This window comes from Oncorhynchus masou, chromosome 15 (genome assembly GCF_036934945.1).
Source record: "Oncorhynchus masou masou isolate Uvic2021 chromosome 15, UVic_Omas_1.1, whole genome shotgun sequence".
NCBI lineage: Eukaryota > Metazoa > Chordata > Actinopteri > Salmoniformes > Salmonidae > Oncorhynchus > Oncorhynchus masou.
In genome coordinates this window covers 63,221,074-63,293,162 of record NC_088226.1, presented here as the reverse complement: position 1 = coordinate 63,293,162, position 72,089 = coordinate 63,221,074, and the positions used below count along the sequence as shown (strand labels likewise).

At 42.7% G+C, this 72,089-nt stretch overlaps 1 protein-coding gene across 1 annotated transcript; it reads right to left on the bottom strand.

The window, feature by feature from the left end:
• Positions 1-43,790: 43,790 nt before the first annotated feature.
• On the bottom strand, positions 43,791-50,477 carry LOC135555160 (ladderlectin-like). The gene is made up of 6 exons (XM_064987509.1): positions 50,387-50,477; positions 49,879-49,966; positions 49,561-49,676; positions 48,988-49,137; positions 44,210-44,324; positions 43,791-44,046 (listed from the first exon to the last, which is right to left on the bottom strand). The coding sequence occupies exons 2-6, from the start codon at positions 49,952-49,954 to the stop codon at positions 43,955-43,957; spliced, it is 549 nt and encodes a 182-aa protein (XP_064843581.1). The 5' UTR covers positions 49,955-49,966; positions 50,387-50,477; the 3' UTR covers positions 43,791-43,954.
• Positions 50,478-72,089: the final 21,612 nt, after the last annotated feature.

The window sequence follows — 72,089 nt, the reverse complement described above, 5'->3', positions numbered from 1 at the left end:
ACCTCTATCACTCCAGTATCCCTGTCACGTTACTCCTATACATATCTACCTCAATCACTCCAGTATCCTTGGCAGCTTACTCTTATACATATCTACCTCTATAACTCCAGTATCCCTGTCACCTTACTCCTATACATATCTACCTCCATCACTCCAGTATCCCTGGCACCTTTCTCCTATACATATCTACCTCCATCACTCCAGTATCCCTGGCACCTTACTCCTATACATATCTACCTCTATAACTCCAGTATCCCTGTCACCTTACTCCTATACATATCTACCTCCATCACTCCAGTATCCCTGGCACCTTACTCCAATACATATCTACCTCCATCACTCCAGTATCCCTGGCACCTTTCTCCAATACATATCTACCTGTATAACTCCTGTATCTGGAACTGACTTTTTAAATATTTCCTGTATATAGAATGCTTACTTGGTCATTGAAATCTAGCGAAAACAGATGTATTTATTTAACCTATATTTTGACAGGGTGTCATGATGATGCCAAAGACTACAGATGAGCCCTGTTATTACAAAGATATCAAACACAATTACATAACACAATAAGATGAAAATCAAATTGTATTTGTCACATGCTTCTTAAACAACACGTGTCGTACACCAACAGTTAAAGATAAAAATAAAACATTGAAATAGTTACATGAGGAATAAATACACAGTGAATAACAAATAACAATAGAAGTAAAAAATAACATGGCTCTGTTCAGAGAGTACCTGTGCCGAGTCTGTGCACTGGCATCAGTACAGAGAGTACCTGTGCCGAGTCTGTGCACTGGCATCAGTACAGAGAGTACCTGTGCCGAGTCTGTGCAGTGACATCAGTACAGAGTACCTGTGCTGAGTCTGTGCAGTGACATCAGTACAGAGTACCTGTGCTGAGTCTGTGCAGTGACATCAGTACAGAGTACCTGTGCTGAGTCTGTGCAGTGACATCAGTACAGAGTACCTGTGCTGAGTCTGTGCAGTGACATCAGTACAGAGTACCTGTGCTGAGTCTGTGCAGTGGCATCAGTACAGAGTACCTGTGCCGAGTCTGTGCAGTGGCATCAGTACAGAGAGTACCTGTGCCGAGTCTGTGCAGTGGCATCAGTACAGAGAGTACCTGTGCCGAGTCTGTGCAGTGACATCAGTACAGAGTACCTGTGCTGAGTCTGTGCAGTGACATCAGTACAGAGTACCTGTGCTGAGTCTGTGCAGTGACATCAGTACAGAGTACCTGTGCTGAGTCTGTGCAGTGGCATCAGTACAGAGTACCTGTGCCGAGTCTGTGCAGTGGCATCAGTACAGAGAGTACCTGTGCCGAGTCTGTGCACTGGCATCAGTACAGAGAGTACCTGTGCCGAGTCTGTGCAGTGACATCAGTACAGAGTACCTGTGCTGAGTCTGTGCAGTGACATCAGTACAGAGTACCTGTGCTGAGTCTGTGCAGTGACATCAGTACAGAGTACCTGTGCTGAGTCTGTGCAGTGACATCAGTACAGAGTACCTGTGCTGAGTCTGTGCAGTGGCATCAGTACAGAGTACCTGTGCTGAGTCTGTGCAGTGGCATCAGTACAGAGAGTACCTGTGCTGAGTCTGTGCAGTGACATCAGTACAGAGTACCTGTGCTGAGTCTGTGCAGTGACATCAGTACAGAGTACCTGTGCTGAGTCTGTGCAGTGACATCAGTACAGAGTACCTGTGCTGAGTCTGTGCAGTGGCATCAGTACAGAGAGTACCTGTGCTGAGTCTGTGCAGTGACATCAGTGCAGAGTACCTGTGCAGAGTCTGTGCAGTGGCATCAGTACAGAGAGTACCTGTGCTGAGTCTGTGCAGTGGCATCAGTACAGAGAGTACCTGTGCCGAGTCTGTGCAGTGACATCAGTACAGAGAGTACCTGTGCTGAGTCTGTGCAGTGACATCAGTACAGAGTACCTGTGCCGAGTCTGTGCACTGGCATCAGTACAAAGAGTACCTGTGCCGAGTCTGTGCAGTGACATCAGTACAGAGTACCTGTGCTGAGTCTGTGCAGTGACATCAGTACAGAGTACCTGTGCTGAGTCTGTGCAGTGACATCAGTACAGAGTACCTGTGCTGAGTCTGTGCAGTGACATCAGTACAGAGTACCTGTGCTGAGTCTGTGCAGTGGCATCAGTACAGAGTACCTGTGCTGAGTCTGTGCAGTGGCATCAGTACAGAGAGTACCTGTGCTGAGTCTGTGCAGTGACATCAGTACAGAGTACCTGTGCTGAGTCTGTGCAGTGACATCAGTACAGAGTACCTGTGCTGAGTCTGTGCAGTGACATCAGTACAGAGTACCTGTGCTGAGTCTGTGCAGTGGCATCAGTACAGAGAGTACCTGTGCTGAGTCTGTGCAGTGACATCAGTACAGAGTACCTGTGCAGAGTCTGTGCAGTGGCATCAGTACAGAGAGTACCTGTGCTGAGTCTGTGCAGTGGCATCAGTACAGAGAGTACCTGTGCCGAGTCTGTGCAGTGACATCAGTACAGAGAGTACCTGTGCTGAGTCTGTGCAGTGACATCAGTACAGAGTACCTGTGCCGAGTCTGTGCAGTGACATCAGTACAGAGTACCTGTGCTGAGTCTGTGCAGTGACATCAGTACAGAGTACCTGTGCTGAGTCTGTGCAGTGACATCAGTACAGAGTACCTGTGCTGAGTCTGTGCAGTGACATCAGTACAGAGTACCTGTGCTGAGTCTGTGCAGTGGCATCAGTACAGAGAGTGTTTATGGCATCAGTATGCATGCATGTGTGCGCATGTTATGAGATAATTCCAAAAAATACATTTACATTTCAGACCACACACTTGTACATGTGTGAAACAAACATAAGCACCCCTTATTTTAACTTGTATGACTCAAGGTTATTAAAGTTTTTAAGCAAACTCAGTTGTAAGCAAAGTATTACTACAAAATGAAACAGTTTATTGTACTAATCAAATCAATGTTATTGGTCACATACACATATTTAGCAGATGTTATTGCGGGTGTAGTGAAATGCTTGTGTTCCGAGCTCCAATGTTGCACATCACTACTTCACAGGAGTGGCATTTGAACGTAAACATTATTTTTCTATCAAAATACTTGTTTGGGAAGAAATGCCTTCTGGAACATGGTCTCTACTTTTATCCAAAGTAAAAAAACACCATTTAAAATTTTGCTTCATAAGACTGAATGGAGGCGGTCGGTCGGTCACAAGCGTGCCCACGATGGACCAAAGCCCTACTGACAGAATTAAGGTTTTTGTGTTGGAGACTCTCATATGTCTCAGCCATGGACAAAGTGTCCCCGAGTCATATTGAAACACTACTCTCTTTCTACTAGAAAAATTGAGAAACAATGGTGGAGAGAATAAACCACCAAAGAGGGACTAGAGACGGCTGTCAGGGTGGTAAACACGATGACAACCAATTACAGATGACGTTATCAGATAGTGTCTGTGTGTGGTCCATTCACTATTAAAAGGCACACATCCTCTTGACAACACCACACTGAAGGACCAAGGACACAGTTCTCAAGAGAGGGAGCTAGACGAAAGTCGAAGCAGTAGCATACTTATCATTAGGCAAATCAGGCAATTGCCTGAGGCCTCACATCATCAGGGGCCTTGTCTACTTGGAATATTTTCTTTTCACAGAAATTCTCTGTTATCTTGCCTTCTTCCTCTGCCCGAGACCCTCCTCTGCCCGTGAGTAACCTCGATTTTGCGATATTTAGCGGTTGTGACCGTGTCCGGGTGTGACAAATGAAGCAGTTTCTTCAACTAAATTTGGCTCTAGTGTCACGCCTTGGTCTTAGTATTTTGTGTTTTAGTTAATTAGTTGGTCAGGCCAGGGTGTGACATGGGTTTATTGTTTGTTGTAATTCTTAGTGGGGTTTTTTAGTTATTGGGATTGTGGCTGATTAGGGGTGTGTGTTGCATAGGTTTGGCTGCCTGAGGCGGTTCTCAATCAGAGTCAGGTGATTCTCGTTGTCTCTGATTGGGAACCGTATTTAGGTAGCCTGGGTTTCACTTTGTATTTCGTGGGTGATTGTTCCTGTCTCTGTGTTAGTGTTCACCAGACAGGCTGTATAGGTTTTTCACGTTCCGTTTGTTGTTTTTTGTTATTTCATGTATCGTCATTTTGTTCTATTAAAAACATGAGTAACCAACACGCTGCATTTCGGTCCGACTCTCTTTCGACAAACGAAGAGCGCCGTTACATCTAGCTTCTGAAAGGTTAGGTCTATTAGCTATTATGATGATATTATTACCTGATGATTGTCCCTGATGTTTTCCCGAAATTTCCAATACCGTTCTTATGCATTTCACTCACTGTTGGTGCAAATGAAAAATATTAATATTCAAGTCATTTGACATATTTTATTATTATCCTCATGAACATAGAAACTTGGTTGCAGTGTGTATCTGTGCTAGAATTATTAAAAAGGCCCTAAAATGAAGAATAATTTTGCCATTGGTCGATATTGAAAAGAAAATCAGAGTGGCCTCTGCCCGGGGCCTCCAAATCACTAAATCCGCCCCTGGGTGAGAGAGGGATGGACCTTGCTGTGCAGAATTCCTCGCCCCTACCCTGTTTCCACGAAACTCTTGGCAGAGAGAGAGAGAGAGAGAGAGAGAGAGAGAGGTCTAATCCTAATCCTGCCATTGACAAGGCCTTGGGGAATAGGACTGTTTGTGTCCAAATCTATTCCTCCGTTCCCTCCAGCATTTAAGACTCTGATCCTCACAGCAAACATAGCGAGCTATCACAGAGAGCTTTTGCCGTGATGCCAAGCCTGCAGACTGTTGTGTAAGACAGGAGACAGAGACCTCACCTACACTTTCAGAAAGGGATGATGCGACCTCGGTGACACAACACTGTCTTGGCTGCTACAACCATTGGTGGCATAGGAAGTAAATTGACGGCCGTACAGTATGAGTAAATATCTGGAAGTATTTTGGAACAATCTGAACAAGATCCAGGATTTATCACAAATACCGAAAACCCAGAGAAAGCATGGAATATGTATGGATAACTTAGATGCACTCTTCCGGGATCTGAAAAACAACACATTCGTAACATATTGCACAAATTGCAAAATGTGAAATATATCAAACTAATTGGATGATGTAGTACACAAATGGATGATGTAGTACACAAAAAGTGGGGACCCGTTTTGTCTCACTACTGGCTGAAATGTAAAACATGTTTGAGGGCATCTTTAATGAGAGAAGGTTGTTGTCCTACAAGTCAGGTTTGGACTGAAGAGTAATAATCACGCAAAAAAATCCGCCTACCATTTTCTATACTTATACATGCGTCCTATTCTATGAACCAGCAAACTGCAAAAAGTGCAACCGTAGTCACTGTCCTGTCCTATTTACAGTTAGCCTAAATTAGTCTTATTTTGGAAGCACAGAGTCTCGATTTAACCCATGTGGTAGCGTATCAGGATATTCAAAAGAAGTCTGTTGTCACTGTGTTATGCTCTGGTTTTCAGGTCATCTATCTTCCAGTATCAACTTGTGTCAAGTCCTTTTTACTCCCAGTGCTCTAATCACCAGCTTGGTTTGTTGTTTTGTTGTGTATGTGTTTTACTCACGCTGTTTGCTCATGCCACTTAGTGGGCTTTCAATTTATTTGAAATCACTCTCCCATGTCTCATTGCTATTCCTTATGGAAAACCCTTAGACCTGGGATAACTATATTTTAAAATGTGCTTTGTGGAAAGTAGTAATTTTTGGGGCGCAACAAATAGTCCCATTGGAGGTGACTACAACTATTTGAATACAGATCCAAAAAAGTACTACTTTTTTAACTGTTTGAATACAGATCTGACAAAGCAACTACTTTAATTAATATATACAAACACACACACATACAGATCTTAGGAAGTGATCACTTTTCAGAAACTATTGGATTTTCTACCTTCAACTAATGGCAGAGCTGTATCTGGAACTGCACGTTGCAGATAGAAAGAGAATGAATGGAGCACACACAATGTCCTCCAATATTTCAATCTATCTGACAGTCATATTTGATCTACACAATACTCCTGAACAGGCCCCAGGTGTAGATAATCAAAACAAACCAATCAACTCATGATTTTGTTTAAAGATAAGTCTAAATAAGTTGTGACACTATACCTCACAGCAAATTCTCCAGAGTAAAAAAATATATAATATTAACACTGGCTTGGTGTAAAGCCTTATTCAAATATTTCCCAGAGTGCCTTGCCTTTCGAGAAAATTGTATACTATCCATGACAGTATTTATTACAGACAGAGACATAATTGTTGCATTCATCCACTTCCAATCTTATGGACTTCACCAACTGAGCTCCTAAGTTACCATTAATTAGCATTTTATTTGACACAATACCAAACATATTACATAAGCCTTAGTTTGAGTAACTAGTTTTACCCTGATGCAGGGGCCTGAAACTCCCACATCACTTTGAATCAAAACCATGTCCATCATTATCATATTTCCCAGCATGCTCTATTACAGGTGAATTTATAAAAATGTTTGTTTCAATATAAATGTTTGTGCATGTACATTGATCAATGTTTTTTTTAACATAATAAAAGTTACAGCCTTATTCTAAAATGGATTAAATAAAACATTTCCCTCATCAATCTAGACACAATACCATAAAGACAAAGTGAAAACAGCTTTTTAGACATTTTTGCAAATGTATGTACATAAGTATTCAGACCCTTTGCTATGAGACTTGAAATTGAGCTCAGGTGCACCCTGTTTCCATTGATCATCTTTGAGATGTTTCTACAACTTCTGGTAAACTCAATTGATTGGACATGATTTGGAAAGCCACACATCTGTCTATATAAGGTCCAACAGTTTGATGTGCATATCAGAGCAAAAACCAGGCACACAGCCAAGACAACGAAGAAGTGGCTTCAGGACAAGTCTCTGAATGTCCTTGAGTGGCCCAGCCAGACCCCGGACTTGAACCCAATTGAGAGACCTGTGCAGTGATGATCCCCATCCAACCTGACAGAGCTTGAGAGGATTGAAATGAGCTTGAGAGGATCTGCAGAGAAGAATGGGAGAAACTCCTCAAATATATGTGTGCCAAGCTTGTAGCATCATACCCAAGAAGACTTGAGGCTGTAATCACTGCCAGTTTCGACAAAGTACTTAGTAAACGGTCTGAATACTTATGTAAATGTAACATTTCAGTCATTTTTTTAAAATACATTTGGAAAATAACCTGTAAAAATGTTCATGCTTTGTCATTATGTGGGATTGATGAAGGGGGGGGGAAGGCTGTAATGTCACAAAATGTGGAAAAAGTCAAGGGGTCTGAATACACTGTACATGGAAAGATACGCGCTATATACTTCCCTGGATGGATTCTGTGCTTACTTCTTCCATTTATTTGGAATTAAGGATAAACCTGAACCTACATTATTTTTTTACTAGGTAAGACAGTTATGAACACATGCTTATTTTCAAATAGGAACAGTGGGTTAACTACCTTGTTCAGGGGCAGAATGACATATTTTCTCCTTGTCAGCTCTGGGATTTGAGCTGGCAACCTTTCAGTTTCTAGTCCAATGCTCTAACCACTAGGCTACCTGTCACACCCACAGAACTGATGGCATTGGACAGATGCATTTTGTGTCAGCATCACTGGAAGAATGTTGAGAACTGACCGTTGCTCGATGAGTGCCAAAACATTTGAGATCCTAATGTTCGTCAAATACAATCTGGGGGGGTCTACGAAGTTAACATATGGAATTGTTTTAAGATGGTCATACCATGGATCATTTAGCTATTTTATTTAACATTTTTGGACCCCTGTAGGTGTCTTTTTTTTAAATGTGATAAAATATTCAACTTTGCCCATAGAAATGCATTGAATAACACATTCATAAATGGCAAAACAGACAGTCAAAAATATATCATAAGGAATACGGTTTTGAAGTGTCTGTCCCATATCTTGGAGATATTTGAAAGCTCAGGAAATATAGTTTTAGACTTCCTCCATACGTCCATTAATTTTGTTTACTGGTACCGGGTTACCTTCAGACGAGTCCCGTGACACTTGTGGGCGTTGTAGAACAAAACAGAGAACGCCATCGTATTCCTGAGCCCAAGCTAGACTGGAATGTCATTCATGAAATGTTACAAAAGCACATTTTATCATAAGTGAAATGTCATACCTCACTTGCAATTGCATTTGAACACAGTATACTTGTTTAGATGCACTTATGGCATAAACTGTTTATGGCATAAACTGTTTAGAAAAAAACCCATTTTATAGTAAGTTAGTGGAAAATAGTGGAAACAAGTTTTCATTTATTTCTATAGTTGAACTATATTTTACAGTAAACATACTGTATAACAACGAACTGTATTCCGGAATTCCCCCAAAATTCCAATTCCAATTATTTTCAACAATGGAAAATGTGGGTTCGTTTTTTAAATTGACTGGACCTTAAATGGAAATGACTTCAACATTGGGACACAACCACACCTACTGTAGAATTTGAACACAAAACCTCTGGGATGGCAGTAACTTGAATTTCCTGCTTCACCACCAAGTTTATGGCCATGATATCAGCCACCAATTTAGTGGCAAGAATACATTTCTGCACTTTGCTAAAAGTTTATCAGAATGAAGTCAATAATTGTGCAAATATCTGACAACACCAACTAAAAAGTAACTGACCTCAGGGACACTTGACATATCAGATCAAGCGTAATCACGTGATTGCCGACACCCGCATAGCTGGTGCAGATCTGCTAAACAAACATAGAAATTGGTAGATAGAAAAGCACAAACATAAAAATGTCCATCACATGAGTTTATATGTGTAGTTGTGAAGTGTACTTTTGACCTTGTTGTACCCCAGGGAACAACTCTACGAGAGTGTGTTAATATATATTCCAAGCAACAAGCATGAACCTGTTGGCACAACAGAAACTTTGATGCTCTCCAATGTAGGAAGTTGCAAGTTCAAATCCACAATAATTTAAGTCAGAATTTTTAAAAGTAAATAAAATCAGAATACAGCAGCATACTGTCATATTTATAGAAATAACACCTTCAAGTTGTTTTAAATATTTACATTATTTTTACTGCAACTTTAGACAGTGTAGAAATGTATTCTTGGCAATAAATATATGGCCAATCTCCATTATGTTCATAGACCTGGTGGCTCAGCAGGAACTCAAGGTAGCTCGCAGGCAAGTGGAGTTCAAATACCAAAAGAGGTTGAGTCCCAAGTAATCAGTGTATTTTCAGCTCCAGGGGACCGTGACACAATGTCCTTGGAACGAACCAGGAAGTAGACAAAACATGTAGGGGACCATGACTGTTTGAATTCATGTCAAATTATGCCTTTAAAGGTATTCTATTTGACATCTCGGCTTTCACATGTGCTCAAATGTTGGCATGTCATTTCATGGTATCACATGTTGAAATGTTTCATCCCGATGTTGTAAAAAATAAATTACTTGAGATCATGTTTTCACATGCTCAAATGTTGTCACATATGATAATGGCGCTGGAGGGGATGGCTGCTGTTTTACGGGCTCCAAACCAACTGTACTATTTTGAGTGTTTTTTCGCATTGTTTGTAACTCATTTTGCACATAACGTTGCTGCCACCGTCTCTTATGACCAAAAAGAGCTTCTGGATATGTTTACTGCAAATACTCACCTTGAACTACAGGAAGATTTTTTTCTTTAACGAGTCTGATGCAAAGGATATACTGCTTTTCCGAGACCAGGCCCAAATCCCTGTCATTCGCATGAAGAAAAGACGGAAATACAGGGGGCGAAGATCGGGGGGCCTTGTGAGAATTCATCGGCGAGTGGGTAACCCGCTTCTACCATCTGTTCTATTGGCCAATGTGCAATCATTGGAAAATAAATTGGAATATCTCCATTCGAGACTATCACACCAACGGGACATTAACATTTTTAATATGTTTCACCAAATCGTGGCTGAATGACGACACGGATAATATACAGTTGACTGGGTTTTCCATGTATAGGCAGGACAGAACAGCTACGTCTGGTAAGACAAGGGGTGGGGGTGTGTGTCTATTTTTCAATTACAGCTGGTGCGCGATGTCTAATATTAACAAAGTCTTGAGTTATTGTTCATCAGTGCCTCGTGTTAAGCTGTGATCACACTATCTACTAGGATAGTTCTCATCAATATTTTTTGTAGATGTCTATTTACCACCACAAACACTAAGAAGCACTAAGCACAAGCAGTAAGACTGTACTCAACAAGCTGTATAAGGCCATAAGCAAACAAGAAAATGCTCATCCAGAAGCAGCGCTCCTAGTGGTCAAGAACTTTAATTCAGGCAGACTTAAATCCGTTTGACCTAATTTCTACCTTCATGTCACATGTGCAACTAATTGGCAAATCTGAACATAATTATGTCCTCCTGATTCTTGTTTACAAGCAAAAACTAAAGCAGGAAGTACCGGTGACTCGCTCAATATGGAAGTGGTGAGATGACACAGATGCTACGCTTCAGGACTGTTGTGCTAGCACAGACTGGAATATGTTTTGGGATTCATCCAATGGCAGTGAGGAGTATATCACATCAGTCACCGGCTTTATCAATAACTGCATTGACGACCTCATCCCTAAAGTGACCGTACGTAGATATCCCAACCAGAAGCCATGGATTAAAAGCAACATCCGCATCGAGCTAAAGGCTAGAGCTTCCGCTTTCAAAGAGCGGTACTCTAATCTGGATGGTTATAAAAAATTCCGCTATGTCCTCAGATGACCATCAAACATGCAAAGTGTCAATACAAGACGAAGATTGAATCCTACTACGCCGGCTTTGACACTCTTCGGATGTGGCAGGGCTTGCAAATTATTACTGACTACAAAGGGAAACCCAGTGACGCAAGTCTACCAGAAAAGCTAAAGCATGCATGAGAGCACCAGCTGTTCTGGCCAGCTGTGTGATCACGTTCTCCATAGTGCAAGAGTCCATGTGCCCAAAAAGCGAAGGTAACCTGCCTAAATGACTACCGACCCGTAGCACTCACGTTTGTAGTCATGAAGTGCTTTGAAAGGCTGGTCATGGCGCACATCAACACAACCATCCCGGAAACACTAGACCCACTCCAATTCACTGTAGTGGAGCGGGTCGAGAGTTTGAAGTTCCTTGGTGTCCACATCACCAACAAACTATCATTTTCCAAACACACCAAGACAGTCGTGGAAGGTTGCTGTCCTTTCCGGGCAGTATATGCACAGCAAGCAAGCAAAGTATGGCATCAAGATATGGGTGGCCTGTGACACACAATTTAGCTACGCTTGGAAGATGCATGTCTACACAGGAAAGCTGACCAGTGGAGGCCCAGAGAAGATCCAGGGGATGTGGGTTGTGCTTGATGTGACAGATAGACTGAAGGGGCACAACGTCAAGTGTGACAATTTCTTCACCTCTTATGAAATCAGCCAGCAGCTCCTGAAGAGGAAGATCACCATGGTTGGCACAGTTAGAAAAAACAAGCCTAATCTCCCCTTGCACTCCTTGCAACAAGGGGGAGAGAGGCCTTCTTATCAAAGTTTGCCTTCACCCCCAGCATCACTCTAGATTCTTACCTCCCAAAGAGGAACAAGAATGTTGTCCTCCTGAGCACACTGCACAAAACGGCTGAGATCAGTGATCGTGAGGACAGGAAACCAGCCATCATCCTGGACTACAACCACAACAAAGAAGGTGTTTATGACAACCTGGACAAGGTGATTGAAACATACAGCTGCAGGAGGATGACTGCCCACTGGCCCCTGGTCATCTTCCATAACATCATTGATGTGTCCTCATACAATGCCTTTGTGATATGGAACCAGATCAACCCTACCTGGATGCCCGATAAGCGGAAGAGGAGGAGGATGTTCCTGGAGCAGCTGGGAAAGGCACTTGTACCCCCACACATTCAAAGAAGGGAGTGCCTCCCCGCACAACCTCTGCAGCGCTTGTGAAAGCTGTTCAGGGGGCTGAATCATGTCCTGATCCACCTGACGCTGCAGCTGGGGCAGGCAAGAGGAAGTGATACTAATTCTGCCCCCAAAAAAAGAAGGACTGTAAAATAAATACTATGTGCTGCACATGTGAGAAATACATCTTAAACTCCATGCACACACTTGCATACTGTCCTACATGTGCTATTTATAGTTGATTGATTTCTGTTCTTCACATTTTGGTTTTGTATCTATTATCTTATTTTATTTGTATTTATTGTTATTGTTGATACACCTTGTGGGTTGGGGCAATGGCTCAAAACATGGGAGAAGACTAGTGTTTTGTAGTTTAATTCCTCATTGTACAATATATAAGAATATATCACTAGGTTGACAAAATATTTCAAGACTGTTATTGTTCCCCTTCAATAAAATGCATTCAAACTACTTTCTGCAAATTTCTGCTACTTTCTTAGGCTATACAAGTGCTTGCTCAGGCAAAAAATATATATTTACACCTACGCAGTACCTAATAATAATAATAACAATAAACCTCTACTTTAGTAAAGAAAACAATTATGACAGGTGTGTTATAATAAAAATGAGTGGTGTCCACTGATTTAAATGCAATCTTTCTGCATTGTGAAGAGGGACAACCCAGATATTCACAAAGTTTGTGATGAATGACAGGTTGTTTCTTCATACAAAATTGATTTGTGGTTTAAAATTCAATTAAGCTGCTTTATTTTAGGGGTTTTGTGAAGGCGGGTAATTTCTTACCCTTAGCACAAGGTATACAGAATGTTAAGACTTCACAAGGGTTAAAATGGCAGTGCATAATTATCATTCCGCACACATCTGTGACAATCCCAAATAAAACCTTCAAAATCATAGCAAAGACTTGAGGTCACTTGAGAAATAGTCATAAGGGAAAGACAACACTGGTTTCCTTGCACTAGCCTAATTGAATTTGTTGCGGGCAACAGTTGTTTTTTTTACAAACAAAATATACTCTATTCTTTTAACTAGGCTAGGGCACAAAGGTAGGCAATTTTCTATTGTATCTTGAGGCCAGGAAATACACATTTAAATTACTTTGACTCCGTATTCTACAGACACCTTTGTGACTGATCCTCTTCGGCTGTAGTATTGTCTGACGGCGATTCCTTCTTGACTCTTTCTTCATTCTCATCAGAAAGGCTATGCCAGCTCCTTTGTTAACGATGCGAGGAAATAAATGGTTTCCTGGTTTATAATTACCTCATGAGATACTGAATCACGGCTCACTAAATGACCAGAAATCCTGAAACCCATCAGACTTTCACAGAAAAGCCACTTCCAGCTGAGTTTGTGCCAGTGTGCTACACTGCTTCAGGCCAAATGATATGATTCTGCCATGGAGATATATCCGTTTTCCTTCTCTTCTCTCTGATAGCCAACTCCTTTTCAATCTGAAGGCCTGAGATCAATATTTTCAGTTCAAATCTGTTAATGTGGCTGTGTTGCCTTGGTGAGCAACGATGTGTGCCAATACTGCTTTCAAAATATTTGTATAGCCGCCAGAATTTCTGCACTCGGTCATTTTACATCATAAGAGGCCCAGAAGTGGAATGATCAGAGAGAGAGAGAGAGAGCGAGAGCGAGAGAGAGAGAGAGAGAGAGAGAGAGACTGTTTGGAGAAAGTAGAAATTGGAAATAGCTGTGCTGTGCCCCTCTTATTGAACCAAGTCTTTAGAGGAACATAGGAACTTATCAAGTCATGAATAAAACATAAGCCTTTTAAAATTAATATCACCATATTCACAACGACCACTGAAATGTGCCATTGATGATCACACTTGGATAACTGTGCCGTTCACTTCTATAGAAGTGCTTTTCCCCCCAGAAATGACAATTGTCTCATTGAGGGAAAGGTACAAATTCCCTCTCCACAGGTCAGAAGTATAATTAAATCCAATATTCCTAAAGGATTTGTTATGAGTTTGGTTAGTACCATAATTAACACTATTTAAAACATAGCAACTGCTAATTAGGTTTTCCCAATAAAGCTTCACATAATATTGCTTGATATGAAAGTCCCTTTCATTTCTAACAAGTAACACACTTTTTCTTGGTCACATTCATGCATCCCGAAACAGTCTTAGCATACAGTAAAAGGATGAAACCATAGAGCCCAAAGTACTAGAACATATGACTTCTCCAATTGGCCACTGGCTTCATTATATCAATTTTTTATATATATCTTTATTGATCTTAGGTGGCTGCAGTACAACTGCACCATGCTCATGATCCATAGGGGCATTTATCAAAGAATACAACTCATGACTCAATGGGTCTCGTTTTGACAATGCATAAAAAAAAGCTCAAGTGCCATCACTGCACTGTCAAAATGCCTACTCAATGTCTTATTCATCATGACAGGTTATGGCTGGTCGTTAACAGTTATGACATGTGTGATGTAATTTTTATGGCATGCTATGACAGTGTTAACGCAGCACATCTGTAGTTATGTGTCTGACCTTATGGTGACCTAGAGGAGAAAGGGAACGTGGAGCCTGTAGACTGAGACACAATACATGCAGGAAATAGAAAGGTCATCTTTCATAGAGTTTTAACAGGATTAGAACCTGTGCCACTGTGCCCTTGTTCACGCTTTAAAGAAGAGCCATATTCCCTCCCCCAAACCTTGAAACAGGCTCAGAGCACTCTCCGTGACCCGTGGCCTTTTCCACCAGTGTGGCACATTTCATGCTTCTGGCGTCACTGGAACAAAGGTGTACTCCTGGTCAACAGAGCTCTCATCGCTCGCGGTAATTGGATACCTCTCTCTTGCTCCTCGGAAAGTGTCACAAATGCAGTAGAAGGTGAGAGAAAGAAGCTACTCTAATAAGCTTACCATCAGTGCTTTTTGCAGGTCATTACTCACTACAATGACTTCCCGGGTCGCACTCTCTTAGCCCCCATGGCTCCTGCTTCTTTCTGAAACATATTGTACTATGTAAATGAAGATTGGATTAGGTCGACTGTCGTAGAAATCATGGTGACATAAAAACGTTCCATTCTTCCACAATCTAGAATTTTGTCGCAGATGCAAAACAACACTTGATTATGCCATTACCTTTAATGACATTAATAACCTGCTCATTTATCATGTTGGTGAGTAATATAATCTACAGTAACAAGGTAGATAAAGAAGACCTGTTTTTTATCCTTTGATTTTCTCACCTTCTAGGCACTGTATTTATTTTCGTAATAGCCAGGCCAACGGATATACTTCAAATGTAGACTTTTGATTTGATTTTACACTGTGTGAGAATGAAATCAGAATTTGTTGAGGATCAGTTATGCAGTTCATCAGACTGCAATCCCGGCATAAAGTCAACCACAGCACATTAAATGTGTATATTTAGTATTTGTTAGCCATTAGACAAAAGCACCTGTTTTACATGGTTACAGATAACGCTAGTTATCACGCCATTGTTGTCCTTGCTCTAAGCTAGGGATGGAATGATAATGATCCAACGTGGGTCTTCACACCAGTACCAAAATATGATTAAGTGAAAATATATTAAATGACCATGCTTACTGGAGCACAAACAAATGAAAACACCCTGGAGATGATACTCCATTTTAAGGGAATAGTGTTACGTGTTTTCTCCTCTGCTAGTAACATGCAACGCAACTGTCCCCAAGCTGCTATATTCTTTGGCTAAATTAATTTAGCAATGTAGCAATGGACTGGAGCTAAATTGAAATGAATTGTGTTATTTGTTGCCCAGGAGAGCCATGGTGTGTGTGACTGTGGAGGGGACCCATCTACAGAAACATTTATGAATAACATATGAAAATGTAGATTGGAACATGTGTATTACATTTTTTTTATTATATCTTGGTCAATGCTCAGATTCCTCTCCCTTGCTTACTTTTCCCTCACTTACCGATCATATGAATGAGCTCACTAAACTGTGTGTTTGTTGGAAAACAATATAGTTTCATCACGTCCTTTATTAGTTGCTTTACCTTCACAAGTAAATGTACAGTGAGCTCCAAAAGCATTTTGGACAGTGACAAATGTTTTGTTGTTTTGGCTCTGTTCTCCAGCACGTTGAAATGTGAAATAATACAATGACTATGAGATTAAAGTGCACACTGTCATCTTTAATTTGAAGGTATTTTCATCCATATCGAGTGAACCATTGAGAAATTAACAGCACTTTCTGTACATAGCCCCCCCCCCCCGTTTTAGAGGACCACAAGTATTGGGACAAATTCACTTATATCTGTTTTAAAGTAGTAAAATGTTAAATATTCTGTCCCATATTCATAGCAAGCCACGACTACATCAAGCTTGTGACTCATTTGCTGTTTGCTTTGGTTGTGTTTCAGATTATTTTGTGCCCAATAGAAATTAATGGTCAACTATGTATTGTGTCATTTGGAGTCACTTTTATTGTAAATAAAAATAGAATATGTTTCTAAACACTTCTAGATTCATATGGATGCTATCATGATTACAGATAGTCCTGAATGAATTGTGGATAATGATGAGTGAGAAAGGTACAGACTCACAAATATCATAACCCCCCCCCCAAATGCCGACCTGCCCTGTCATTGTAATGGTGAGAGGTTAGCATGCCTTTGGGCTATGAAATTGGGGTATGATCATTTAAAATCTAAAACAACAAAAAATGTATCACTGTCCCAATACTTTTGGAGCTCTCTGTAAATAAGCGATGCCATGGCAACAGCATTTACAGTGCAGCTTCGAGACAGAATTCATTTTCACAGCTGGAGTGACGGGAGAACTTGACTTCCCCATTCGGTCCAACTGATTCCCACGACTCACACCTCTGCTTCCATTTCTCCCTGCTGCCTAGCTGGAATGCACTGCAATTGGTTACTGTCCCACCCTCTCTCTCTATAGACACCTGCCATTATACCCCCTCCCGTCCAGCCCCATGGAGCTAAAGACAGGACCGATCCCCCTGACGGCTATACACACAGAGCCTTATCTCTAAGGGGCCTTCATCCTGTTACAATAGACACAGGCCAGCCTCGGTCACTGTTTTCTGTAAATAGAAGTGCATAATAAGGTGGGTTTATCAGGAGTTGGGAGGAAGTCTGTGGTGGTAGGGCCACAATTCTATTTCCGTTATTTCGTTATCTTGGGATATCACTGCTGTCCAGCTCCAGCTCCGACCAGGGGAGGTTGAAGACTGTGTGGTCTTTGCTCAGAATTTAATCTAAATGCAGAAGTCCCAGCCAGACAGTTAGGTTAGCGGTATCCTGTCAACAGTCACAGACCCTGCCAGATGTTTAAAGCTTGATAGAAACTATGCATAGATGCATCATAAATATTATAGTTGACTATAAACCCTATTTTATAAACCCAGAGATTTATACAAGGGATGGATTCATGCAATAATTTGGATTCATGCAATAAGGATTGTTTCTTTGTGCTTCTCATATATAGGAATACCTGCTCTTTCCATGATATAGATTGCCCAATGCATCACTGGGGGCAAACTACCTGCCCTACAGGACCACTGACAGCACCTGATGTCACAGGAAGGCCAAATAGGTCATCAAGGACATCAACCACCCGAGCCACGGCCTATTCTCCCCACTATCATCCAGAAGGCGAGGTCAGTACATGTGCATCAAAGCTGGGACCAAGAGACTGAAAAACAGCTTCTATCTAAAGGCCATCAGACTGTTAAACAGCCATCACTAGCCGGCCTCCACCCAGTACCCTGTCCTGAACTTAGTCACTGTCACTAGCCTGCTACCAACCTGCACATTAGAAACTTCTGCCCTATGTACATAGACATGGATTCACTGATCACTTCAATAATGGAACACTGGTCCCTTTAATAACTTGTACATACTGTTTAACTAATTCCATACTATAAGTTTACTGTATATTGTATTCTAGATTTTTAATCATTGAGACAATTGAGACATGGATTGGGTATCTGTGCCATTCAGAGAGTGAATGGACAAGGCAAAATGTTTAAGTGCCTTTGAACGGGGTATGGTAGTAGATGCCAGGCGCACCAATTTGAGTGTGTCAAGAACTGCAACGCTGCTGGGTTTTTCACGCTCAACAGTTTCCCATGTGTATCAAGAATGGACCACCACCCAAAGTACATCCAGCCAGCTTGACACAACTGTGAGAAGCATTGGAGACAACATGGGCCAGCATCCCTGTGGAAAGCTTTTGACATCTTGTAGAGTCCATTCCCGGACAAATTGAGGCTGTTCTGAAGGCAGAAGGGGGTGCAACGCAATATTAGGGAGGCTTTCCTAATGTTTTGTACACTCAGTCTATAAATAATTGTAGTTAGTAGAACAGTAGTGCTGTTAAATGATTGATGAGGCATGAATTAAGAATGGGTGGATCCCAGAAAAGAATAACTGGAACTGTAATAGAAGAAACTTCGGATGTTTTTTTGGAAAGAAAATGAATGAAAGGTAAGTTGGCTGTGTATAGGTGTACAGTACCTTCAATATGCAGGGGCAGACACCGGGCTCTGTGTACTCATGTATAATTTACAGGTCATGTAAAAGCTTGTGTGTAACACAGCGGTCTCAGAGGAGAGTTGTTGCCTTCCATCCCCCTCGCCTTCCCATCCTAATAGCCCAGACATCGGGATCTGGAAGAAGGAAAAGAATTGTCAAATGAAAGAGTATTTTCAAGGAGGAGCTTTTTAACTTCTCTGACAGTTTTAGAGCAGCTGTGATTTCCCATGGGGTGGGCCTGAGGCCTGGGGGCGGGATTCGCTGATGTCGGGGCGAGGGTGAGGGAGGACTGGCTATGGGCAAACCAGGATGAGGAGGCTGTGGTCGATAGGTTCTGGCGGTGTCGAGGCTAGTAGGGGAGTTTCAGTCGATAGGTAGAGAACTGGGAAACAATCTCAATCTCCAAGGCCATAAATTATACACCCAGCACCAGGCATGGGCCAAAGCTCAGACATCATACTGCTGTAGGCTTGATATCTATGATCTATTGATCTTTCTGAGGTGAGATTTAATATGGTATAAATACAATCATCAAACCCTTTGCCACCCATACTGATGATGCTCCATAAAAACAAGGATTTCCTTCTGTGGTAAAACATTAATAAAAAATGGCTCCAGAGGAGATGTCCTTATGGTCTCCTAACCAATTGTTCTATTATGCGTTTTTTTTTCGCGATATTTGTAAATTATTTTGTACATAATGTTTCTGCAACGGTATCTTACGGAAGAAAAGAGCTTCTGGATATGAGGACAGCGATCACTCACCTCGGATTAGACTAATATTTCTTCAACAACAACAACAGCAGCAAGCAGGATTCACACGATATTCTCCAAACACCCCACAGGGCAGACATCCCAATTATTCACAAAAGGAAGCGACAGAGAGGACGAAGAGCCTCGTCCGTCCAGAAGACAACTAGGAAAGCTGCCATTACCGTCAATATTACTCGCCAACGTGCAGTCATTGGACAATAAACTAGACGAGGTAAGATCACGAATATCCTACCAATGGGACATAAAAAACTGTAATATCCTGTGCTTCACGGAAACGTGGCTGAATGACGACATGGATATCCAGCTAGAAGGATACACTCTGCACTGGCAGGATAGAACAGCACACTCCGAGGGGGGTTGGTCAGTGCATATTTGTAAACAACAGCTGGTGCACGAAATCTAAGAAAGTCTCTAGATTTTGCTCACCTGAAGTTGAGTATATTGTGATAAACTATAGGCCACACTACTTGCCTAGAGAGTTCACAGCTATACTTTTTGTGGCTGTTTATTTACCACCACAAATAGATGCTGGCACTAAGACCGCACTCAGTCAGCTGTATAAGGAAATATGCAAACAGGAAACCACTCACCCAGAGGCGGCGCTCCTAGTGGCTGGAGACTTTAATGCAGGAAACTTAAATCGGTTCTACCAAATCTCTATCAACATGTTAAATGTGCAACCAGAGGAAAAGAAAATCTAGATCAAGTGTACTCCACACACAGAGACACATACAAAGCGCTGCCTCGCCCTCCATTTGGAAAATCTGACCAAAACTCTATCCTCCTGATTCCTGCTTACAAGCAAAAAATAAAGCAGAAAGCACCAGTGACTCGGTCTATAAAAAACTGGTCAGAGGAAGCAGATGCTAAACTACAGGACTGCTTTGCTATCACAGACTGGAACATGTTTTGGGATTCTTCCGATGACACTGAGGAATAGACCACATCAGTCACTGGCTTTATCAATAAGTGCATTGAGGACGTCGTCCCCGCAGTGACTGTACATACATACCTCAAACAGAAGCCATGGATTACAGGCAACATTCGCACTGAGCTAAAGGGTAGAGCTGCTGCTTTCAAGGTGTGGGACTCTAACCCGGAAGCTTATAAGAAATTGCGCTATGCCCTGCGAAGAACCTTCAAACAGGCAAAGCATCAATACAGGGCTAAGAATGAATCATACCACACCAGCTCCGACGCTCGTCGGATGTGGCAGGGCTTGCAAACTATTACAGACTACTAAGGGAAGCACAGCCACGAGCTGCCCAGTGACACGAGCCTACCAGTCGAGCTAAATCACTTCTATGCTTGCTTCGAGGCAAGCAATACTGAGGCATGCATGAGAGCATCAGCTGTTCCGGACGTGATCACGCTCTCCGTAGCCGACGTGAGTAAGACCTTTTAACAGGTCAACATACACAAGGCTGCGGGGCCAGACGGATTACCAGTACGTGTGCTCCGGGCATGTGCTGACCAACTGGCAGGTGTCTTCACTGACATTTTCAACATGTCCCTGATTGAGTCTGTAATACCAACATGCTTCAAGCAGACCACCGTAGTCCCTGTGTCCGAGAACACAAAGGCAACCTGCATAAATGAACAGTAGCACTCACGTCTGTAGCCATGAAGTGATTTGAAAGGCTGGTAATGGCTCACATCAACACCAAAAAAAAAAACCTAGAGCCACTCCAATTTGCATAACGCCCAAACAGATCCACAAATGATTCAATCTCTATTGCACTCCACACTGCCCTTTCCCACCTGGACAAAAGGAACACCTATGTGAGAATGCTGTTCATTGACTACAGCTCAGCGTTCAACACCATAGTACCCTCAAAGCTCATCACCAAGCTAAGGATCCTGGGACTAAACACCTCCCTCTGCAACTGGATCCTGGACTTCCTGACAGGCCGCCCACAGGTGGTGAAGGTAGGTAGCAACACATCTGCCACGCTAAATCTCGACACTGGAGTTCCCCAGAGGTGCGTGCTCAGTCCTCTCCTGTACTCCCTGTTCACCCATGACTGCATGGCCAGGCACAACTCCAACATCATCATTAAGTTTGCTTACGACACAACAGTGGTAGGCCTGAACGACGAGACAGCCTATAGGGAGGAGGGGTTCAGTGACCTGGCCTGCTGGTGCCAGAATAACAACCTATCCCTCAACATAACCAAGACTAAGGAGATGATTGTGGACTACAGGAAAAGGAGCACGTCCCCATTCTCATCGACGGGGCTGTCGTGGAGCAAGTTGAGAGCTTCAAATTCCTTGGTGTCCACATTAACTATAAACTAGATTGGCCCAAACACACCAAGACAGTCGTGAAGAGGGCACGACAAAGCCTATTCCCCCTCAGGAAATTAAAAAGATTTGCCATGGGTCCTGAGATCCTCAAAAGGTTCTACAGCTGCAACATCGGGAGCATCCTGACCGGTTGCATCACTGCCTGGTACGGCAATTGCTCGGCCTCCGACTCCAAAGCACTTCAGAGAGTAGTGTGTACTGCCCAGTATATCACTGGGGCAAAGATTCCTGCCATCCAGGACCTTTACACCAGGCGGTGTCAGAGGAAGGCCCTAAAAATTGTCAAAGACCCCAGCCACCCCAGTCATAGACTGTTCTCTCTACTACCGCATGGCAAGCGGTACCGGAGTGCCAAGTCTAGGACAAAAAGGCTTCTCAACAGTTTTTACCCCCAAGCCATAAGACTAACTTTTTTTCGCACCATTGGTTAGAGCCTGAAAGTTAGCATTTCTCTGTAAGGTTTACACCTGTTGTATTTGGCACACGTGACAAATAACTTTGATTTGATTTGATGAAACCAGTATATCTGAGTATTCTGTATCTATAGTATATATATTTACCTTGTTGGCTATTCTATTCATTTGGTTGAGTAAAGGTTTCAACCAGGCTTTGTCTTTGGACATAAAATGTGCTGCCTAATTGTACACCAGCCTTCTGAGTTATAAGGTACCCTTGCCTAGTAAGGGATACAACACAGTTTTTGCTTATGTAATCTTCCTCCTTGACATTTTGGCCTGTTTTTTACCTCTTGAACCATTCACTCCTCTCATCCAGGATATGAAGGTGACTGAAATAACTTTAGTATTACAGAGAGATAAGGGAACTGTAGCTGACAACTAGGCCACATGCTGTCAGAGGAAGCCAACGTGGGTGTTTGAGACTGGAGAGGCGGGAGCTGAGAACCATTCATAGAGAGATGAGTAGGATTAGCCTGCTAATATCTCCACTGACAGTTTGTCTGAGCACATGGGGTTCTGTTGAAAAAAACACATGCACTGCTGTTTAGCAAGATCAATGAATTCACAGCTCTGTAGCAGCTCATTGTGACTCACACTGAGGCACAGATGGAATCTGTATTAGTCATACTGTAGCTTTAGAAGCTGCGATTGAATGTTACATGGGTAAAGCTGTCTTAGAGGTAAAACCAGTGCTTAAATTGAAGGGGTATATTAAGGGTATATATATATATATATATATATATATATATATATATGGGGGTACGGCTACCCCTTTTTAGAAAAAAGGGCAATAAGCATACCCTTGTCACAGTAGCTAAAACGTCATTGGACTTTATGCAAATTGGAAACCACATATACTGAGGCTGCATGTATTATAGCTGGGGATTTTAACAAAGCAAATCTGAGGACTAGGCTGCCAAAACTCTATCAGCATATTGACTGTCCTACTCGCACTACTAAGACTCTCGGCCATTGCTATTCAAACTTCAGGGATACTTACAAGGCCCTCCCCCACTCTCCTTTCGGCAAATCTGGCCACGACACCATCTTACTCCTCCCATCCTATAGGCAGAAACTCAAACAGGAAGTGCCCGTGCTTCATACTACGCTGGTCTGACCAATCGGAATCCACACTTCAGGATTGTTTTGATTACGTGGACTGGGTTATGTTCCAGGTAGTGTGCGAAAATAATCTAGACGCATACACGGATACGGTGACTGAGTTCATAAGGACGTGTATAGGAGATGTAGTACCCACTGTGACTATTATAACCTACCCTAACCAGAAACCGTGGATAGATGGTAGCATTCGTGTGAAACTGAAAGCGCGAACCACCACATTTAAGAATTGCAAGGCGACTGGAAATATGACAGAATATAAATGGTGTAGTTATTCACTCCTCAAAGCATTCAAACAAGATAAACGTCAGAATAGAGATAAAGTGGGGTCGCAATTCAACGGCTCAAACAGGAGACATATGTGGCAGGGACGACAGACAATCATGGACTACCAAAGGAAAACCAGCCACGTCGCTGATACCGACGTCTTGCTTCCGGACAAGTAAAACTCATTCTTCGCACACTTTGAGGATAACACAACGCCACCTGACGTGGCTCGCTACAAAGGACTGTGGGCTCCCGAAGTGAGTGAAACATTTAAACATGTTAACCCTCGCAAGGCTGCCGGTTCAGACGGCATCCCTAGCCGTGTCATCAGAGCATGCGCAGACCAGCCGGCTGGTGTGTTTACAGGCAGATTCAATCTCTCCCTTTCCCAGTCTGCTGTCCCCACATGCTTCAAGATGGCCACCATTGTTTCTGTTCCCAAGAAGGCAAAAGTAACTGAACTTATCGCCTCATAGCACTCACCTGTCATCATGAAGTGCTTTGAGAGTCTAGTCAATGATAATATCACCTCTACCTTACTTGCCACCTTAGACCCACTTCAATTTGCTTACCGCCCCAATAGATCCACAGACGATGCAATCGTCATCACTTTGTACATGGCCCTATCCCATCTGGACAAGAGGAATACCTATGGAAGAATGCTGTGTATTGACTATAGCTCAGCATTCAACACCATAGTACCCTCCAAGCTCATCATTAAGCTTGATGCCCTGGGTCTGAACCCCTCCCTGTGCAACTGTGTCCTGGACTTCCTGATGAGCCGCACCCAGATGGTGAAGATAGGAAAATTCACCTCCGCTCCGCTGATTCTCAACACTGGGGCCACAGAAGGGTGTGTGCTCAGCCCCCTCCTGTACTCCTTGTTCACCCATGACTGCGTGACCAAGCACGCCTCCAACTCAATCATCAAGTTTGCAGAAGACACAACAGTAGTAGGCTTGATTACCAACGATGACGAGACAGCCTACAGGGAGAAGGTGAGGACTCTGGGAGTGTGGTGCCTGGAAAACAACATCTCACTCAATGTCAACAAAACAAAGAAGATGATCGTGGACTTCAGGAAACAGCAGTGGCTGCAGCCCCTATCTACATTGACAGGACCGCAGTGGAGAAGGTGGAAAGCTTCCAGTTTCTTGGCATACACATCACTGACAAACTGAAATGGACCACCCTCACAGACAGTGTAGTGAAGAAGGCACAACAGAGCCTCTTCAACCTCAGGAAGCTAAAGAAATATGGTTTGTCACCTAAAACCCTCACAAATTTTTACAGACGCACAATTGAAAGCTTCCTGTCAGGCTGTATCCCACCTGATACGGCAACTCCACCACCTGCAACCGCAAGGGTCTCCAGAAGGTGGTGCGGTAAGCCCAGCACATTACCAGGGGCAAACTACCTGCCCTCCAGGACACCTACAGCACCCAATGTCACAGGAAGGCCAAAAAGATCATCAAGGACATCAACCACCCAAGCCACTGCCTGTTCACCCCATTATCATCCAGACGGCGAGGTCAGTACAGGTTTTTTATTTTTTTATTTTTTTATTTCACCTTTATTTAACCAGGTAGGCTAGTTGAGAACAAGTTCTCATTTGCAACTGCGACCTGGCCAAGATAAAGCTTAGCAGTGTGAACAGACAACACAGAGTTACACATGGAGTAAACAATTAACAAGTCAATAACACAGTACCAAAAAAGGCGAGTCTATATACATTGTGTGCAAAAGGCATGAGGAGGTAGGCGAATAATTACAATTTTGCAGATTAGCACTGGAGTGATAAATGATCAGATGGTCATGTACAGGTAGAGATACTGGTGTGCAAAAGAGCAGAAAAGTAAATAAATAAAAACAGTGTGGGGATGAGGTAGGTGAAAATGGGTGGGCTATTTACCAATAGACTATGTACAGCTGCAGCGATCGGTTAGCTGCTCAGATAGCAGATGTTTGAAGTTGGTGAGGGAGATAAAAGTCTCCAACTTCAGGGATTTTTGCAATTCGTTCCAGTCACAGGCAGCAGAGTACTGGAACGAAAGGCGGCCAAATGAGGTGTTGGCTTTAGGGATGATCAGTGAGATACACCTGCTGGAGCTCGTGCTACGGATGGGTGTTGCCATCGTGACCAGTGAACTGAGATAAGGCGGAGCTTTACCTAGCATGGACTTGTAGATGACTTGGAGACAGTGGGTCTGGCGACGAATATGTAGCGAGGGCCAGCCGACTAGAGCATACAAGTCGCAGTGGTGGGTGGTATAAGGTGCTTTAGTGACAAAACGGATGGCACTGTGATAAACTGCATCCAGTTTGCTGAGTAGAGTGTTGGAGGCAATTTTGTAGATGACATCGCCGAAGTCGAGGATCGGTAGGATAGTCAGTTTTACTAGGGTAAGTTTGGCGGCGTGAGTGAAGGAGGCTTTGTTGCGGAATAGAAAGCCGACTCTTGATTTGATTTTTGATTGGAGATGTTTGATATGAGTCTGGAAGGAGAGTTTATAGTCTAGCCAGACACCTAGGTACTTATAGGTGTCCACATATTCAAGGTCGGAACCGTCCAGGGTGTTGATGCTCGTTGGGCATGCGGGTGCAGGCAGCGATCGGTTGAAAAGCATGCATTTGGTTTTACTAGCGTTTAAGAGCAGTTGGAGGCCACGGAAGGAGTGTTGTATGGTATTGAAGCTCGTTTGGAGGTTAGATAGCACAGTGTCCAAGGACGGGCCGGAAGTATATAGAATGGTGTCGTCTGCGTAGAGGTGGATCAGGGAATCGCCCGCAGCAAGAGCAACATCATTGACATATACAGAGAAAAGAGTCTGCCCGAGAATTGAACCCTTGGCACCCCCATAGAGACTGCCAGAGGACCGGACAGCATGCCCTCCGATTTGACACACTGAACTCTGTCTGCAAAGTAATTGGTGAACCAGGCAAGGCAGTCATCCGAAAAACTGAGGCTACTGAGTCTGCCGATAAGAATATGGTGATTGACAGAGTCGAAAGCCTTGGCAAGGTCGATGAAGACGGCTGCACAGTACTGTCTTTTATCGATGGCCGTTATGATATCGTTTAGTACCTTGAGCGTGGCTGAGGTGCACCCGTGACCGGCTCGGAAACCAGATTGCACAGCGGAGAAGGTACGGTGGGATTCGAGATGGTCAGTGACCTGTTTGTTGACTTGGCTTTCGAAGACCTTAGATAGGCAGGGCAGGATGGATATAGGTCTGTAACAGTTTGGGTCCAGGGTGTCTCCCCCTTTGAAGAGGGGGATGACTGCGGCAGCTTTCCAATCCTTGGGGATCTCAGACGATATGAAAGAGAGGTTGAACAGGCTGGTAATAGGGGTTGCGACAATGGCGGCGGATAGTTTCAGAAATAGAGGGTCCAGATTGTCAAGCCCAGCTGATTTGTACGGGTCCAGGTTTTGCAGCTCTTTCAGAACATCTGCTATCTGGATTTGGGTAAAGGAGAACCTGGAAGGGCTTGGGCGAGAAGCTGCGGTGGGGGCGGAGCTGTTGGCCGAGGTTGGAGTAGCCAGGCGGAAGGCATGGCCAGGTGCATCAAAGCTGGGACCGAGAGACTGAACAACAGCTTCTATCGCAAGGCCATCAGACTGTTAAACAGCCATCACTAGCACATTAGAGGCTGCTGCCTATAGGCGAAGACTAGGAATCACTGGCCACTTTAAGAAATGGAACACTAGTCACTTTAATAATCTTTACATATCTGGCATTACTCATCGCATATGTATATGCTGTATTCTATACTATTCTATGGTATGTTAGCTACTTAATTATGTTTACATATCTTGCATTACTCATCTCATATGCATGATGTATTCTATACTATTCTATGGTATCTCATTCACTTAATAATGCTTACATATCTTGCGTTACTCATCTAATATGTATATACTGTATTTCTCTCCTATTCTACTGTATCTTAGTCCGTTCCGCTCTGACATCGCTCGTCCATATGTATATAGTCTTAATTCATTCCTACTTAGATTTGTCTATTGGGTATATGTTGTGAAATTTGTTAGAAAGTACTTGTTACATATTACTGCACTGTCGGAGCTATTTGATGATCTAGTTTCGTTGGTGGAGTTTAAACACTTGATCGATGTACTGTATATATCATAGAAGAGTGTATTTGTCTTTAGGACATTGTCTTGAAGACTTTTGCGTTTTTTACGTAATATGTTTTTGTTGTACTTTGTGTTTATAGTTTTGCTTAATGTTGTGTTAGTGTATGTAAGTTGTTTTGTCTGAAACGGTGTTCCCTCTGCTGCTATTGGACCAGGTATCCCTTGGAAAAGAGATGTTACCTCAATGAGAAAAACCTGTACAAATAAAGGGTAAAATAAAAAAATAAAATTAAGCATTTTGAAGCATTTTGCTATACCCACAATAGCATCTGCGACCAAAACAATTTGATTTGATGTAAATATTTTAAGTGGAAAAAATGTATTCCGATTATATGAAGCGATCTGTAATAGCCCTGTTCTTTGCTATAGGCTAGAAACAAACATTCCACAAGAAAGACGCGTCTCTGATGCATATGTGGATATTTTCAGTTCGTCTCTGAGGCTGAGTTAAGATCTTCAAAGGTCGAGGAATCCAAAAAGGCTTTGGAAGTGTAACACACTGTTTGGAGGGTTCGTAGAGTGGAACATCAAGATAAGACAAGACAGCATACGGAGCTCAGAACGATGTGACTTTATTCTGGGTCAGGCAACCACTATCTCAAATATTTCAAGAGACATACAGGAATTTATACACGTAAGGCTTTTCTAATCAAATTAGTTTCAAAACAAGAATTTCCTAGGTCCCTGAATTAAAAACAAAACAACATTTGGTGGTATATTTAACATATATCAATGAACAATAATACAAATTTTAAGAAATGCAAGCTCCAGTGAGCATTTTTGCCTCCAACCTTGACCTACCCACATTTTCCTGTTGAACTTTATTTGGTATTTCTCAATAGCTAATACTGTATAAGTCAGGGGGGAAATGATAATTCCTTACAATGGGTGATGGGTAGGGTACATGGAGTGCTTGTGTCAGCAAGAAAACGACTGTTATTTTCCATACCTCTTCATTTATTCTACTAATTCCAAGGTTTGCATCTACATCTACAGTGGAGAGAACAAGTATTTGATACACTGCCGATTTTGCAGGTTTTCCCACTTACAAAGCATGTAGAGGTCTGTCATTTTTTATCATAGGTACACTTCAAATGTGAGAGACGGAATCTAAAACAAAAATCCATAAAATCACATTGTATGATTTTTAAGTAATAAATTTGCATTTTATTGCATGACATAAGTATTTGATCACCTACCAACCAGTAAGAATTCCTGGCTCTCACAGACCTGTTCGTTTTTTCTTTAAGAAGCCCTCCTGTTCTCCACTCATTACCTGTATTAACTGCACCTCCTTGAATGGGGCCATGTATCGCGAGATCTTGGCCAACAACCTCCTTCCCTCAGTAAGAGCATTGAAGATGGGTCGTGGCTGGGTCTTCCAGCATGACAACGACCCGAAACACACAGCCAGAAGCATCTCAAGGTCTTGGAGTGGCCTAGCCAGTCTCCAGACTTGAACCCAATAGAAAATCTTTGGAGGGAGCTGAAAGTCTGTATTGCCCAGCGACAGCACCGAAACCTGAAGGATCTGGAGAAGGTCCTTATGGAGGAGTGGGCCAAAATCCCTGCTGCAGTGTATGCAAACCTGGTCAAGAACTACAGGAAATGTATAATGATCTCTGTAATTGCAAACAAAGGTTTCGGTACCGAATATTAAGTTCTGCTTTTCTGATGTATCAGATACTTATGTCATGCAATAAAATGCAAATTAATTACTTAAAAATTATACAATGTGATTTTCTGGATTTTTGTTTTAGATTCCGTCTCTCACAGTTGAAGTGTACCTATGATTATAATTGCAGACCTCTACATGCTTTGTAAGTAGGAAAACCTGCAACATCGGCAGTGTCAACGACTTGTCCTCCCCACTGTACTTGTTTTAAGCTATGTCCTGTACAGTGTTGTAAGTAATACAAGTAAGATACGGCTATATTGAAATGCCTCAAGTATCTTGTTTTGTACTTCAAACCAAATCGTCAAGTTTTGAATGTTCATTCAACGTTCAAAGCATCCTGAAAACACCTGACTTTTATTTTAATTCTGCACTGGTCATAGGCCTAAGCCTGGTTTCTAGACATAAGTGGCTGATAAGGAGCCCCTAAGCTTTTCAGGAAGTCAGTTGGGGGCTCAACTTATTTCCAAATGTGTTAGTGCATCAGCAGTTTTCCTCTTATGTCAGTCAATGACAGTCACTTAATTAGCCCATGTCAAATAATATTTTACAGATGGCTAAGTATTAGTGTAGCCAGCTATCATAAGCCTTGCACTAATCGTGGCTGAAATACTGACCGGGCATGCAAGGCACGTGCCCAGGGGCGCTCACCTCCAGGGGGCCACCATTGATTTTGTTAGTCACTCTCACTCAGATATCAGATGAACATGGCATACATCATGGCAAAATGTAAAGCATCGCAGGAAATTAGCTTTAAAACTGCAATATTTTTTCTCTATCCCATGCAAACATTTGTAGAACTGCAGAAAAGTACCTTTAAATTGAATTATTTTCTCAACCCCATGATAAGGCAAATTTAGTAGAATTGTATGTAATTTGTTTTAAAACCGCAAAATGTTCTCTCTGCCCAATGGAAAAATGTGTCGAATTGCAGAACATTTGCATTAAAACTGCAGCATTTCCTCTACGCCCCATGGACACTGGGTAGAATTGCAGGACATTAACTTTAAAACTGCACATTTTTCTCTCCGCCATCAAAAGTGGGGTTACTCAAATGTATTTCGGGCTTATTTACACAGTCAAAATGGGGCCCATCTTTGTTACAGTAACCTGTCCTCACATTGCAGGCAATACTTTCCAATCTGTTCAGTTCTGTAATTGACCTAAAGCTTCCCTTACTTCTGGATGAAGTCCAGGGATCATCCATCTCTTTCCTCATTACTAACGGACCACCTCATCTACACTGTCCAGAGGCACTCTCTTTTGCTAATGACCTACTGAGAGGTTTTACAGTTAGAATCCCACGGAAATAGAACCGGCTAGTCAAACCCAATTTGATCTTCAAGCCCAATTCTCCAGTTGGGTTTGGCTGCAAAGGGGCCTGCCCTTTGATCTCCTTCAAGGCTACTTGTATTGAATTAATCATACTGGTAGATGAATATGCCATGTTCTAAATCACTTTGATAGTTGATTTGTGCTCTGAATGACAGTAGAAAGGTTTGCTCTGATTTAAAGATGAGATGTGGAGTGCCCTTTTTTTCTCCTACCTTCATGTGAACTGACATGACCATACACATTTGAAATAGTCAAACCTGCATCTCAGAAGCAATATATTTTCTTATTTTTTTTACAGTGGGATTTACACTGTCTGTAGTTGACAGTTAATCTCCACAATATGTAGGTCAAAACCAGTGGGTTTAGTTGATTCTGTAAGATTGTTAAGGGGAGGGTGTATGTGCATGCCAGGCATCCAGAACCCTATTTGAACTTGTCATCCTCTCAGAATAGAACAATACTGAGGCAGAAGACACCGGTGCTGGTAAAAGGCCCACCTCTGGCAACACTCATGTTGAGGCAGAAGACACCGCTGCCAGTAAAAGACCCAACTCTGGCAACGCTCATGTTGAGGCAGAAGACACCGCTGCCAGTAAAAGACCCAACTCTGGCAACGCTCATGTTGAGGCAGAAGACACCGCTGCCAGTAAAAGGCCCAACTCTGGCAACACGCATGTTGAGGCAGAAGACACCGCTGGCAGTAAAAGACCCAACTCTGGCAACACTCATGTTGAGGCAGAAGACACCGCTGTCAGTAAAAGACCCAACTCTGGCAACACTCATGTTGAGGCAGAAGACACCGCTGTCAGTAAAAGACCCAACTCTGGCAACGCTCATGTTGAGGCAGAAGACACCGCTGCCAGGTAAAGGCCCCACTCTGGCAACGCTCATGTTGAGGCAGAAGACACCGCTGTCAGTAAAAGACCCAACTCTGGCAACACTCATGTTGAGGCAGAAGACACCGCTGTCAGTAAAAGACCCAACTCTGGCAACGCTCATGTTGAGGCAGAAGACACCGCTGCCAGTAAAAGGCCCCACTCTGGCAACGCTCATGTTGAGGCAGAAGACACCGCTGCCAGTAAAAGGCCCAACACTGGCAACGCTCATGTTGAGGCAGAAGACACCGCTGGCAGTAAAAGGCCCAACTCTGGCAACGCTCATGTTGAGGCAGAAGACACCGCTGGCAGTAAAAGACCCAACTCTGGCAACACGCATGTTGAGGCAGAAGACACCGCTGCCAGTAAAAGGCCCAACTCTGGCAACACGCATGTTGAGGCAGAAGACACCGCTGGCAGTAAAAGACCCAACTCTGGCAACACTCATGTTGAGGCAGAAGACACCGCTGTCAGTAAAAGACCCAACTCTGGCAACGCTCATGTTGAGGCAGAAGACACCGCTGCCAGTAAAAGGCCCCACTCTGGCAACGCTCATGTTGAGGCAGAAGACACCGCTGCCAGTAAAAGGCCCAACACTGGCAATGCTCATGTTGAGGCAGAAGACACCGCTGGCAGTAAAAGGCCGAACTCTGGCAACGCTCATGTTGAGGCAGAAGACACCGCTGGCAGTAAAAGACCCAACTCTGGCAACACGCATGTTGAGGCAGAAGACACCGCTGACAGTAAAGGCCCCACTCTGGCAACGCTCATGTTGAGGCAGAAGACACCGCTGCCAGTAAAAGGCCCCACTCTGGCAACACGCATGTTGAGGCAGAAGACACCGCTGCCAGTAAAAGACCCAACTCTGGCAACACGCATGTTGAGGCAGAAGACACCGCTGGAAGTAAAAGACCCAACTCTGGCAACACGCATGTTGAGGCAGAAGACACCGCTGCCAGTAAAAGACCCAACTCTGGCAACACGCATGTTGAGGCAGAAGACACCGCTGCCAGTAAAAGACCCAACTCTGACAACGCTCATGTTGAGGCAGAAGACACCGCTGCCAGTAAAAGACCCAACTCTGGCAACACGCATGTTGAGGCAGAAGACACCGCTGCCAGAAAAAGACCCAACTCTGACAACGCTCATGTTAAGGCAGAAGACACCGCTGGCAGTAAAAGGCCCTACTCTGGCAACACTCATGTTGAGGCAGAAGACACCGCTGCCAGTAAAAGGCCCAACTCTGGCAACGCGCATGTTGAGGCAGAAGACACCGCTGCCAGTAAAAGACCCAACTCTGGCAACGCTCATGTTGAGGCAGAAGACACCACTGCCAGTAAAAGGCCCCACTCTGGCAACGCTCATGTTGAGGCAGAAGACACCGCTGCCAGTAAAAGACCCCACTCTGGCAACACTCATGTTGAGGCAAAATATACCGCTGCCAGTAAAAGGCCCCACTCTGGCAACACTCATGTTGAGGCAGAAGACACCGCTGGCAGTAAAAGGCCCAACTCTGGCAACGCTCATGTTGAGGCAGAAGACACCGCTGGCAGTAAAAGACCCAACTCTGGCAACACGCATGTTGAGGCAGAAGACACCGCTGACAGTAAAGGCCCCACTCTGGCAACGCTCATGTTGAGGCAGAAGACACCGCTGCCAGTAAAAGGCCCCACTCTGGCAACACGCATGTTGAGGCAGAAGACACCGCTGCCAGTAAAAGACCCAACTCTGGCAACACGCATGTTGAGGCAGAAGACACCGCTGGAAGTAAAAGACCCAACTCTGGCAACACGCATGTTGAGGCAGAAGACACCGCTGCCAGTAAAAGACCCAACTCTGGCAACACGCATGTTGAGGCAGAAGACACCGCTGCCAGTAAAAGACCCAACTCTGACAACGCTCATGTTGAGGCAGAAGACACCGCTGCCAGTAAAAGACCCAACTCTGGCAACACGCATGTTGAGGCAGAAGACACCGCTGCCAGAAAAAGACCCAACTCTGACAACGCTCATGTTAAGGCAGAAGACACCGCTGGCAGTAAAAGGCCCTACTCTGGCAACACTCATGTTGAGGCAGAAGACACCGCTGCCAGTAAAAGGCCCAACTCTGGCAACGCGCATGTTGAGGCAGAAGACACCGCTGCCAGTAAAAGACCCAACTCTGGCAACGCTCATGTTGAGGCAGAAGACACCACTGCCAGTAAAAGGCCCCACTCTGGCAACGCTCATGTTGAGGCAGAAGACACCGCTGCCAGTAAAAGACCCCACTCTGGCAACACTCATGTTGAGGCAAAATATACCGCTGCCAGTAAAAGGCCCCACTCTGGCAACACTCATGTTGAGGCAGAAGATAGCGCTGCCAGTAAAAGGCCCCACTCTGGCAACGCTCATGTTGAGGCAGAAGACACCGCTGGCACTAAAAGACCCAACTCTGGCAACGCTCATGTTGAGGCAGAAGACACCGCTGGCACTAAAAGACCCAACTCTGGCAACGCTCATGTTGAGGCAGAAGACACCGCTGACAGTAAAAGGCCCCACTCTGGCAACGCTCATGTTGAGGCAGAAGACACCACTGGCAGTAAAAGACCCAACTCTGGCAACGCTCATGTTGAGGCAGAAGACACTGCTGCCAGTAAAGGCCCCACTCTGGCAACGCTCATGTTGAGGCAGAAGACACCGCTGCCAGTAAAAGGCCCCACTCTGGCAACGCTCATGTTGAGGCAGAAGACACCGCTGCCAGTAAAAGGCCCAACTCTGGCAACACGCATGTTGAGGCAGAAGACACCGCTGCCAGTAAAAGGCCCCACTCTGGCAACGCTCATGTTGAGGCAGAAGACACCGCTGCCAGTAAAAGGCCCAACACTGGCAACGCTCATGTTGAGGCAGAAGACACCGCTGGCAGTAAAAGGCCCAACTCTGGCAACGCTCATGTTGAGGCAGAAGACACCGCTGGCAGTAAAAGACCCAACTCTGGCAACACGCATGTTGAGGCAGAAGACACCGCTGACAGTAAAGGCCCCACTCTGGCAACGCTCATGTTGAGGCAGAAGACACCGCTGCCAGTAAAAGGCCCCACTCTGGCAACACGCATGTTGAGGCAGAAGACACCGCTGCCAGTAAAAGACCCAACTCTGGCAACACGCATGTTGAGGCAGAAGACACCGCTGGAAGTAAAAGACCCAACTCTGGCAAAACGCATGTTGAGGCAGAAGACACCGCTGCCAGTAAAAGACCCAACTCTGGCAACACGCATGTTGAGGCAGAAGACACCGCTGCCAGTAAAAGACCCAACTCTGACAACGCTCATGTTGAGGCAGAAGACACCGCTGCCAGTAAAAGACCCAACTCTGGCAACACGCATGTTGAGGCAGAAGACACCGCTGCCAGTAAAAGACCCAACTCTGACAACGCTCATGTTGAGGCAGAAGACACCGCTGGCAGTAAAAGGCCCCACCCTGGCAACGCTCATGTTGAGGCAGAAGACACCGCTGCCAGTAAAAGGCCCAACTCTGGCAACGCGCATGTTGAGGCAGAAGACACCGCTGCCAGTAAAAGACCCAACTCTGGCAACGCTCATGTTGAGGCAGAAGACACCACTGCCAGTAAAAGGCCCCACTCTGGCAACGCTCATGTTGAGGCAGAAGACACCGCTGCCAGTAAAAGGCCCACCTCTGGCAACACTCATGTTGAGGCAGAAGACACCGCTGCCAGTAAAAGGCTCCACTCTGGCAACACTCATGTTGAGGCAAAAGATACCGCTGCCAGTAAAAGGCCCCGCTCTGGCAACACTCATGTTGAGGCAGAAGATACCGCTGCCAGTAAAAGGCCCCACTCTGGCAACGCTCATGTTGAGGCAGAAGAAACCGCTGCCAGTAAAAGGCCCCACTCTGGCAACGCTCATGTTGAGGCAGAAGACACCGCTGACAGTAAAAGGCCCAACTCTGGCAACGCTCATGTTGGGGCAGAAGACACCACTGCCAGTAAAAGTCCCAACTCTGGCAACGCGCATGTTGAGGCAGAAGACACCGCTGCCAGTAAAAGACCCAACTCTGGCAACGCTCATGTTGAGGCAGAAGACACCGCTGGCAGTAAAAGGCCCAACTCTGGCAACATGCATGTTGAGGCAGAAGATACCACTGCCAGTAAAAGGCTCCACTCTGGCAATGCACATGCTTCGCCTGTGAGCACACTGCTCAGCTTGAGCCAAAAGGCAGAAACCATTTTCCGCAGTCCGCTGCTGAGGGCGTGTAACTAAGACCAGCAGGGAGAGATTAAGAATTGATATCCTGCTTTCTCGTCCATCACTGATAACACACAGAAGCATAATGGCACTGCTATTTTAGTGGCAGTTCGTTCCCCTGTCTCTTTTTCAACATCATGTGGCTACACTTAGATCTTGATGGTTCAAGGAACCTTCTTAACCTCTGTAAACCAATACCACAAATATATTATTTTCAGGTCTTTTGAAGTGTTGCATTAAAGGTACCTTTGATAGTTAGCTTTGCATGGGTGAGTGTTGACACTATGGGTCAACATAGAAGGTATAGCAGCAAAGTCCATAAAACAAGCAGAGGCTATGGCTAAGAATTCCATCATTATTTATTTCCTCTTAATATTTATCAATGTCTGATTGAAGTTGCACCATGATAACCAATCAGAGGAGGGAGGGTCAGTCTTGCTATCTTTGACACTGGATTGGCTAAATACAAACATGCTCTTAGTTGGGGAAATTTAGTCAATTCCTTACTACAAAGTAGATTTTATTGAAAGCATATGGTTAAACAAAGATTCTTGCCAAGTCTACGCTAACTTCCTTGCATGCACATCAATATACATTTTCATATGCACCCAACGGCATCAAACCCCCATCAGAAATGTCACTTTTCAGGGAAACCACATGACAAATCACAGTAATGTCTCCACTGGAGTTGGTTTTTAAACAGAGACTTCCTGGTAACATATTTTATTAAGTGTGTTAGTGTTGTCCCAGAACTGGTTGACTTCTCAAACTGAAATGTGACCCTGTGGTATCTATCCCTGGGGGATTCTGTATGCAGCCTGATACTTGCAGTATCTTATCAGGTCCTGGTACAGGTGGATAACAGGGGCGGCTTCTTGATTTGCATGTTGATTCCCCTCTGTTCTCTTCATACACCTGGGGCAATGGTAACATAAGGAATGTTGAGCCTGAATGAATTAGATGGGCCACCTCCTGAGAGCACTGCTGGAGATACATTCTAATGAGTTTGCTTGTTTTGTAGACTGCAGCAAAGTATTCTGGCTAGTCCTAGAGTATAGGGTGACAACTCCTATGACATCAACATTGATTTAGAAGGATTTGATAAAACATTTAGGAATCTTTTCAAAACATTTGTAGAATGTATTTGTTGCGTACGTACAGTGGGGCAAAAAAGTATTTAGTCAGACACCAATTGTGCAAGTTCTCCCACTTAAAAAGATGAGAGGCCTGTAATTTTCATCATAGGTACACTTCAACTATGACAGACAAAATGAGAGAAAAAAATCCAGAAAATCAAAATGTAGGATTTTTAATGAATTTATTTGCAAATTATGGTGGAAAATAAGTATTTAGTCAATAATAAAAGTTTATCTCAATACTTTGTTATATACCCTTTGTTGGCAATGACAGAGGTCAAACGTTTTCTGTCTTCACAAGGTTTTCACACACTGTTGCTGGTATTTTGGCCCATTCCTCCATGCAAATCTCCTCTAGAGCAGTGATGTTTTGGGGCTGTTGCTGGGCAACACGGACTTTCAACTCCCTCCAAAGATTTTCTATGGGGTTGAGATCTGGAGACTGGCTACTTCAGGACCTTGAAATGCTTCTTACGAAGCCACTCCTTCGTTGCCCGGGCGGTGTGCTTGAGATCATTGACATGCTGAAAGACCCAGCCACATTTCATCATCAATGCCCTTGCTGATGGAAGGAGGTTTTCACTCAAAATCTCACGATACATGGCCCGATTCATTCTTTCCTTTACACGGATCAGTCGTCCTGGTCCCTTTGCAGAAAAACAGCCCCAAAGCATGATGTTTCCACCCCCATGCTTCACAGTAGGTATGGTGGTCTTTGGATGCAACTCAGCTCAGTTGAGTTTTTACCAAAAAGTTATATTTTGGTTTCATCTAACCATATGACATTCTCCCAATCTTCTTCAGGATCATCCAAATGCTCTCGAGCAAACTTCAGACGGGCCTGGACATGTACTGGCTTAAGCAGGGGGACACGTCTGGCACTGCAGGATTTGAGTCCCTGGCGGCGTAGTGTGTTACTGATGGTAGGCTTTGTTACTTTGGTCCCAGCTCTCTGCAGGTCATTCACTAGGTCCCCCCGTGTGGTTATGGGATTTTTGCTCACCGTTCTTGTGATCATTTTGACCCCACGGGGGGAGATCTTGCATGGAGCCCCAGATTGAGGGAGATTATTAGTGGTCTTGCATGTCTTCCATTTCCTAATAATTGCTCCCACAGTTGATTTCTTCAAACCAAGCTGCTTACCTATTGCAGATTCAATCTTCCCAGCCTGGTGCAAGTCTACAATTTTGTTTCTGGTGTCCTTTGACAGCTCTTTGGTCTTGGCCATAGTGGAGTTTAGAGTGTGACTGAAGTTGTGGACAGGTGTCTTTTATACTGACAACAAGTTCAAACAGGTGCCATTAATACAGGTAACGAGTGGAGGACAGAGGAGCCTCTTAAAGAAGAAGTTACAGGTCTGTGAGAGCCAGAAATCTTGCTTGTTTGTAGGTGACCAAATACTTATTTTCCACCATGCAAATAAATTCATTAAAAAATCCTACAATGTGATTTTTTGGATTTTTTTCTTCTCATTTCTGTCATAGTTGAAGTGTACCTATGATGAACATTTACAGACCTCTCTCATCTTTTTAAGTGGGAGAACTTGCACAATTGGTGGCTGACTAAATAATTTTTTGCCCCACTATATATTGACATTTTCAGACATTTTAGATCCATGCGGAGTGTATGCTATTTTGACATGTTCACTTGTAGGCTTGTAAATGCAATTAATAGAATATCATTCATAAGAAAGAATTGCCTGCAGACAATCGTAATTGTTTGCATCCTATTAGAAGTTTAATATTAAAAAGGGCTACTTTTTAATGCTAATGGTTATGACTGCTATTTTGTAAATATATCATACTCACCTCATTTTCATAGATCATCAAAATGATCTGGCATCTGTAATCTGGCTGCCTAGACTAAAAACAATGCTGGGTTGTCTGGATGACCCAACTGCTGGGTTGCAGGCATTGGGTGATGTGGTTGCGTTGTTGATGCTTAGTTGTTGATGCTGGATTATTCAGCTATGACTCAGAGGGTCAGATCAGTTGACTGGATGTGTACCTTAGTAGGAGCTTGGCTTTCAGATAGTAACTTTTGGCCACCCATGAGAGAAAATGTCATTCTGGATTGTAAGAATATTTTGAAGATAAATACACAACACAGAGTTTGAGAGTTTGAGAGGACTAAAAATTGTAAATAGGAGTTGGGTTTCAGTTCAACATCTGTTCAGAATCTGTGGAATGTCACTCCCGAACTCAGAGTGATGTGTGCTACGTGGGCAACATTGTTATTGGTCTATACATTGAGTCTGGAGTTGGATACTTGTTATTTGGTCATTGGCCAAGTTGTCCTGCAAAGACTTCTGATTGGTCAACCCCAGGCTAGGGTGGGGGGTTAAAAATGGCATCCTGTTCCTTTGTTCAGTGGGGGAAAGCTGAGGACAGGGGAGACTGAACATCTGACTCCCAGCATAACATCTTGATTTGTCCTCTCTGAATAAACCAATTTTTCTCCCCCTGATTTGCTTTGGAGTTTGTGTTATTGAAGAAGAAAATAAATTGCTAACAGGATCATCTGTTATGTTGTAGTGTTATCACTGTTTAAGGTTGATCACTGACAGTTTTGTAGCTTTAATAAGGCTGTATCTTACACATGAGTTCCTTAGAGCCAACGAGTATGCAAATCCCAACATTGGGATAAATACAACTTTAATACAATATGTAAATACAAATTGTATTAATATCATATTAGAATATGTAATTTGCTAACATATTTAGTGAACGTTGACATTTGCAGTGTACCAACTTAAGATGGTACTACCAGAAAGTCTAAAAAAACACACCTCCTGAAAATAACCTTGGATTACATTTTACATGACCCATGTTTTAACCCAACAACATAACATTTAGGGTTATTCACACAACCCAACTGGCTGGGTAAAAATAAGCATGTCCTGTCCAATTATAACCCAGCGCTGGGTTACCAAATAACACAAATTGGGTTGATTTTTAACCCAAATATGTTTTTGAGTGCATAGATCCTCATAGACCCAGGCTGGTGCTATTTGGTGTTTGAAGGAAGTTTGATGATGCAATAAAACCTTCTCTCTGATTTGACATAAAAGTATGTGCTATGATAGGCTACAATGTGATATTATATAATGTTATACAATGGGTGGGTCTAATCCTGAATGCTGATTGGTTAAATCCGCATTCCAGCCGGTGTCTATTCCACAACTTACCACCGACTAAATCTAATGTTGGGCAATATTGGTGTCTCAATATAGCCCTAGTTTTTCAAACACGGATCTCTCTCTCTCTCTCTCTCTCTCTCTCTCTCTCTCTCTCTCTCTCTCTCTCTCTCTCTCTCAAATGGTTTTGGAAAATGTTTAGCTTTTGAGACTGGCTAAAAAGGGTCATAGCAGAGCATGTGTATGAGCATCTATCCACAAGCCTTGTTAGCATATACCCTTTGAGAATGAATTAACAAATTATTACTTAACACAAATTTATGTACCAGATTGCTTTTGGGAAATTAATTTGGCCAGTTTTCTTTTGCACATTGAAGGACCTGGCAGGTAGCCTAGCATTTAAGAGTGTTGGTAAACAATCTGTTGATGTGCCATTGAGAAAAGCAATTTACCCTAATTCCTCTGGATAAGAACGTCTGCTAAAATGACAAAAGAAGGACTCCTGCAAAACTGAGGTTAAGGTAGTGATGTCATGTGTGCTATTCTGCTGCTGAACTGTGGACCTACAGTTGAAGTCGGAAGTTTACAGACACCTTAGCCAAATTCATTTCAACTCAGTTTTTCACAATTCCTGACATTTAATTCTAGTAAAAATTCCCTGTCTTAGTAAGTTAGGAACACCACTTTATTTTAAGAATGTGAAATGTCAGAATAATAGTAGAGAGAAATATATATTTCAGCTTTAATTTCTTTCATCACATTCCCAGTGGGTCAGACGTTTACATACACTCAATTAGTATTTGGTTGCATTGCCTTTAAATTGTTTAACTTGGGTCAAACCTTTCAGGTAGCCTTCCACAAGCTCCCCACAATAAGTTGGGTGAATTTTGGCCCTTTCCTCCTGACAGAGCTGGTTTGTAGGCCTCCTCGATCGCACACGCTTTTTCAGTTCTGCCCACAAATGGGAGGATTGATGTCAGGGCTTTGTGATGGCCACTCCAATACCTTGACGTTGTTGTCCTTAAACCATTTCGCCACAACTTTGGAAATATGCTTGGGGTCATTGTCCATTTGGAAGACCCATTTGCCACCAAGCTTTAACTTCCTGACTGCTGCCTTGAAATGTTGGTTCAATATATCCACATAATTTTCCATCCTCATGATGTCATCTATTTTGTGAAGTGCACCAGTCCCTCCTGCAGCAAAGCACCCACACAAAATAAAGCTGCCACCTACCTGCTTCACGTTTGGGATGGTGTTCTTCGGTCTGCAAGCCACCCCCTGTTTCCTCCAAACATAACGATGGTCATTATGGCCAAACAATTATATTTTTGTTTCATCAGACCAGAGGACATTTCTCCAAAAAGTACGATCTTTGTCCCCATGTGCAGTTGCAAACCGTACTCTGGCTTTTTTATGGCGGTTTTGGATCAGTGGCTTCTTCCTTGCTGAGCGGCCTTTCAGGTTATGTCGATATAGGACTTGTTTTACTGTGGAAGTAGATACTTTTGTACCTGTTTCCTACAGCATCTTCACAAGGTCCTTTGTTGTTGTTCTGGGATTGATTTACACTTTTCGCACCAAAGTACGTACATCTCTAGGAGACAGAATGCGTCTATTTCCTGAGCGGTATGACGGCTGCGTGGTGTTTATACGTGTGTACTATTGTTTGTACAGATGAATGTGGCACCTTCAGAAATTTGGAAATTGCTCCCAAGGATGAACCAGACTTGTGGTGGTATCCCATTTTATTCTGAGGTCTTGGCTGATTTCTTTTCGATTTTCCCATGATGTCAAGCAAAGAAGCACTGCGTTTGAAGGTAGGCCTTGAAATACATCCACAGGTACACCTCCAAAGGACTAAAATTATGTCAATTAGCCTATCAGAAGCTTCTTGAGCCATGACATAACTTTCTGGATTTTTCAAGCTGTTTAAAGGCACAGTCAACTTAGTGAATGTAAACTTCTGACCCACTGGAATTGTGATACAGTGAATTGTACGTGAAATAATCTGTCTGTAAACAATTGTTGGAAAAATTACTTGTGTCATGCACAAAGTAGATGTCCTAACCGACTGCCAAAACTATAGTTTGTTAACAAGAAATATGTGCAGTGGTCGAAAAACGAGTTTTAATGACTCCTACCTAAGTGTATTTAAAACTTCCAACTTCAACTGTACATGTGTTGCAGAGATTTTTTAGTAGCTTGTGTTGTGGAATTATTCTGTGATTAAAACATGTACATTTTAATTAATGTGTTGGACTAATTAATCATGAATTGGTAACTAGATTCTGATTAAGGGAAAGTTATACCTTACAGACGTATTCCCTTGTGCCTATTTGTACACGGATCAAACATGTAATAATGTAGCGTGGGGACTGACAGATTGTTTCCATGATGCACTTGGTCAGAAACGTAGCAGTTTCATAGGAACTTAAAATTACAACAGGAAAATATTGCAGGTTTAAAGAAAGTTTGTGTCAATTCCAAGCAGTTTGCCAGGGCGACGATGAGATTTTCCAATTTCATAACACATTTCCTGCAATTGTACACATTTTGCCATAGGGTGGAGAGAAATGTTTGCAGTTTTAAACCACATTTCCTGTAATTTTACACATTTTGCCATGTTAATATGATATCTGAGTGAGAGAGACTAATGAAATCAATGGGGTCCCCCTGGAGGTGTGAATGTAGCAGAAGTGAGCTGCAGGTGAGTTCTAGTACCCATTGTGATGTCATCCCGCCTGAGACTGTCTGCCTGTACTGTCTCCTGTCTGTCATAAACATGGGTTGGTAGACCAGTGGTTGGCACGTTATCTTCAAGTGTCATTTGATGAGTGTTCACGTCCCATGAAGCCTAAAATTTTACATAGGCTTTCATCATTATTGATGACAAAATATAACGTACATAGGATCTTATTAATAATCTTTCAATAATGATGTTAATGTAAAATTACAATGTGAGGTTTTGTACATAAACAAATAACCCTACATTTTGAGTAGAAAATCCGGAATGAAACTTACTGTCCTACTCTGTCTATATTCAACTGGCAGATGTTGTTTGAAGTACAGCTGCCCAACATAACTATTGACCGGTCTTCTCATCAACTTGTCACTGGAAACAGTTTTTGTGTTTACCAATGTAATGTAACATGATGTGCTAGGCTATAATATATTAGTATACTATATCATATTCTCACTCATTCAGCAAGTACAAAGTAGCAAATAACAAAACTAAATGTGTTGATTATCATGATCATGTTGATGTAATTATACTACATAGCTGTTAACAGAGGGAAAAAACATGTCACACTGTGACTATCACACCATTCCATACAACTCTAATATATTTGGCTGGAACAAGCACATCTTGTACTCACACATGTCTATAACCAGTGAGAGTTTGGAAACAAAAAGCTACATTCTGTGATTCTAAGAACAGTCAAACGGCTGACCCGTTACTTGGTATAGAGAGAATGGATGATGTAGGGAAACGTAACGCCTCTCAAATTCATAGACAGCGCTCTAACGGTCTATGACAACCACATGATAATGTTTGACTTATTTTAAAGCAATATACATTGTTTGTTTACATTCATGTTGTTTGTGGAGTAATACAACCTTTTTGGTTATACAAGAAATCAATTATAAATTAAATTCTCCAAGAATAATTGAAAGAATATCAAAGAATTTAAATGACCGCTGAACAGACTCCCAGATCTTAGACTATCTTAACGAAACACTTCAAAGGATTTGACAATTATGGAACTATCATTCATGTTTAAATAATGACTCCTGAGAGAAAATAATGTGTACACCTGTTTTATTGACAACAAACCACATCAACATTGTCTGCAACAAGTAACTAAACTTTCATTTTACAGCAACAAATAATCTTCATAAAGTATTTGATTTTACCATAAACATTGTTCAGTTAGGTTGCTGACACTACGCAGTAGAATGTTTGGTTTCAGTTGATGGTTTGACGGATTGAACAGGTCCTTATGGAGCACACAGAGGGATATCTCCTTTCACATAATTCATCATTCCAGGCATCTTTACCTTAAGAGGAAACACAGAATAGAAATGAACTCTCAAATCAATTCAGATATAAACATAAAAATTAAAATAAAAGTGTGTTTGTGTCAGATTTATTTGTTATACTTACTATGAATAACGTTTAATTTGATGAATGGATCAGTGAATGATAGTGGGCTTACTGTACCTCCAAAGTTCATCTGAACACATGGCTCTCTGGCACCGTTATAGTTATTGGGCTCGTCTTCCGCCCAGTTCTGGTGATTAAATGTAGATCCGTCACTCCAGAACCATAGCCTGTCCTGTGAGGAAGAACTGAGGTCTCAGTATCAAAGAAATCACATATAACTAGAACACAACCGTTTAAAGATGGAATCCGCAGTAGGGGGAAACAGCACCACTGACCGCCACACCAACATTGTTATTGATTTTGTTGCCAAGTTGAGGAGCGTTGAGCAGCATGTTAAAAATGGTGGTACATCATGTGCCCTTCTATAACACGTGCAATGATGTCTGAAGGGAAAAAGAGTGTTTGTTGTTTGCTGTAATTTATTTGTTGTTTTTGATATCATTTATACTTTTTGAATTATAACCATAGGCTTCAATGGGACGTATTTTGATTATCTACTGCTCTTGAAATGTTAATGCTACAAACATTAAACCAACATTGACATGTACAGGCTGATGTACAGACTGACTCACCTTAGATTGCTGCAAAATAGCTTTTTGCTATCTTTTTGCTCATATAAAGCTTGTTCTATCCCCATTCATTTGAATGGTGTAACGCAGGCTTCGACATTCTAAACTGAAATCACTGCCACAGATTTTGTAATATTTAAACAATGTATGACTTATGATGCTATAGTACTCTATCTAGCCTACTATGCTGTCCCACTATAACCCACTGTGTCAGTTGATACTGCAGTGGGCATCTATAAGATCTTCCAAACCTAGGTCAGAGAATAGAGAATAGAGAGATTTTACTCCAAATCTGATGGGTTATATGAGTCTCATCAGTCCAAACCAGTTGAGAGTTACCAGCAGGTGTTTTGATAATAGAAAAAGGCAGTGAGTCAGTGCTTCCTCCACCACAGACAAGACATTTCTTTGGAGTTGTTAACATAATGTTTTGATATTTTTATATGATCAACCCATAAATAATCTAGACCTACATGCAACAGTATATCTTGCGCTTAAGACAATGATTTCACATGAGGCATGATTTCACATGAGGCCTTATTCACATGATATGCCTAAATACATCTAACCACTAGGCTAATAAATAATCACATATTGTTTCCGACAATTTCAATAACCATGTTATTTCAAGTGGAATATCATGTTGTTAAAAGAATGGCTAAATTGGACATGCTTATAGAATTGGGTAATTGAAAGCATTTAGGGGCTATTTAAACTTTAATGGTGTTCGGTCAAAATAATAGCCCTTTCTAGCATTTATGCAACATTTCGGAAAGTAACTTGATGCCTACTGTTAGAAAAACCATTTAGCATTGTTAAATGGAAGTAACCACTGTGTGAATAAAACAATAATTGTATCAAAATTCTGCTTTTAACAACCATTATACTGTATGATTCAGTGCCATATGCCCAGGGTTGGGTACTGTAGGTTACTTTCTAAATGTAACTCGGTTACAATTACTAGTTACCTGTTCAAAATTGTAATCAGTAATGTAACTTTTGGATTACCCAAACTCAGTAATATGATAGCTCAAGAGGCATTAGAAGAAGATAAAGTAATATTACCAATTGAACTACATTTTTTGCAGGATAAATTAATGTTAGAGTTTAAATAGCCATAAATGTTTAATTGTACTTGTGTTATTTATGTAGGCTTATACTACAGATAATAATATGATTAAACTACATCTTTACATGAAACAAAGAACAAATTCTGTCAGATTTCCAGTCATTCCAATTCATAGAATACTCCTTGTTTAACCTGAGCATAACTTAAAAACTAAGGACTGATTGGGATCATTGCTTTGAGTTGAATAAGAAATGCTGCTTTCGGAATGGCATGCTCTGGGCACTAGCCTACCAAAAAATGGTATTTGTATGTGAAACATTTATGCCATTTGCTCCATTTGCTATAGGCCTACTGTTGACTTTTTTGTTGGTTACACTTTGATATCTTGAAAATTTGCAGCTATTTAAGTCTATCAAAAGAGCATGAGTTTGAGCATGTGTCCGTTAAACATATTGAAATATATATCATCATCAGAAATTAGAATGCAGTATTAAAATAGAGGGCAGCATTTTCACTTTTGGATAAATAGCGTGCCCAATTTCAACTTCCTGCTACTCATGCCAAGAATATAAGATATGCATATTATTAGTAGATTTGGATTCTAAAACTGTTTGAATCATGTCTGTGAGTATAACAGAACTTATGTAGCAGGCAAAACCCCGAGGACTAACCATTCATAAATTTGTTTTTTTTTGAGGTCACTGTCTATTCAATGAGTTTTCATTGGGGATCTATATTTCTGAGGCACTTGTTTGCAGTTCATACCTCTTCCACTTCCACTGGATGTCACCAGTCGTTGGAAAATGGCTGAGGTTATTCCTATGTGAAATGAAGAAGTGCGACCATCTTGAATAAGTGTAACTCTGTTGAGAGTTGGGCAAGACTAGAAAAGTAGTGTTAGTTTCCTCTTGTCCTGTATTGAAAACATTTAGACCCGTCTTCAATTTGATCGATTATTAAGGTTTAAAATACCTAAAGTTGTATTACAAAAGTATTTTGAAACGTTTTGGCAAAGTTTACAGGTAACTTTTGAGATATTTTGTAGTGGCTTTGCGCAAACTCGCCAAATAAATTGACATTTTGGATATATATGGACGGAATTATTCGAACAAAAGGACCAGAATTTGATTTTTATATAATTTTATTTGAATTTGCCGCTCTGCATTTCCCTGGCTTTTGGCCAAGTGGGACGCGACTGTCCCCCTATCCTAGAGAAGTTAAAAGCCCTGCTCTCGGCCTCATTCAATTAAACTAGTTATTGACAGTATGGAGACAGGCAGTGCAGGTGTTGCAAGAGTGCATTTTTCACTGGATGTCCACTAGTCACAAAAACAATGATTGATAGATAGCTTGAACTTCAATTCAACCATTATTGGGTTAAAATACACATATACATTTGTGAACAGTCACCCACAACTTAAAAACTGTCGATGCCTCAAATAGCTAAATGAGAGACCAGCAGTGTGATTCACATCAATAATAAGTAGATATGTAGATATCAATAATAAGTGATATCCGTATCGCCCGTAGGCTACACCACTGCTGTTGTCCTAACCTCCAAGTGTTTATTCAAGTTGGATAATCTTTGGATGCGGACAGCAGTTGCTCCCTTTGGAAGACATTGCCCTGTGTGAATTTAAGTATGCTCTCTCTAATTCTCTCTTTCTCTTTCTTCTTTCTCTCTCTCGGAGGACCTGAGCCCTAAGACCATGCTTCAGGACTACCTGGCATGATGACTCCTTGCTGTCCCCAGTCCACCTGGCCATGCTGCTGCTCCAGTTTCAACTGTTCTGCCTGCGGCTATGGAACCCTGACCTGTACACCGGACGTGCTACCTGTCCCAGACCTGCTGTTTTCAACTCTCTACAGCAGGAGCGGTAGAGATACTCTAAATGATCGGCTATGAAAAGCCAACTGACATTTACTCCTGAGGTGCTGACTTGTTGCTCGACAACTACTGTGATTATTATTATTTGTAAACATTTATACATTTATTTGTAAACATTTATAAACATTTGAACATCTTGGCCATGTTCTGTTATAATCTCCACCTGGCACCACGAGAAGAGGACTGGTCACCCCTCACAGCCTGGTTCCTCTCTAGGTTTCTTCCTAGGTTCTGGCCTTTTTAGGGAGTTTTTCCTAGCCACCGTGCTTCAACACCGTGCATTGCTTGCTGTTTGGGGTTTTAGGCTGGGTTTCTGTACAGCACTTTGAGATATCAGCTGATGTAAGAAGGGCAATATAAATACATTTGATTTGACATAGCTTGGACTGTAGCCTACAAAAGCCTATTCCTGCTCTTTTTCCGCAATCCATCAAACACATTTGGTGTCATAGTGGTCTCCGACTTGAAGTCATATTCACTCAGGTTGAACAAAGTTAAACTTGCAACTTTTTTAAATGCAAAGATGTCAACAACTAAATAATATTCTAACATCCTTTCTGAATTGAAAAGTAATCCTAGAAGTAATCATCCAGTTTTTCTAAAGTGTCAGTAATCCGATTACAATATTTTGTTCTGGGAATGTAACAGATTAGTTTTTTTGCAATCCATTACATGTAATGTGTTAATCCTCAACCCTGAATATGCCTATCACATTATTTAAAATATCAGAATTGGTCAAACAAAACAGAAAATGCATCCCAACATATTAGGAAATGATCCTAAGTATGCAAACAGATCCTGTCAGGTGCAAATTATATCAAACGTTTTACCATTGCAACATTTAATGTAATGTCATGTTTACCATGGTCATCTGAAGGGTGCTATAGAGTTCACAGCTGCCGAAGCCTCATTGCGATTGGCTATTCACCATAATTTGTAACATGTCAATGAGCATCATCACTATCTTTCCTTTGTCGTACCTCAAAATGTCATGATTACCAGCTGAGATAAACTTTAGTGACTTGATTTTACTCCTGGCTCAGAGTTTGTCTGAGCAGTGTCTTAACATCACCCCAAAAGTTATTTTGTCTTAAAACAGGTTTAACAGGATTCATTTTCTGACACGTTTTGTGAGTACGGCCCTGACTTCACAAGTGACCCTTGACATATTGATGAGCATACCAAAAATCCTATTCATCTGTGAGTATACTATAGCTGGACTGTTCAGGTAGAGTAAACATTTCACTTTTACTGTAGTCATTTTCTATTAAGGTATTTGAACTTTTACTCAAATATGACAATTGGGTACCTTTTCCACATTTGCCTGAACAGCATCATATCCTCCAATCCAGGTCAGAGGGAAATCGCCAGTCTTGATCAACACCACCGCCTGTAGAAATTGGGACTCCCTAGAGCTGTGCACAGATGCCAGGTTTGCTCCAAGGAACATACAGTGGCGCTAGAGCAAGCCATAGACAGGGACAAAGACATGTCATAATGTAGGTATTAGTCAGTTGTCCAGTCTTTGTGAGAATTTGTTGTCTAGGACTCTCACAATCAAATATTGGCCATCACAACTAATGTTCTTTGAAATAGGCTCATCGAGATATTAGTGTCTATATTAGTGTCTATGTCTTAACTAATGGCCTGTGGGTTCCAATATACAGGAGTTCTGACTCCACACATTAAATAAATATTGCAAAGCCTAGAAATGTCTAACTAGACAATAACTTAAAGGGGAGGTTCAGTATTTTACATACTGGACATCCATGTGATGCCTGTTACAATAAGGCAAAATCCCCTTTAAGGTAACATCACACCAAATATGCAAGTTGATTTCAATTGAACTTCTTTAATTCACAGTAGAGGGTAAGCATTATACCTCTGCTTCAGGCCATGTCCTTGCAGTCTGGACAAACATGAAGCAGCGTGAATTAAACCGGAACCAGTCTGTGGGGCATGGGCTTTTTTTATTTGCTGCAGATGCCACCATAGCATCTGTAAGGAGAAGACACAGGGCACATTAGAAATAGCAGCCAACTTTCAAGGTGGGTTGAGACTGACTGATCTACAAATCACCTGGCATCATAAATAACTACTCAATATTATTTGTAGATCAGTCATTCCACACACACTAACACACACCCCCCCCCCCCACTACAACATAAAAAATATGTTTGAGTGTGAGGTGAACTCTTACTTGCTTCATCCAGAGTTAAGGCTTCGCTCAGTGCAATGGCAGCGCTGAGAAGCAGAAGAATGGTCAACATCGCCATGGTGATAGTCTCCTGGGAGAGAAAGAGAGAGCGAGAGACAAACACAGACAGACAGTGAAAGAGAAGCCATCAAGTCAAAGTCAGTGAGTACTTCAGAGTGTAGGTAAGTTTCCCTAACCTCTCTTGGAGTACCCCCAGCCATTCCACTTATCGGATATATTCCAGTACTATTACATTAGAGCAGATTCAGCTAATGTAGGGCTGAGGAATACCAAGTATCATGTGTTCCACCACATAGAGGAGATTAGCCAAGCACACATGAATATGCATGTCCCCAAATGGCACCCTATTCCATATATAGTGCAGTACTTTTAACCAGGGTTAAATGTGCTCTATGGGCCCTGGTGAAAAGTAGTGCACTATATAGGGAATGGGGTGCAATTTGGCATGCATTCAGATACAGTTTTAGATGAACAGATGTTGAAATCTCACCTTCTAAAATGTTCCGTTGTAGCTTCACTTCTTTGGAGATCTTCAGAGGTCTTCACTGGGTATCTCTCTCTCTCTCTGTCCTGCCTGTGTGTTGAGTTCTACCTCTCCCTACTCCCCTTTTTTAAGGACCTGTCCAGTCAGACCCCTCCCTCTTTTTCTCTCATCCTTTAACCCCCTTGCATTCTGTCTGTCCAGCTCAAGACCTGCTGGACCTGTCCGATAGCTACCTGTTTGACAGGGTTGGGTTCAATCCAATTTGCAGGTAGTCATTTGTATTTATAATTTAAAAATTAGCAACTTTGAAAGAAATTAATGGGTTGCACGTTGCGTCACAATTTTGTTATGAAGATTCTCCTGAGCACAGGTACCCAACTGAAGGTTTTACTTAATTCTACCTAATTGGCGCTGATGAAGACATAGTCTAAAGTGCATTTAGTGGCTTGGAAACACAATGACATTCAGAAGGCAAATCATTAGTAGAAAAACCTTTGTCATCATTGTGGTGTTGTTAGAATTACTTTTTTTGCAGTATAACTAGCTAGCTCTGGAATTTTAGCTAAATTGGAATTATGTCTTAAATTTTAATGTGCAGCCAAACCTGCTGTCTGTCTGTTAGCTAATTATTAACTGTATTCACCCCGAGTCACTGCATCAGAGATGGGCCACTCCACCCCTCAGGGGCTTACCAGGGCTGTGTCCGAAATGCCACCCTATCATTTTTGTATACTCTACCAGTCAAAAGTTTAGACACACCTACTCATTCCAGGGTTTTTCTATATTTTTACTATTTTCTACATTGTAGAATAATAGTGAAGACATTAAAACTATGAAATAACACATGTGGAATCATGTAGTAACCAAAAAAGTGCTAAACAAATCAAAATAAATGTTATATAGGGCCTCCTGGGAGGCGAAGTGGTAGCTATGCCACCAGAGACTCTGGGATCGAGCCCAGGCTCTGTCGCAGCCGGCCGCGACTGGGAAATCCATGGGGCGACGCACAATTGGCCTAGCGTCGTCCGGGTTAGGGAGGGTTTGGCCGGCAGGGATATCCTTGTCTCGTCGCGCACTAGCGACTCTTGTGGCGGGCCGGGCGCAGTACACGCTGCCCAGGTCGCTAGGTGTACAGTGTTTAATCCGACACATTGGTGTGGCTGGCTTCAGGGTTTTATGCGCGCTGTGTTAAGAAGTAGTGCAGCTTGGTTGGGTTGTGTTTCGGAGGACGCATGGCTCTCGACCTTCGCCTCTCCCGAGCTCATACGGGAGATGTAGCGATGAAACAAGATAGTAACTACTAATTAGATCCTACGAAATTGGGGAGAAAAAGGGGGCTAAAAATAATAATAAAAAATATATATATAAAAACTATTATGATTCCTCAAAGTAACCACCCTTTGCCTTGATGACAGCTTTGCACACTCTTGGCATTCTCTCAACCAGCTTCATCGGGAAAGTTTTCCAACAGTCTTGAAGGAGTTCCCACATATGCTGAGCACTTGTTGGCTGCTTTTCCTTAACTCTGCATTCCAATTCTAATGAACTTATCCTCTGCAGCAGATGTATCTCTGGGTCTTCCTTTCCTGTGGCGATCCTCATGAGAGCCATTTTCATCATAGAGCTTGATGGTTTTTGCGACTGCATAGACTGACCTTCATGTCTTAATGTAATGATGGACTGTCGTTTCTCTTTGCTTATTTGAGCTGTTCTTGGCATAATACGGACTTGGTCTTTTACCAAATAGGGCTATATACCAACCCTATTGTGTGTGTGTGTGTGTGTGTGTGTATATATATATATATATATAGAGAGAGCTACTTTTGACCAGGGCCCATAGGGATTTGTGATGCTATCCATGTCATTGCACATAGTACACTGGCTTCTGTTTCTGTTTGTTACCTTGTTTTTTTATTAAATAGAATAATCTACATTTCTCTAAGTGAGTATGTTTACATGCAAAATAATACATCGAAATGAAACTGATTATGGCAGTAGTCATGTAAACACCTTACTCTGCTTATCTTAATCGGCATCATAATGATCATAAGGTCATGATCGAAGTAAGCATAAGTTTATTAAAACACCTGGATTTTTGTTGAATCTTTCAAATGAATAGTACATGTAAACACCTTAAACGGAATCCAAGCAGTATACAGTGCTGTGAAAAAGTATTTGCCCCTTCCTGATTAGTTTTTTTTGCACATTTGTCACACTTCAATGTTTCAGATCAAACAAATTAAAATATTACACAAAGATAATATTTGTGTTTTGGATCATTGTCCTGCTGCAGAACCCAAGTGCGCTTCAGCTTGAGGTCACGAACTGATGGCAGGATATTCTCCTTCAGGATTTTTTTGGTAGAGAGCAGAATTCATGGTTCAACCAATCACAGCAAGTCGTCCAGGTCCTGAAGCAGCAAAGCAGCCCCAGAACATCACACTACCAACACCATATTTGACTGTTGGTATGATGTTCTTATTCTGAAATGCTGTGTTACATTTACACCAGAAATAACATGACGTACACCTTCCAAAAAGTTAAACTTTTGTCTCGTCAGTCCACAGAATATTTTCTCAAAAGTCTTGGGGATGATATGATCAAGATGTTTTTTGCCAAAAATGAGACGAGCCTTTATCTTCTTTTTGGTCAGCAGTGATTTTCGCCTTGGAACTCTGCCATGGATGCCAGGTTTGCCCAGTTTCTTTCTTATGGTTGGTTGAGTCCTGAACACTGACCTTAACTTAGGCAAGTGAGGCCTGCAGTTCTTTGGATGTTGATGTGGGTTCTTTTGTGACCTCTTGGATGAGTCGTCGCTGCGCTCTTGGGGTAATTTTGATAGGCCGGCCACTCCTGGGAAGGTTCACCACTGTTCCAAATTCTCTCCATTTGTGGATAATGGCTATTACTGTGGTTTGCTGGAGTCCCAAAGCGTTAGAAATGGCTTAGTAACCCTTTCCAGACTGATCAATTACTTTGTTTCTCATCTGTTCCTGAACTTCTTTGGATCGTGGCATGATGTCTTGCTTTTTGAGATCTTTTGGCCTATTTCACTTTGTCAGACAGGTTCTATTTATTAAGTGATGTCTTGATTCAACAGATCTGGCAGTAATCAGGCCTGGGTGTGGCTAGTGAAATTGAACTCAGCTATCCAAAAAATGTGATTAACCACAGTAAATTCATGATTTAACAAGGGGGAGCAATTACTTTTTCACTTAGGGCCATGAAGGTTCGGATAGCTTTTTTCCCTTAATAAGTAAAATTATCACTTAAAAACTGCATTTTGTGTTTACTTGGTTATCTTTGTGTAATATTAACATTTGTTGGATGATCTGAAACATTTAAGTGTGATAAATGTGCAAAAAAATAAGAAATCAGGAAGGGGGCAAATACCTTTTCACAGCACTGTATTTGATCGGCATATATGCCAGCAGCGCAAGCCTCCCTTTTTTTGCACAAGTGAATTGAGTTGGTATCTAAGAAATAGTTTTCACATTCAAAATGTATGTATATATATATATATGTGTGTGTGTGTTACTCCTAGCTGTTTACATAATCGTTGTGAAAAGCTTTGAACAAAGAGGCAAAAAATAACATAAACCTCATTATAATCTTGCAGTGGGATTTAATTTGAAATCTTCTTTAAAAAGTGTATTAAACTTTAGTTTTAACAAAAATGTAGTAAACTGAGCAATACAAACATACAAACCTCTTTATTATACTTATTGTTGAAGAAAGGGTTCAAATGAAATTAGGGTTAAGGTACATTTTGCACTTTGCATTTGCTCTATGAAAATTGTGACTTAACTTTATTATTTGTTTGTAGTGGCTATTTAAAAATATATATTTGTATTTATTATCCAGGCTTCTGATAAAAATCAACGAATGAGACATTCCTAACATTACACCCTGTAACAACAACTTCTGTAAGGCTATCGGTCCGGTCCAGCCAGCACGGAACATTGCAATAGAACAGGAATGTCTGTCATTCTATGAATTCTGTAATTGTAAAGATGGGGTGAAGGGTCAATGTCTTAAGGCTGAGGTGCTGGAGGTGTTACGCCCCTGAAAACAGGGGAGAAATAATCACAAGAGTGATACGGTGTTGTATTCTCAATTCAACGTTTAGTGTAAATATTTCACAAAAGTAACACATTACAAAACAACAGAAAACCCATTATACAAATAACACAGCAAAATATCTTATTAACAACGCACATGTTCATTCACAATCGACATAAGATGACAGCTACTCTCAGTACGATGCTATTCTTCACTTCAACCGAGCAGGGCTAATATTACTCTCTTCAAACTTAACTCTAACTTCCTCAAGACCTTACTAAGACACACCTTAAACACTCTTGACATGTTAGCGAGTTATAACATTTAAATTACTATTTTTATCATCAATAAAGTACCTGAAAACAGGGGAGAAATAATCACGAGAGTGATACGGTGTTGTATTCTCAATTCAACGTTTAGTGTAATGAGAAAAGACCGCGATTTTCCCCAGGAATATGGGTGGAGACCAGAGCAATCGATCTCCGGCACTACAAAATAAAGTAATCAGTATAACGTTTACGCATCTCTCTTTACACATCTCTCACAATTCGTACACCTTGACAGATTTGAACATTAACACAATTATATGAATGTTATCAATCTCTATCAACTAATACTGAATGCATCTTTTTAACCTTAGATGTTTTAAGATACTCACATACTATGAATTTACTAATACTTTTTAATGTATAACAGGCTATGAATATTTCCTTTAACCTGTCACAGAGGGAGATATGATGCAGGACCAGGGGAGTAGAGAGAAGGGGGGGATGAGGAGAGGAGATGAGAGGGGAAGAGAGGAGGACAGTGTCTGAAGGCTGAAGTGTTAGGGGGGAGATATGCAGTAGGACCAGGAGCATTCCTTTGTGAGGAGAAGAGGGGGTGAGAGGAGGAGAGAGGGGAGGAGAGGGTGAATTGCTAGCATGCCTTTCTTTGTGAGTGTTAGGCCTCTCTCTCTCACCACACCCTGTCGTCTTGGTGAGTTTCTGAATTGCAGGAAGAACAGGACGATGGAATAGATGGAATTCTATGTCCCAAATGGAACCTCTCACCAGAGCCCTATGAGCCCTGTTCAAAAGAAGTGGTTGGAATAGGGTGCCATGTGGGACACAACCATAGGGTCAAAAGTCTACCCCTTGATAATCTGACCAGTCTTCTATCATATCCATCTTCTACAATTGGGATACTATAGTGGCCTGACCTCTGACCTCTTTTACTGTAGTGTTTAGACGGTGTGAAAGTCTTTGATGACAGGAGTGCAAAAAAAGTGAAAAAACAGCATTAACCTCATAATAATCTAGCAATAGGGCTCTTGTCACGCCCTGGCCTTAGTTATCTTTGTTTTATTTATTATTTTGGTTAGGTCAGGGTGTGACATGGGGGATTGATGTGTTTTGCCTGGTCTAGGGTTTTTTGTATGTTTATGGGGCTGTTTCCTTTCTAGGTAGTTTGTATGTCTATGGTTGCCTAGATTGCTTCTCAATTAGAGGGAGCTGTCTATCGTTGTCTCTGATTGGGAACCATATTTAGGCAGCCATATTCTGTGGGTACTTTGTGGGTGGTTGTCTTCTGTCTTTGTACCAGAGGACTGTTTTGGTTTTTTTTCCACATTTGTTGTTTTGTATTTTGTGGTGTTCACGTTTTTTGTCCTTATTAAACATGTTGAACACTAACCACGTTGCATTTTGGTCCTCCTCTCCTTCAACGGAAGAAAACCGTTACAGCTCTGGTCAAAGTAGTGAACTATATAGGGCAGAGGGAATATAGTGCCATTGGGATCCAACCTATGTCTTGAAGGTTTCCTGTATAAAACTGTATTTATTGTATGCAAGATATGTTGTTGGCTTTAAAACTTGTTATGGCAAGGAGTTCCCTAAAGGGAACATCCTCTCCCATTCAGCTGAAATTTTTTTTTTTTGAAATATTTAACTTTCACACATTAACAAGTCCAATACAGAAAATGAAAGATAAATATCTTGCTAATCTACCCACCGTGTCCGATTTTTAAAATGTTTTACAGCGAAAACAACATATTTATGTTAGATGACCACCAAATTCAAAAACACACACAGCCATTTTTCACAGTCACAAAAGCAGAAATATAGATAACATGAATCACTAACCTTTGATTATCTCCATCAGATGACACTCATAGGACATCATGTTATACATGTATTGTGTGTTTTGTTCGATAATGTGCATATATATATATATATATATATATATATAAATCTCAGTTTACATTGGTGCGTTACGTGCAGTAATGTTTTGATTCCAAAACATCCGGAGACTTTGCAGAAATACTTACAATAAACATTGATAAAAGATGCAAGTGTTATTCACAGAATTAAAGATAAACGTATCCTCTATGCAATCGCTGTGTCAGATTGTTTTTAAACTTTACGGAAAAAGAATAATCTGAGAACGGAGCTCAGAACCCAAAGAAATAGCCACCATTTTGGCGTCAACAGAAGCTACAAAAAACACTAAATATTCGCTTATATTTGAATATCTTCATCAGAAGGCAAGTCCAGGAATCCCAGTTTGACAATAAAATGACTGATTTGTTCCATAAAGTTCCATAAAGCCCATCATTTAGCCAAGTATTCAATCCTCAAAAAGCACGAGCAATTCCTCCAGACAAAAACTCAAAAAGTTCTGTTACAGGTCGTAGAAACAAGTCAAACGATGTATGCAATCCATATTTAGGATGTTTTAAACATTAATCAGCAATAAGGTTCCAACCGGAGAATTTCATTGTCTGAAGAAACGCATTGGAACGCAAGAACACTCTCGTGACGGTGCGCAATGAGACCGAGGCTTTCTACGAGACCACCCACTCAAAGAGCTATTATGAGCCCGTCCTTTATAGTAGAATCATACAACCAGAATCTAAAGACAGTGACATCTTGTGGAAGCCCTAGGAAGTGCATGCTCATCCATATCTAAGATGGACATCAAATGGCACTGTTTTCAAAATTGAGTTCTCACATCCTGTTTTGATTTCTTCTCAGGTTTTTGTCTGTGCTAACATATTTAGTGAACGTTGACATTTGCAGTGTACCAACATACCTTAAGGGAACTTTTCGACAATTACCGTATGGTTAGTGAGAAAGTCCATATTGCAAATGTACCGTCCCTTACTAGACGTCCGAAAACATTTTTAAAATCCGGGGACGGCGTCGGGCCGAGCGGCAGGGCCAGACCTACCGTGAAGTCATCAAATGAACTTTGTTGGACATTCGGTTTTCGTTTTATAAAATAATCAAATTTTGGTCCATTTTTCCGCTATGCCGGAAAATCCCACAAGAGGGCATAAGCAATCATATTGCAATTTGACAAAACATCACGAATCACGACGGGCCATATCTCGAAAACTGAAAATATTTCGAAGCCGAAACTTGGTGAGCATAGGTTTGGCATAATGGGCAGTTGGCCCCGAACAAGATGGCGTCTAGGCCTCAACGGTTTTTGAGTTATGGCCATATTTCTGGGATTAAAGGTCCAAAATGAAAATAGAGAAATGATTTTTTCACTTCACGTCAAAGTCAAGGAGCCTCCGGTGTCAATAAAAAAAAAATCAGCCATTTATCTATCGTCATTTAGGAGAAATCGTACGATGACAGATTTGTGATGTTCAAATATAGGTGTTTTTTTTCCAACAGTTACAGATCCAGTTGCAGGGTGTTCATACGAATATTTTTAAAGTGTGCTGCGGAGCTTTGCGACATTTCTGTGATTTTCTATGATTTTCTGAAATAACACACACTCACTAAACCCTCCGTAAATAACTCAGGATTCTGTAAGGCATACCCCAATGAGGATATACGTTTATTTATAGCTTCCTGTGCCAACAGGAAGTGCCTTAAATGGTGTCATAGTTGCTGTATCCAAGGGTTAAAAAGGTCAGATCTTTTCAAAACTTCATATGTGATTAGGCAACCCTCCTGAACTGTAAAATCACTCATTTCTCCCAACAGATGTCAAAGAAAAGCTCTCACACACACACACAGCAAGGATGGAGTGACAAAGCGTGGTGTTTAAAGACACAGAGAGCAGGCAATGACATAAACATAATCCCAAGGCCGTGCCGAGTTCAACGAGATATCCCGCTTGACCGTAGCTCGCTCGGTCTAAGCACAGCGACCATGAGAAAAGTAGGCCCAATATGAAGCCTGCACCAGAACGTCATTTGATTTTGGGTGACAGCGGCGGAACCGTTAGGTTTAGAAGGACAATTCAAACACAGGACTGTTCCTAAGGTCCTCCCGATCTGTGCAAGCCTAACCTTGAACGTGTGACATTAACCCTTCACAGTTAAAAGAAGGTGTTTACATCAAAAAGTTTGCATTGACTTCTCTCCCCATAGGAATACATTGCCTGCTCCCCTAAATACAACCTGGAGTCTAAATGGGTTATGAATGCTGTATGAACCTGTCTTCGGTACCATTCCATGAGGCCACTATAAGGTCTACCTGTGTCGATTCTAGGCTTCCTGGGCCAACCGGAAGTGCTTAAAATCACCCTAAAAGTGTATATCCATACACTGCCTGCAATTTGATGGACATAGTGCATTGAACCCTGTGTAAATCAGTCAATTCTTAACGTAAAGACTTAAAACTCAGGATTCTGTAAAAGCATAGCCCAATGAGGATATGTGTTGACTTATAGCTTCCTGTGTCAACCGGAAGTGCCATAATTGGTGTCTCAGGGGCTGTTTGGAAGGGTTAAGAAAATCAGATCTGTCCAAAACTTCATATGTGTGATTAGGCAACCCCCATGAACTGTAAATCAGTCATTTTTCCCATAAAAATTCAAAGGAAAACTAAATCACACAGATACACAACTTGGATGGAGGGACGTATTATTGGGGTGCGTAGAGACTGACAGTGCCTCCAATAGTTAGCTTTGAATGATATCAAATTGACTGATGGACGGTGACTTGCAGGTGACTCTTGTCCATTTGCAATATGTTTAAGCGGTGAGGTACCATCACCAAAAGTGACATTCTGAAATCAACCCTAACGAGCGATGGAGAGGTACCAGAATCACTGCCCAGCCATCCCGAGGTCATCGGGCCAGTCAATTTGGCATTCCTGCACGATTTTTATAGCATGACAAATTGGTGATGGTGAATGCCCAGTTAACCATATTGCAAATGCACAGTGACTTTGAAAGTGAGAAACATCACCAAATGGACATTCTGGAATCAACCCTAACGAGCGATGGAGAGGTACCAGAATCACTGCCAAGCCATCCCGAGTTCATCGGGCCAGTCAATCTGGCATTCCTGCACGAATTTTCAGTGACTTTGCAAAAGTGAGAAAACATTTGCAATATGTTTTAACAGTGAGGTACCGTCACCAAAAGCGACATTCTGAAATCAACCCTAACGAGCGATGGAGAGGTACCAGTATCACTGCCCAGCCATCCTGAGTTCATCGGGCCAGTCAATTTGGCATTCCTGCATGATTTTTATAGCATGACAAATTGGTGATGGTGAATGCCCAGTTAACCATATTGCAAATGCACAGTGACTTTGAAAGGGTGAGAAAACATTACCAAATGGACATTCTGAAATCAACACAAAAATGGCATCACCATAGTGTCCAGACTGTGCCGAGTCCAACGAGGCGCCCCGCTTGACCGTAGCTCGCTCGGTCTGAGCGCAGCGACCATGAGAAAAATAGGCCCACAATGAAGCCTGCACCACAATGTCATTTGATTTTGGGTGACAGCGGCGGAACCGTTAGGTTTAGAAGGACAATTCAAACACAGGACTGTTCCTAAGGTTCTCCCGATCTGTGCAAGCCTAACCTTGACCGTATGACATTAACCCTTCACAGTTAAAGGAAGGTGTTTACATAAAAACAGTGTGCATTGACTTCTCTCCCCATAGGAATACATTGCCTGCTCCACTAAATACAACCTGGAGTCTATATGGGTTATGAATGCTGTATGAACCTGTCTTCGGTACCAGTCCATCAGGCCACTATAAGGTCTACCTGTGTCGATTCTAGGCTTCCTGGACCAACCGGAAGTGGTTACAATCGCCCTAAAAGTGTTTACCCATAACCTGCCTGCAGTTTGATAGACATAGTACATTCAACCCTGTGTAAATCAGTCAGTTTTCATGGTAAAGACTTAAAACTCAGGATTCTGTAATAGAATACCCCAATGAGGATGTGCGTTGAGTTATAGCTTCCTGTGCCAACCGGAAGTGCCATAATTGGTGTCTCAGGGGCTGTTTGGAAGGGTTAAAAAAATCAGATTTGTCCAAAACTTCATATGTGTGATTAATCAACCCCCATGAACTGTAAATCAGTCATTTTCCCCATAAAAATTAAAAGGAAAACTAAATCACACAGATACACAACTTGGATGGAGGGACGTATTGGGGTGTGTAGAGACTGACAGTGCCTCCAATAGTTAGCTTTGTTCGAGCTAAAAAAGAACCGTCAGACCTAGAGTTCCGAAACTTTAGAATCCTGTTCTAGACCTCAGGTCGATAGTGCGTGGTGAGTTACGGCGCTCTAGAAGGTTCTCGGACCGAGAAACAGCCTCGAACATTTGCAATGACTTCAATTCATTTAGACCATTACGAAAATGGCGACATTAAGAAATGTCCCAGAGACACAAGACTAGGTGCATTGTGACCGTCTCGGCCCATAGAGACAGAACCCAACATCTCTGTCCGTTAGCTCATTCAAGGACCCCATAGCAAGTAATTGAAAAAAGTGGATTTTCAGCACCAATTAGGGTTTTACTCGGACACCAAATGACCTATCGAGCCGAAACTCGGGATTCGGGGTCGCCTCACATAGGACTACACATAATGTCCGAACTGGCCCCGCAGCTAGAAAGTAACTATGTGTTTTATGTTTTTTTTTTATGGTTTGAACCGAAGGCGTTGTGAATTTTGGGCCAGCTCTGAAGTATGTGATACTTGGCTCCTAAACGAGTTGGGAAAAGTGGGTTTGGTGTCAGTTTGTATCAGTTTGGTGTCAGAATGATATCAAATTGACTGATGGACGGTGAATTGCAGGTGACTCTTGTCCATTTGCAATATGTTTAAGCGGTGAGGTACCATCACCAAAAGCGACATTCTGAAATCAACCCAAATGAGCGATGGAGAGGTACCAGAATCACTGCCTAGCCATCCTGAGTTCATCGGGCCAGTCAATTTGGCATTCCTGCATGATTTTTATAGCATGACAAATTGGTGATGGTGAATGCCCAGTTAACCATATTGCAAATGCACAGTGACTTTGAAAGGGTGAGAAAACATTACCAAATGGACATTCTGAAATCAACACAAAAATGGCATCACCATAGTGTCCAGACTGTGCCGAGTCCAACGAGGCGCCCCGCTTGACCGTAGCTCGCTCGGTCTGAGCGCAGCGACCATGAGAAAAATAGGCCCACAATGAAGCCTGCACCACAATGTCATTTGATTTTGGGTGACAGCGGCGGAACCGTTAGGTTTAGAAGGACAATTCAAACACAGGACTGTTCCTAAGGTCCTCCCGATCTGTGCAAGCCTAACCTTGACCGTGTGACATTAACCCTTCACAGTTAAAGGAAGGTGTTTACATAAAAACAGTGTGCATTGACTTCTCTCCCCATAGGAATACATTGCCTGCTCCACTAAATACAACCTGGAGTCTATATGGGTTATGAATGCTGTATGAACCTGTCTTCGGTACCAGTCCATCAGGCCACTATAAGGTCTACCTGTGTCGATTCTAGGCTTCCTGGACCAACCGGAAGTGGTTACAATCGCCCTAAAAGTGTTTACCCATAACCTGCCTGCAGTTTGATAGACATAGTACATTCAACCCTGTGTAAATCAGTCAGTTTTCATGGTAAAGACTTAAAACTCAGGATTCTGTAATAGAATACCCCAATGAGGATGTGCGTTGAGTTATAGCTTCCTGTGCCAACCGGAAGTGCCATAATTGGTGTCTCAGGGGCTGTTTGGAAGGGTTAAAAAAATCAGATTTGTCCAAAACTTCATATGTGTGATTAATCAACCCCCATGAACTGTAAATCAGTCATTTTCCCCATAAAAATTAAAAGGAAAACTAAATCACACAGATACACAACTTGGATGGAGGGACGTATTGGGGTGTGTAGAGACTGACAGTGCCTCCAATAGTTAGCTTTGTTCGAGCTAAAAAAGAACCGTCAGACCTAGAGTTCCGAAACTTTAGAATCCTGTTCTAGACCTCAGGTCGATAGTGCGTGGTGAGTTACGGCGCTCTAGAAGGTTCTCGGACCGAGAAACAGCCTCGAACATTTGCAATGACTTCAATTCATTTAGACCATTACGAAAATGGCGACATTAAGAAATGTCCCAGAGACACAAGACTAGGTGCATTGTGACCGTCTCGGCCCATAGAGACAGAACCCAACATCTCTGTCCGTTAGCTCATTCAAGGACCCCGTAGCAAGTAATTGAAAAAAGTGGATTTTCAGCACCAATTAGGGTTTTACTCGGACACCAAATGACCTATCGAGCCGAAACTCGGGATTCGGGGTCGCCTCACATAGGACTACACATAATGTCCGAACTGGCCCCGCAGCTAGAAAGTAACTATGTGTTTTATGTTTTTTTTTTTTATGGTTTGAACCGAAGGCGTTGTGAATTTTGGGCCAGCTCTGAAGTATGTGATACTTGGCTCCTAAACGAGTTGGGAAAAGTGGGTTTGGTGTCAGTTTGTATCAGTTTGGTGTCAGAATGATATCAAATTGACTGATGGACGGTGAATTGCAGGTGACTCTTGTCCATTTGCAATATGTTTAAGCGGTGAGGTACCATCACCAAAAGCGACATTCTGAAATCAACCCAAATGAGCGATGGAGAGGTACCAGAATCACTGCCTAGCCATCCTGAGTTCATCGGGCCAGTCAATTTGGCATTCCTGCATGATTTTTATAGCATGACAAATTGGTGATGGTGAATGCCCAGTTAACCATATTGCAAATGCACAGTGACTTTGAAAGGGTGAGAAAACATTACCAAATGGACATTCTGAAATCAACACAAAAATGGCATCACCATAGTGTCCAGACTGTGCCGAGTCCAACGAGGCGCCCCGCTTGACCGTAGCTCGCTCGGTCTGAGCGCAGCGACCATGAGAAAAATAGGCCCACAATGAAGCCTGCACCACAATGTCATTTGATTTTGGGTGACAGCGGCGGAACCGTTAGGTTTAGAAGGACAATTCAAACACAGGACTGTTCCTAAGGTCCTCCCGATCTGTGCAAGCCTAACCTTGACCGTGTGACATTAACCCTTCACAGTTAAAGGAAGGTGTTTACATAAAAACAGTGTGCATTGACTTCTCTCCCCATAGGAATACATTGCCTGCTCCACTAAATACAACCTGGAGTCTATATGGGTTATGAATGCTGTATGAACCTGTCTTCGGTACCAGTCCATCAGGCCACTATAAGGTCTACCTGTGTCGATTCTAGGCTTCCTGGACCAACCGGAAGTGGTTACAATCGCCCTAAAAGTGTTTACCCATAACATTTACATTTACATTTAAGTCATTTAGCAGACGCTCTTATCCAGAGCGACTTACAAATTGGTGAATTCACCTTCTGACATCCAGTGGAACAGCCACTTTACAATAGTGCATCTAAATCATTAAGGGGGGGGTGGTGAGAAGGATTACTTATCCTATCCTAGGTATTCCTTGAAGAGGTGGGGTTTCAGGTGTCTCCGGAAGGTGGTGATTGACTCCGCTGTCCTGGCGTCGTGAGGGAGTTTGTTCCACCATTGGGGGCCAGAGCAGCGAACAGTTTTGACTGGGCTGAGCGGGAACTGTACTTCCTCAATGGTAGGGAGGCGAGCAGGCCAGAGGTGGATGAACGCAGTGCCCTTGCTTGGGTGTAGGGCCTGATCAGAGCCTGGAGGTACTGCGGTGCCGTTCCCCTCACAGCTCCGTAGGCAAGCACCATGGTCTTGTAGCGGATGCGAGCTTCAACTGGAAGCCAGTGGAGAGAGCGGAGGAGCGGGGTGACGTGAGAGAACTTGGGAAGGTTGAACACCAGACGGGCTGCGGCGTTCTGGATAAGTTGTAGGGGTTTAATGGCACAGGCAGGGAGCCCAGCCAACAGCGAGTTGCAGTAATCCAGACGGGAGATGACAAGTGCCTGGATTAGGACCTGCGCCGCTTCCTGTGTGAGGCAGGGTCGTACTCTGCGGATGTTGTAGAGCATGAACCTACAGGAACGGGCCACCGCCATGATGTTGGTTGAGAACGACAGGGTGTTGTCCAGGATCACGCCAAGGTTCTTAGCGCTCTGGGAGGAGGACACAATGGAGTTGTCAACCGTGATGGCGAGATCATGGAACGGGCAGTCCTTCCCCGGGAGGAAGAGCAGCTCCGTCTTGCCGAGGTTCAGCTTGAGGTGGTGATCCGTCATCCACACTGATATGTCTGCCAGACATGCAGAGATGCGATTCGCCACCTGGTCATCAGAAGGGGGAAAGGAGAAGATTAATTGTGTGTCGTCTGCATAGCAATGATAGGAGAGACCATGTGAGGTTATGACAGAGCCAAGTGACTTGGTGTATAGCGAGAATAGGAGAGGGCCTAGAACAGAGCCCTGGGGGACACCAGTGGTGAGAGCGCGTGGCGAGGAGACAGATTCTCGCCACGCCACCTGGTAGGAGCGACCTGTCAGGTAGGACGCAATCCAAGCGTGGGCCGCGCCGGAGATGCCCAACTCGGAGAGGGTGGAGAGGAGGATCTGATGGTTCACAGTATCGAAGGCAGCCGATAGGTCTAGAAGGATGAGAGCAGAGGAGAGAGAGTTAGCTTTAGCAGTGCGGAGCGCCTCCGTGATGCAGAGAAGAGCAGTCTCAGTTGAATGACTAGTCTTGAAACCTGACTGATTTGGATCAAGAAGGTCATTCTGAGAGAGATAGCGGGAGAGCTGGCCAAGGACGGCACGTTCAAGAGTTTTGGAGAGAAAAGAAAGAAGGGATACTGGTCTGTAGTTGTTGACATCGGAGGGATCGAGTGTAGGTTTCTTCAGAAGGGGTGCAACTCTCGCTCTCTTGAAGACGGAAGGGACGTAGCCAGCGGTCAGGGATGAGTTGATGAGCGAGGTGAGGTAAGGGAGAAGGTCCCCGGAAATGGTCTGGAGGAGAGAGGAGGGGATAGGGTCGAGCGGGCAGGTTGTTGGGCAGCCGGCCGTCACAAGAAGCGAGATTTCATCTGGAGAGAGAGGGGAGAAAGAGGTCAGAGCACAGGGTAGGGCAGTGTGAGCAGAACCAGCGGTGTCGTTTGACTTAGCAAACGAGGATCGGATGTCGTCGACCTTCTTTTCAAAATGGTTGACGAAGTCATCTGCAGAGAGGGAGGAGGGGGGAGGGGGAGGAGGATTCAGGAGGGAGGAGAAGATGGCAAAGAGCTTCCTAGGGTTAGAGGCAGATGCTTGGAATTTAGAGTGGTAGAAAGTGGCTTTAGCAGCAGAGACAGAGGAGGAAAATGTAGAGAGGAGGGAGTGAAAGGATGCCAGGTCCGCAGGGAGGCGAGTTTTCCTCCATTTCCGCTCGGCTGCCCGGAGCTCTGTTCTGTGAGCTCGCAATGAGTCATCGAGCCACGGAGCGGGAGGGGAGGACCGAGCCGGCCTGGAGGATAGGGGACATAGAGAGTCAAAGGATGCAGAAAGGGAAGAGAGGAGGGTTGAGGAGGCAGAGTCAGGAGAAAGGTTGGAGAAGGTATGAGCAGAGGGAAGAGATGAAAGGATGGAAGAGGAAAGAGTAGCGGGGGAGAGAGAGCGAAGGTTGGGACGGCGCGATACCATCCGAGTAGGGGCAGTGTGGGAAGTGTTGGATGAGAGCGAGAGGGAAAAGGATACAAGGTAGTGGTCGGAGACTTGGAGGGGAGTTGCAGTGAGGTTAGTGGAAGAACAGCATCTAGTAAAGATGAGGTCGAGCGTATTGCCTGCCTTGTGAGTAGGGGGAAGGTGAGAGGGTGAGGTCAAAAGAGGAGAGGAGTGGAAAGAAGGAGGCAGAGAGGAATGAGTCAAAGGTAGACGTGGGGAGGTTAAAGTCGCCCAGGACTGTGAGAGGTGAGCCGTCCTCAGGAAAGGAGCTTATCAAGGCATCAAGCTCATTGATGAACTCTCCGAGGGAACCTGGAGGGCGATAAATGATAAGAATGTTAAGCTTGAAAGGGCTGGTAACTGTGACAGCATGGAATTCAAAGGAGGCGATAGATAGATGGGTAAGGGGGAGAGAGAGAATGATCACTTGGGAGAGATGAGGATCCCGGTGCCACCACCCCGCTGACCAGAAGCTCTCGGGGTGTGCGAGAACACGTGGGCGGACGAAGAGAGAGCAGTAGGAGTAGCAGTGTTATCTGTGGTGATCCATGTTTCCGTCAGTGCCAGGAAGTCGAGGGACTGGAGGGAGGCATAGGCTGAGATGAACTCTGCCTTGTTGGCCGCAGATCGGCAGTTCCAGAGGCTACCGGAGACCAGGAACTCCACGTGGGTCGTGCGCGCTGGGACCACCAGATTAGGGTGGCCGCGGCCACGCGGTGTGGAGCGTTTGTATGGTCTGTGCAGAGAGGAGAGAACAGGGATAGATAGACACATAGTTAACAGGGTACAGAAGAGGCTACGCTAATGCAAAGGAGATTGGAATGACAAGTGGACTACACGTCTCGAATGTTCAGAAAGTTAAGCTTACGTAGCAAGAATCTTATTGACTAAAATGATTGAAATGAAACAGTACTGCTGGAGTAGGCTAGCTGGTAGTGGCTGCGATGTTGACACTACACTAATCAAGTCGTTCCGTCGAGTGTAATAGTTTCTACAGTGCTGCTATTCGGGGCTAGCTGGCTAGCTAGCAAGGTTGATTGCGTTCCGTTACTTTAAAAGAACGACAATAGCTGGCTGGCTAACCTAGAAAATCGCTCTAGGCTACACAATTGTCTTAGATACAAAGACGGCTATGTAGCTAGCTAGCTACGATCAAACAAAACAGACCGTTGTACTGTAATAGTTACTACAGTGCTGCTATTCGGGGCTAGCTGGCTAGCTACGTTAGAAGAACGACAATAGCTGGCCAGCTAACCTAGAAAATCGCTCTAGGCTACACAATTGTCTTAGATACAAAGACGGCTATGTAGCTAGCTAGCTACGATCAAACAAAACAAACCGTTGTACTGTAATAGTTACTACAGTGCTGCTATTCGGGGGCTAGCTGGCTAGCTACGTTAGAAGAACGACAATAGCTGGCCAGCTAACCTAGAAAATCGCTCTAGACTACACAATTGTCTTAGATACAAAGACGGCTATGTAGCTGGCTAGCTACGATCAAACAGATCAAACCGTTGTACTGTAATGAAGTGAAATGAAAATGTGATACTACCTGTGGAACGACGCGGAATGTTGACCGGGTAGTTGGAGTTCAATTCGGTAGAGGTTGGCTAGCTGTTGGCTAGCTAGCTAGCAGCATTTCCTACGTTAAGGACGACAAATAGCTGGCTAGCTAACCTCGGTAAATTAAGATAATCACTCTAAGTCTACACACTCTAAACTGCACAATTATCTTGGATACGAAGACAACTATGTAGCTAGCTGACACTACACTAATCGAGTCGTTCAGTTGAGTGTAATAGTTTCTACAGTGCTAGTGGACAGTGGATGTTAGCTAGCTGCTTAGCTAGCTGCTGGGCAGATACGTTAGGACGACGAAATACGATAATTATGCAATTGTCGTTGATACAAAGACGGCTATGTAGCTGGCTAAGAAGAGATTGCTAAGATTAGACAAATCAAACCGTTGTACTATAACGAAATGTAATGAAAAGTTATAAAAAGTTATACTACCTGCGGACCGAAGTGTAGATGCGGCCGCTCGCTCCAACCGGAACCGGAAACCATTCAACCCTGTGTAAATCAGTCAGTTTTCATGGTAAAGACTTAAAACTCAGGATTCTGTAATAGAATACCCCAATGAGGATGTGCGTTGAGTTATAGCTTCCTGTGCCAACCGGAAGTGCCATAATTGGTGTCTCAGGGGCTGTTTGGAAGGGTTAAAAAAATCAGATTTGTCCAAAACTTCATATGTGTGATTAATCAACCCCCATGAACTGTAAATCAGTCATTTTCCCCATAAAAATTAAAAGGAAAACTAAATCACACAGATACACAACTTGGATGGAGGGACGTATTGGGGTGTGTAGAGACTGACAGTGCCTCCAATAGTTAGCTTTGTTCGAGCTAAAAAAGAACCGTCAGACCTAGAGTTCCGAAACTTTAGAATCCTGTTCTAGACCTCAGGTCAATAGTGCGTGGTGAGTTACGGCGCTCTAGAAGGTTCTCGGACCGAGAAACAGCCTTGAACATTTGCAATGACTTCAATTCATTTTGACCATTACGAAAATGGCGACATTAAGAAATGTCCCAGAGACACAAGACTAGGTGCATTGTGACCGTCTCGGCCCATAGAGACAGAACCCAACATCTCTGTCCGTTAGCTCATTCAAGGACCCCGTAGCAAGTAATTGAAAAAAGTGGATTTTCAGCACCAATTAGGGTTTTACTCGGACACCAAATGACCTATCGAGCCGAAACTCGGGATTCGGGGTCGCCTCACATAGGACTACACATAATGTCCGAACTGGCCCCGCAGCTAGAAAGTAACTATGTGTTTTATGTTTTTTTTATGGTTTGAACCGAAGGCGTTGTGAATTTTGGGCCAGCTCTGAAGTATGTGATACTTGGCTCCTAAACGAGTTGGGAAAAGTGGGTTTGGTGTCAGTTTGTATCAGTTTGGTGTCAGAATGATATCAAATTGACTGATGGACGGTGAATTGCAGGTGACTCTTGTCCATTTGCAATATGTTTAAGCGGTGAGGTACCATCACCAAAAGCGACATTCTGAAATCAACCCAAATGAGCGATGGAGAGGTACCAGAATCACTGCCTAGCCATCCCGAGGTCATCGGGCCAGTCAATTTGGCATTCCTGCACGATTTTTATGGCATGACAAATTGGTGATGGTGAATGCCCAGTTAACCATATTGCAAATGCACAGTGACTTTGCAAAAGTGAGAAAACATAAACAAATGGACATGATGAAATCAACACCACGAGTGATTGAAAGGAACAACAATCACTGCCCGGCCATCCCGAGTTCATCAGGCCAGTCAATTTTGCATTTCTGCAGGATTTTTGAGCATGTCAAATTTCTTATGACATTTAGCCCCCACAAAACATATGCCTTATCCACAAGTAAAAAAAAAAAAAAAAAATGATAATAAAATATGACTGAAGTATGTTGATACAGTTCTTATACGTGTGTAATTGACACAAAATTCGAAAGAATTTCGAAAAACGGTCCAGAAAGCACTTTTTTAGGGGTGTGTGAAGTTTTTTATGAAATTTTGCCATTTTTGACTTTTGACTTCTTATGAAATCATGTTCCAAATGGAGAAAACATATGCCTAATGCACAAGTAAAAAATAAAAATAATAATTATGATAATAAAATATGACTAAAGTATGTTGATACAGTTCTTATACGTGTGTAATTGACACAAAATTCGAAAGAATTTCGAAAAACGGTCAGAAAGCACTTTTTTAGGGGTGTGTGAAGTTTTTTATGAAATTTTGCAATTATTGACTTTTGACTTCTGACTTCCTATGAAATCATATTGAAAATGGAGAAAACACATGCAATAATGCTCAAGTAAAAAAAAATAAAACATTATGATAATAAAATTGGACTAAAGTATATTCATACAGTTCTTACACATGTGTAATTGACAAAAAAAGCGAAAGAATTTCGAAAAACGGTCCAGAAAGCACTTTTTTAAGGGGTGATAAGTTTTTGACAAAAAATCCATTTTTTCAAAATTTGGCTTTTGGATGTTGACTTGGAGTCCATTTTCAATATGAAAAACCACGGTGGAGCGCACACGCCACCTGTTGGATTTTTGAAGTGTTACAACTGGCAATAGCCATATGGCATTTGAAGTACATTTTGCATGAATCAACGCCGATTTGGGTGGTATTGGCCATTGTGTACATGGTTTGTACTATGCCAATAGTTTGCCATTCATTTTTGTCCAATACAGGGGGGTATTCCCTTACTTAAGATGGTACTACCAGAAAGTCTAAAAAAACACACCTGAAAATAACCTTGGATTACATTTTACATGGCCCATGTTTTAACCCAACAACATAACATTTAGGGTTATTCACCCAACCCAACTGGCTGGGTAAAATTAAGCATGTTCTGTCCAATTATAACCCAGCGCTGGGTTACCAAATAACACAAATTGGGTTGATTTTTAACCCAAATATGTTTTTGAGTGCATAGATCCTCATAGACCCAGGCTGGTGCTATTTGGTGTTTGAAGGAAGTTTGATGATGCAATAAAACCTTCTCTCTGATTTGACATAAAAGTATGTGCTATGATAGGCTACAATGTGATATTATATAATTGTCAGGATTTGGCCAGGGTTGTTCCGGGTTTTGGTCACTAGATGCCCCCATTGTGCTTTTTGACCTTATGTTTTTTCCCTTGTTCCCCATTATTATTTGCACCTGTGCCTCTTTTTCCCTGATTGTATTTAAACCCTTAGTTTCCCTCAGTTCTGTGCTCTGTGTTTGTATGTTAGCGCCCAGCCCTAGTGTTCTGTGTTTTCTTGTCGATTCCGGTGGATGCTCTTGTGGAATTCTGTTTTTGTTTTGAGTATCTCTTGAGGCTTTTTTGTGCTATTCCTACCACCTTTTGAATTTGCCATTTTTGTATTGAAGGACTTCTCCTTTTTTTACTTTATTAAATACACCGTCTTAAGTACTGCTGTGTCTGCCTCATCTTCTGGGTTCTGCTGACTAATCGTGGCTCAGTTGGTTAAGTGACTGTTTCTCACTCCGGAGACCCAGGTTCGTAACCGGGTCCTGACAGAAACACAGAGCCAAAAATGAACCCAGAGGCAGCCAGTTCCCAGGACCTTTTTGCCATGCTGTCCCACCAACAGGAGACTGTCCAACGCCACGAAGCCGCCCTGGTTCAGCAAGAGGCCTTAATGGCTAGACATTCTCATCTTCTGTCGGAGATGCTGACTTCCATTAAGCAAATATCTGATCGTCTTACCCCGGCAACAGTTCCCGTCCCAGTACCTCAGATTCACGTACCCATGGCAGTTAACCCCCTGGCTGAACCTCGTCTTCCACCTCCCCAACGGTTCTCAGGTGATCCAAGTGCTTGTAAAGGGTTTCTCACCCAATGTTCTCTCTCCTTTGATCTACAACCCTCGTCGTTTCCCACCGACCGGTCTAAGATTGCTTATATCATCACCCTGCTGTCGGAAAAAGCCCTGGCCTGGGCTACTGCTGTGTGGGATGCCCATAGTTCCTGCTGTGCCAGCTACTCTGCCTTTGCTGAGGAATTCAAACGAGTGTTTCAAGGCCCAAGCAGTGGTTCTGACTCAGCCAAACAGCTCCTGACTCTCCACCAAGGTTGGCGCAGCGTGACGGACTATGCCATCCAGTTCCGCACGGTGGCAGCAGCAAGTGGCTGGAACAACGAGGCGCTCACGGTGTGCTTTCTGAAAGGCCTTTCCGACACTATCCAAGATGAACTGGCCACTCGGGAACCACCGGA

Coding starts and splice junctions, on each gene's coding strand:
- LOC135555160 (XM_064987509.1), bottom strand. CDS start 49,954: ATGGCGATGTTGACCATTCTTCTGCTTCTCAGCGCTGCCATTGCACTG. Junction 49,677..49,878: donor CTTAACTCTGGATGAAGCAA/GTAAGAGTTCAC, acceptor TTCTCCTTACAG/ATGCTATGGTGGCATCTGCA. Junction 49,138..49,560: donor GGACATGGCCTGAAGCAGAG/GTATAATGCTTA, acceptor GGCTTGCTCTAG/CGCCACTGTATGTTCCTTGG.